This window comes from Meleagris gallopavo, chromosome 22, assembly GCF_000146605.3.
Source record: "Meleagris gallopavo isolate NT-WF06-2002-E0010 breed Aviagen turkey brand Nicholas breeding stock chromosome 22, Turkey_5.1, whole genome shotgun sequence".
In the NCBI taxonomy this organism is placed as follows: Eukaryota; Metazoa; Chordata; class Aves; order Galliformes; family Phasianidae; genus Meleagris; species Meleagris gallopavo.
This window is the reverse complement of record NC_015032.2, coordinates 11,877,817-11,939,466: the sequence shown is the minus strand read 5'-3', so window position 1 is coordinate 11,939,466 and position 61,650 is coordinate 11,877,817. Positions and strand designations below refer to the sequence as shown.

Below are 61,650 nucleotides of genomic sequence, written 5' to 3'. Positions count from 1 at the left end.
AGGGATGGGGCACCCACAACCTCCTTGGGCAACCTGTTCCAGTGCCTCTCCACCCTCTAGGTGAAAAGATTCCACCTAAACCTCCCCTGTCTCAGTTTAAAACCATTCCCCCTCGTCCTATCACCATCCACCCTCATAAACAGCCTCCAGTTTTATACACTCCCTTCAGGTATTGGAAGGCCGCAATGAGGTCTCCCCGGAGCCTTCTCTAAGCTAAACAAGCCCAGTTCACCATCATTATCCTACACCCAAATTTGTTCTGTTCTGTTTGTGTTGTGATCTGGATGAAAGTGCTCCCAACCTGTGCTTCAGAGCAAAACAAGGAGAAGAACCAGGCTGGGGTGGTCAGAATGGTCCCAACTGCTGCTTCCACCTCTGGATGAAACGCAGTGGGGGTTTGCCACCTTTTGGAGGTGTTCCCCATTCAGCACTGCCTGGCACGGATAAATACAATTGAGTTTGTTTCTCACGAGTTTGCTGCAAGTCTGATTCCAGCTCTGTGGTCACATTAAGGGTTGAACAAATCCACTCGCTGCCCACATAGGCTTCTGTAAATACAGTTTATCTGTGATGGAGTCGTCTGCTTGCAGAAACCCAGAGGAAAATCACCGTGAGCACTCCCTCTATGTTTTTCTCTAAAGGTATGCAAGCACACCCAAAGCTAGTTCCGTGTGTGCCACACTGAAGGAGAATTCACATGGCCACAGGGCTTGAAGCAGGACCGTATGGGAGCTCAGCTCCTTTCTGGGACCTGAGAACGGAGCTGGGGCCACTCTGCAGGAAACTTCCTCTATCTGCAAAAAACTATCCTCTATCTCGTTGTGGTTGGGTTGGTCATGCCATGGGACCGCTTCCACTGCCGCTCTGTCTCTGCTGCTTCCAACCCCAACACAGATTTTCTGTTCAAACAGAAGGGTTGGGACAAGCCTTTCAACAGCTCCTTGTGCTGTTGGGGATATTTCAAGTCAGGCTGTGTAAAATGCTTTCCGTTCCTTAAAAATGATCTGAAATTTGGGTGAAAACCCAACCCAGCTGTTGTTCTGTGGGCTGGCACATGCTGCTATTATCAGCTGTCCCCACCTGGGATATATTTATGTCTGACTCAACGTTTGTTAATATTTGAAACAAGGTATGAAAAAAGCAAATGAACAAATAAAAAAAAAAACAACCAACAGAGCAAAACCCAATGACAGCGTGGCTCTGCATGTTACCAGATGCCACTGTGGTGATTTCGAGCATAAGCTGTAGATTTTTATCTTTTAAATGGAGCCATCCCTTGGGCACAGCCACTGCCCCTGTCCACAGCTATCCTTGTCACCCGGCCGGCCGCCGCGCTCGGCGCTGCGAGGCTCACACCATCCAGCTGTGAGGGCTGTGTGAGGAGTATCGCAGCGGACAAGGGCAGGGATCGAGGTCTGTGGTCCTGGGGACATTGTGGTTTAAAGGGACTGGCGTCTGGGAGTGTGCAGTCATCCTTCAGAAGGGCGAGACCACGATGGAAAACAGCTAGGGCTCAAGGCCTCTGTATGCTTTTATTTGCATTTATTGCTTGCGATGGGAGACATTCATCCTCGGATATTTCTAGAATTAGGAGGAAATGAGAAAAGACAACAAAAGAGTCTAAAGCTAACAGCGGGAGGCTGGGAGTAGTGCATGGTGCTGCAGGACACGAACCAGCTCCAGCGCCCTGCTCTGCTCCAGTGGCTGCAGCTCTGGAGAGTCCCAGTGCCGGTGCTCCACACCTCAGCCTTCACAGCACGGCCTGAGCGAGGCTCAGCCTGTGAGCCCAGGGGAAGCTCTTAGTCTGTAGTTCCTCATCCCTCATTTTGGTATGGCCTTATCTGGTATTGTGAACTCATGGTTTTGGTGCCCATCTGGATTTGCCATTGCTTCTCGCACCAGCCACGAGACAAAGCCACCTCCATTAGTGCAGTGGGTGTAAAAAAGAATGGCCCCTTTTGGGGAGTCTGCTCCCCATCCCACATTAGCTTTGTCCTCTCCCCACACTCTCTGTTTTGTACAAGGCAGTTCTCATCTGCAGATGTTTTCTTGGAGCAGCCCAGTTCTCCTCCATCTCCTCTCCATCTGATGAGGACAGAAAAATACATCCTCAAGTTTGTATTTTAATAAATATTTGTTTGGTAGGAAGTGATGGGCGTTAGCTAAACGAGTAATCTGCAGTGTTTAATTCTCTAACTCTTTAAATCTGTCTTTAAAACTTTATGGGATATTGCCTGCAAGAAAAATAGTAATAGCTCTATTTTGTACTTCAGTCACAAGTGGTTGCAAAAAGAAGAAGAGAACAAGGCAGATTCATAGAAAACCAGATAATGTGAATACAAAGTCATCAAAGCATCTGTGAAGGACTCTCCAAGATACACCTTTCCAGGGATTTCTAGCATGGCTTTCGAGCAGCTTGTATGCCTTCATAAGGCAGAACAACTCCAGCTGTGACCACGCACAGCCCCAAATGTTCTGAGCTTTAACGTTTATCAAATGACAGTCCTAAAGTTGACAAAGGCAGAATCCTTTTGGGAGGTGACATCCCTGCACATTGCCAGGTGCTCAGCTCAGCTGGGGACACAGGGCTGGGGGCTCAAGAGGTGACCAGGTTGTAAGGGAGGGCTAAACTGAATTCCAGGGCCTTGCTTTCACCTGCTGCTGTTTTACAAATCAGTGTGAAAGTAGAGAAGTTAATACTGCAAACTGTAGCAAACCTTTCAAAATTTCCTGTGCAGGTGGGTGTACACCAGGCAACTTTGGCAGCATTGGCTGTAGCCACATCTAAGTGATGCAATCTTATGTAGAAGAAAGTTGTAAGAGTGCCATATTTCTTCATTTTAAGGGCAACTTTTGAAACTTCTTTGCACAGCTTCTTCTGCTTGGCATTGCTGCAGCACTGCACAGCACAAGCAATGTCTCTACTGGCTGACAGGGGCTCAGGGGTCTCTGTCCTTTAGAAATGTGCAGTCTCATGCAAGGAAATGTAGAATTTACTTGGAAAGACTGCTTACAGCTATCAATTTATTTCAGAATAAAGAAGGAAAAATATGATAATATTTTTATCTCAAAAATAGATTACAAAAAAACCCAAACCCAATAGTGATGCTAATGCAAGTTTCCATTTTTTGGTCCCACTTTGCTAAATAAGTTTTATGAAAAACAATTTGCAAATCTGAAAGGTGTGAATTGGGCATTTCTGAGATTTGAAAATATTGGAGGAGTACGTGCAAATGAACCAAGGTTGGTCAAAATTTGGGTCAGCTCAGCCTGAAGTGTGCACTGTGAGCTGGGATGGTACACGAGGGCTGCGCTGTGCACGATCATCCTCAGGGCATGGGGTGGATTAGGTGACCTCTGCAGAGTCATTCCAGCCCAGTGATTCTTTGAGAAGGCAAACACGCTGGAAGATGCAAATCTTATCTGAAAAGTGTAACGTGAGGCCCGCTGGTGGGATCCCACAAATAATCTGGATTTTGTATGGCTGTGGGAGAAGGTTCAGTGAGTAACTGCTGATTGTTGGTGTTTAGCAGATGGGAAGGAAAGACAAAGGAATGGTGTGCATGGGGTGTCTGCTACGTCAGGAGGTCGTGTTTCAGTATTGCCCACCTGAGCCGCACGGTGCTCTGAAAAATGGGCAGTTTTTTCGGTTGCTGCCATCCCAGAGAGAATAAAACCTTGCTTGGATGTCTCTTATAAAGAAATCCTTCTGGACATGGCTGTGCAAAACACTGGAGGAGATTAAAGCATAGCATTCCAGTGACTTGTTTAAACATATCTCGTTCTATCTCTTTGCAGCAATCCTTAAGCCCCAACCACCAAAGACTATCTCCTCACAGCAGTGACAAATTCCAATCCCAAACAAACCACCTGGGGCATGCTGAATTGCTAAACACAAATGTCAGGGGTCTATATTATTTCCAATATTCTTTGACATTGCTCATGATGTGGCCTCTGGCACATTCCCAGCAGAAGAAAGTTCAGTTATATTTCTTTCAATTAAAGAATCCGATTCAGCCACTAATCATGTCAAAAAATGTCTGGAGGAGGGGAAGGGAAAGGAAGAGGAGAACGTGAGTGTGTGGTGGTGTATGGGATGGGCTGGCTCGTGCTGCCTGCAGCTCGCTGTGGGCTCTGGCTGGCACAAGGGCTGACAAACAGAAAAGTGCCACGTGTGCCAATTTTATTGATTTGATACAATTATAGGAGTCCTGTTATTGCACGTGCTGCAGCCTGCTGCTGCTGTGAAAACTGTGTTCCTAGGTCTCAGTTTTCCAGAGAATGGTAGGAAAGTTTGGGGATGGTGAGGATCAGGGTAGAAGTAAGATGGTGGCCCGGAACAGCTGGGGCTGCTTCACCTGTTTAAATGTGCTGCTGGTCTTTGGTGGGAAAAAAGCAAAGGTTCCCAAACCTCAAAAAAACTCCAGAATTTTAAGAGTATTTGCATTTGGAATGTTTTGCCAGGTTACACAACAGGACGCAATCTTTGGGATATTTCTGCTTAGGCTTTCCAAACCTCCCTTCTCTGATGTCCTCATGATAACACTGCTGAAATGGAAGCAGATGAACCTCTGCACCCTGTCACCTTGGCAAGTCTCAGGGGTTTCTCGGGCTGGGGTCTCTTTAGGCACTGTGAGGCAGCAGCCAGATTTCCAAATGCAGAGCAGCTGTGGCACTTCTCATTTCTTCTCTACACCCGTGTGGCAATATGTCCTAAAACTCACACCAGGCTGATGCTTCTCCTGGGTGCATGCAGCGAGATGCAGCACAGATGTGCAGCCTGCTCCTCTCTTGCACCACTGCATGGCCTTATGTCTAGAGACATTTGTGAAAATATTCCAGCACATTTCAGTTACTAAGTCAAGCAGTGTTGATCTGAGGGATCTACATGACCACATGAGCGTGCACGTTTTTGGAACATCAGTTTTAAAATCAGGAAAGCATTGCATTTTTCTCAGCACCAAATACAGCCTCACTGCTGGAGAGAAGCACCGTGTGCCTGCCGTGCCTACACCTTAAGGTATGCCCTGGTCAGGGATCAGCACTGCTGGTAACCTCACACTGCAAAAACTGACATCCCTGGGGAGGGAAATATTGAGGACAGATGTATGGGCTATCGGACCCTGCCCGTTTGTTGCAAATTCTGTGTCATGCTGCACATCTTACATACATTAAGGAGAAAATGGGCTCATTCCCGTGGCAGCAAATATCAGAGATCAGAACAGAAAATATTTATGGTGACAGGTAGGTGGTACTGCAGACAGAGATTCCTCTTAACCTTGTGGAAATATGGTCACAGTGGACCCACGGAGGCTGATTTTTTTCTTCCTGCTGGCTTTAGAGAAATGCTCTGGTTTCAGTCAGTAGTATTTTAAAATAGTGATGTCTCAGGCATGTGGACTTTATACAATCCTTGTTTCTTTTCACCCAAAACATAACACCTCAAGTTCATAGCATAAAACTTGTTTTTATCAGAAAAGAAATTTACCTGTGTGAGTTTGCACTAAGCCTGCACCACCCAGCCTTCACATCCCTTAGACTGGGATAAGGAGACATGATCCAAATCCCCACATCTCTGTGGAATGGGAGATAAATCTGTGCAGGGAAGATGCTGAAAGGCTGTGTTTAACATCTCTACAGCTGCAGCTCCGGGCTGGGAGCTGTGTGCAGTGGCTGCTGCCCCGCTGAGGCTGCGGGTGGAGGCAGAGCCTGGCTGGGTCCTGGCTGTGAGCTGTGAGGAGTGGTGGGTGGGCAGCTTGCACCCCTTGTACCTTCTGCTCTGTGATGTGGAGGAGATAAATTTAGAGTGGATCAGGGATACTCATAGGATGCGAGAGCTCTTCTTCCACCAGAAGGAACTGAAGAGCTGGGTGTTTCTTATAGCACTGCAAGAAGGGAGATGGGTTTGTTCTTTCTGTATGACTGGGAATGTGAAAGGGGGGGGAGATGAACTGAACAGCAATGTTGGTGCAGGAACTACTGAGCAGGAGATGCCCCTGAACACTTCTGTGCTGGAAATGAAGAGGTGTAACAGCCATCCAGGCAGCGAGGCTTTCTTAGAATCATGGAGCTCTCGCAGCTGGAAAGCACCCCTGTGGATCAGTGAGTCCAACTCCTGGCTCCACACAGGACCACTCAAAAATCAGGGTCACGTTGTGGGGCTGTGGGACGTTATGGAACTGAGACAGGAGCAGCAGGCCAGTGTCAGGACATCCTTAGTACCACGGGAAGGAGTAGAAATGTGTTCTAATACATTCAGTGCCGTGCTCATATGTGGCAGCGTCCTGTGAACAGATGCAGAAATCCCCCTTTGGAAGGAGTGCACTGCTGAGCTCTGCAGTGCCTGCTGTGGGTACTGTGCAGTCCTGCTGTCCATGCAGCCAGCACTGGGCTCAGAGACCTATGCCAGCACTGCCTTGCTCCTCCAAGTCATGGTGCTTTTATGGCACTATTTGAGCGGGTGCTTTGTGTAAATATGGAATGTCACTGGGGTCGGAGATAAAACAAAAAACAAGAAACCAAATGGAGAGTTTAGGGGTGATGATGTGCATTTATAGATTTTTTTTTGCTTAGTGGCCGAAGTATCCTCAAACCAGGGGTGCTGCAGGGGAAGGGGGGGTCCATAAACTGTTGTGGAATGAATACACTGCTGAACTAATGAATAGAAACAAGATGTTGGAACCACCACCTAGAGAGGCTGCTGAGTGGCCATAATCAGAGCTCCCTAGGAGGTGGCCAAAATGTCTCCTTGCTATTCATGAGGTCAGAATAGCTTTCATTTTATAATGTGATCTTTCTTCCTGACCTCCTCTCTGCTCTTAAATGACCTCAGGACTATAAATCCCCTCCTAGAAATAGAATTATTTACTTAACTGTCCTCTGTTTGTTTTAGTCAGTAGTGATCGTTCTTTCGGAGATGTCATTTTGAATCAAAGTGGAATTTAGTGGCAGCAGGCTCTGGTGTCACCGAGTTTTTGTACTAAAACATGCTTTAATGCACTCGCTAAGGTTAATTTGCTTGTAGAATGTACCTGCCTCTTATAACCTCCCTATGGGAAACACTTTGGATGTATTAAAGCTGATCCTACCAATATTTCAGGACTAATTTGCTGCTGCTTTAAATATCGAGGACAGATTTCTGATAGATCCCTAAGGCTTAAAATATTTCTGTATATGACAGTAGTTCATATATACTTATGCATATATACTTATGCATGGCTGAAGTGCTACATATACAGCTTGTTGGAGAACATGTGTACTTTTTGTGAGTATGGCAGATTGCTCTCTAAAGACCACTATGAGAGCATAAAACTCCATTGTTTTGAGTTCCAGCAGCACATTTGTCTGCATTATCATTCTAATCATTTATGGTAATTCTGCCAAAAAGAAAAACCGTCTTTTTGAAGCAGGATGATGGCTTAAATAAGCAATATTTATAGCTTTGGAAATGGTGTGTTCTGGATGTTAATAATTAGATTGAAGGTTCAAAACAAAACCAGTGGCATAAAGTTACTGAACTGGAGATGAGCTTTGTTATTTTGATGCAAGGGTAGCGAATGAGTGAATGAATGAATAAATAAATAAAAGAACTAGGCCAACCTGCAAACCAGCAGAAATTTGGTGTTTTATTTTTTCTTTGTTTATGGGGTTCATAAAAGTTCAGTTTATGTTGTGCTGAGTCTGAGCCTCACATGCTTCCAACTTCAGGGCCAGATGTGGAAAGTACCTCAGTGCTGTAAAAAGCAGTTTAAAAGATTGTCTGAGTCAGATGGAGCTCGGAAACCACAGAGATCTCAGAGAGGCTCTTGGGAAGCCTCCAGCCGAGATTCCCAGATAAACTGTGATTGACTTTGAGTTGGTGTGATCCAGAAGGAGGACACTCGGACTCGAAAGGTCTTCAACAAAAGGTCCAAAGCTCTCAGAAGTCCTCCCAAGGTTAAGTGTGGGGGAAGAGGAATTGTGATTGTCAAATAAATTGTCGAATGTAATGCTTTGTTTGTAGCTTGTGAGTTCAACAAGCGTGTCCGCTTTGAAGATCAGAGCCGCTCTGTCAAATCACTTAAGATTTGGTTCGGAGCCCGTTTGTATTAATGGAGCAACTCCCTCTGCCTCAGTGAACTGAGCTGCTTGCTATCAGTTCATAGGAACTCACCAGCCTTCTGCTGCTGCTGGGATAGCCGGGGGAACTCAGAGTTGGTGCCTGCAGGTATGACAGCACTCTCACACAGACGTGGTCCGTGTGTTGCAGGAGCCATTGCTAAACTACACGGGGTCAGCTGAACGGCTGCTGGACGTCGCTGGCTGAGTTAGGACTGAGCACAATCACAGTTTGCTCCCCCCTCAGCACGAAAGCTCCCCTGGCCCCAGTTTCTCACTTTGCCCTGGGCTGCCAGGCTATTCCAGGTGCCTGGGCTCTGCTAATGTCTGCTGGGGCCTCAGCAACTTTTCATACCGTGGGTATGAAACCCTCTCTTAAGTTCAGGAATTAGGTGTTTTCCTATCTCTGCTTCCAGGGAGGTATTTGGGAGCACAAAATTATTTTCCAGCACAAAACACGCTGACTAAAAAATGCAGCTTCATTCTCTTTAGCACAAGCAGAGGAGTCAGTGGTGATGCAACGGCAGGGTGAGGCCAGCAGATCAGTTAAGGCCAGATTTTGAAAGCTAAGTAGTCAGCCAGCAAGAACTGCGGAAATATGTAAGCAGCGTGTAACCAGATTCTGTCTGATTACAGCAAACTGGGTGCTTGGTTACATGTGAAACTGTCCTCTAATCCCTCTGAACCTGAGTCTGAGAGTTGCCCTCCCTGCTCTCACCGTGTTGTACTTCGATGCTTACACACCTTTTCCAGCATTACTTTGCCTCTCCTGTCTTCCAAATTAGTGCATTTCTTTTATCTGTTTTCTAAGTTAAGGTTTTCTTTAAATGAAAATGACAGAAAGGATGGCAATCAGAATTACTCGGCAGAGCACAACTGATGATAACCACTTAACCAAAAGTGTCTCTGGCAGATAGATGTAGTTTACCTAAGAGTTAATGGAAAGCAGTGTCCAATTCCAAGTGTTGACATGATTTGTCAAGTTTGCCATTGTATATGTTTGAAGTTTCCTTTGAGGGGAACTGACCCAAAATTGTAACACTAAATAAACACGCTCTTCAAATAACCAATGGCAGTTTCCTAAATTGCCAATCAAATCCATAAATAACGACACAAACTCTGAGTGTATTTAAGTCCTATTTAACAGAACAGAACTCAACAGTAACATTCCTGTTAAAATGTATTTTCATTTCAAAGCAGTCTCCCAGTGAACATTCAAAATGTAAACAGCCCTAAAAGATTTGTAAATTATCTTTGCCCCTCGGGAGGGTGAGGGGACTGAATCTGAAGCTGCATTAGAAACCCTAAAGTTGGATATGAAAGTCACAGAGACACAATATTGCATACTGTCATAATTAGCACTTCTTGCTTAAAGAAATGAAAGCAAAACCCAGTTGTCTTGGGTTATGAGGGCTCCAGAGTCTAAGCAGCATTTAAAGCAGTCTTATTTTGTGAAAGAAAGGGAAATGTCTTTGCATTTTGTTCCCAGCAAATGCCATATCACTGCGGGCAATATTCACCCCAGTTCCACACAGACGCTCAGGACTGGCACCCACCTCTCCCAAATCCTTTGGTGGAATCAAGAGAAAGAGAAATTCTGCTCCAAATTACTCTCTGGAGTCAGGACTAAGAGGAAAACAGAGTATGAAAGCAAACTAGAGAGGGAGCAGTGTTCAGCTCATTTTGGCTTCAAGTTCTGCCTTTCCGCTCTGGCCGCCCAACTGGGCTTCCATCACCCAGCTTGGCAACTCTGTTCCTTCTCTGCCGTGTGGCATGAACCTGCCTCTTTCCTGCTCTGATGGTGCTGTGCTATTTGTATGCTTCCTTGTATAAGGGCACTGGGGAAAAAGGAGAAATGTGTCAAGGAAGCCATTCGCTTCTGAAATCCCCTTCTCCTCCAGTTGGGTTCAGTACTTTCCTGGGATGCCCAGCATTGTAGCTCCTTTCACAACAAGATGATTCGAGGCCCACTGAAGTTCAGCAGACTCTAACAGACCACAGTGAGCTGTGCTTGAGATCTTATCTTGCACCGACATTTCATTTTTTCTCATTCAGTCTGTGTTCAGATGACTGCTGGAAGCTGTTGGGAATCCTGGCAAATCAGCATCCCCCAGAAGGGGTGTTCCTGTGCCAAAAGGATGCCCTCAGCTGCACTCATCATTCCTGGTAAGGACAGCAGGGCTGAGTGATGGGCGAAGGGGGACACCTCTCTAGAAAGGACACTGTGGGTACACGTTGTAGAAATATTGAAGAAAATCCTGAAGGATAAATAAAGTGGTGTGATGTGCAGATATCTCTGCAAGCAGGAGAGCCGACTGCAGGTTGTGGCACTGTGCAAATGAGTCTCTGAGCACCCCGTACATCGGTGCCTGCTCTTCCTGTGCCCCCATTTTACCACAGCTGCTATAAGTTTGGATGGGCATTGCTGAAAATTCAGTGCCAGGAACAGTCATGCAAAAGGTGAACTTGTTTGCTGAGAAGGCTGACATTTTGGAACTGCTGTGATCAGCTCTGTCTTGGCCCATCTCTGGACTGACCCCTGGCTCCATTATCACTGTAGCTAGTTGGGCACATTTTGGTGGTTGAAATAAAAGGAGGTTAAGAGCCGGGAGAATCCATCTTGTATTGCACTAGTCTTATATAGCTCCCAAAGATTATCTCCATGAGGTGCTTCAGAGTGGCAGTAGCGGAACCGAAGGTGCTGGTTCAAAGTTCTGCCCATGACCCTCCTTAATACCCTTTCTTAATTTTAGACCCACATGGATTTTTTTGCCCCAGTTCCCAAAGCCGAGGGGATTAGTGTCAGCAGGCTGGAGATGTCAGCCTGGAGTTCAGAGAGTTAATTTCCCCTTTGCGTGAATCAATAGCTCTCATCACATGAAACCTCGAATCTGTGCCAAAGTGCTCTGCATTACACACACCTCTGTTTTGCCCCCGGGTGCAATACGCAGTTTAGTGAGAGCAAAGATGCCAGTTTCTGTGCAGGTATTTCGCATTATCACTTAGATTTGCCCCAGGGTGAAAAGGAGGAGGGAATCCTCAGTTTCAAAAGGATATTTTAGTCTATGGGGCCACTGGGAATGTGTTTTGCTAAGTGCTATCTACTAGCAGCAAGAGACAAAAGGCTCAAGAAAGACTCAAGCCGGTCTTTGTCACACACAGAGAGCATCACAAAGAGCACATTTATTTTTAATCTGGTATTAAACCACAATATTCGAACAACATTTAAGCAGTTAAGTAACATAAAGCTCACTTTTTTCAAAGTGCCTCACACAACCATTTGCCGGGATGGTGAAAACAGTATCTGGGGAAAAACTGCCTTTTGGTATTCCTTCAGAAGGAGCTGGGGGCTGAGAATTTCTGCTGCAGTTCGGTTCAGGTAGGGGCAGTTTGTGACAGTCAGAATTCCCTGGAAAGTACAGTTCTGCATCCCCCATAGCTCCGAAAGCTCTGAAGTTGGCCACGATGGGAAGACTGTGCTGAGGAGTCAGCAGTGAGGAGAGAAGGTGGGGAGATGAGAACTTTGTATTTTCATCTTGCTTTGCCTAATGGGCATTCCTTGCAATTGCAAAGCAGTATAAACTTCGGTGCATGAGCATGTGAGCTATTAAGGATGGCCAAAACAAGGAGAGATGGACAAGGGCAGGGCATCCCCAGATTTCCTGCCTTTACCATGGAGCAGGAGCAGGCATGGTGACTGGATACAACCAACATCAAATTTGAACTAAAGTTATAAGTATTTTCAAGGAGAGATTTCTTCCAGGGTGATCTTTTGCGTAGATTGAGAGGAAACTTCTGACAGCTGAGAAGGAAGAGTTGGCAGAAAATTATGTATCACAGCAGTAAATCTTCTAAAATGTATTTTTCTAGTACCTTTTATCTGATACCTGAACTCTGCGAGGCAGAAAAATGACATTATTCCACAAGAGCTCCCAGAGGAGAAATGATTAACCACAAATCACACTAATTCTAATTTTATACTCGGAGTTGTAAATCTGGAGATGTGTCTTTCAAGTAGAGAAGACCTCGAATTTAAACCAGGTCAGCATCTGGCCAGTGTCCTGAATGGAGCCAGGGCCCTCCTTCCCTGTTTGGCTTTGGACAGCATTCTCTGTCCACGAGAAAAATATCACAGTGATGACATGCTTAGAAGCAAATTCTTGCTTTTCTGAGTGGTACCACTTGGTTTTGCAGTACTTAAGGGGAGTTGAATTCTGGCTGAGAGGAGCAGTCTGGGTGCAAGGTTTGGGGAGCCACATGCTGATACAGAACTTCTCCACATCTGGATAGATTTGGCTCCAGGTTTTGGTCTGACATCCCCACTAATGCCTTCATCAAGAGTGGAGTAGTTCAGCTGTTTGAAAAGTATGGTTCAGCTGGTGGAAGTTGGACCTCTAATTCAGCCTTCCCATTTAGGGAGATGCCTGAATGTTTCTTTCTCTCTTTAGGGAGATGTTCTGTTTCTTTCAGTGGTTTCCTTCCTCCCTTCCTTCCTTGGGACAGTGCTGCTCCAAAGATCTCTGTGTGGTCACTCCAGTTCCTACATATTCTGTGTCTTTGTGTGAAAAATGGCACCAAAGATATTAATGAAACTCCATGGGAAACTGGGAATTTCTTCATTTGTGTTTTGGTTTGGAAAAGGCTACAAAGTCCTGCTCGATTCCGAGGCAGGATTGGGGGCTGTTTGTCAATTACATCCTTTTGTAGAGTTTCACTAAGTGTGTACTGGGTGTTAAAGAGGTAACGAGCAGCTTGAATATTGCAGAAATAATAAATCATCATGTGAAATTCAATAGGAATTGTTTCTTTACCTGTGTGATATGTGAAAACTGTGCTGGAGGCTACATCTCTCAGAGCTGCCCATTACCTACATTCCCTTCAGCTCAAATGTAAATCCTTTAAAGAGACTGAGGGTGCTTTGAAGTTGAAGTGAGTAGCTCCCAATGACAAACTTATATTTTTTCTAGATGTCGTTAGCCCCAGACTGGTGTTTCTTCCTCTCAGGTTCTGTAAGGCACAGCTTAACTGTCATGCAGAAGCTGCAGTTATTGACCTTTTGGAAACTGCCCACTCCTGGTCTCTCCTGAGGTTGTGCTGGCTGTTGTTGTCCTTATTTTGTGTTTCTGATGTCATTTCGTCTGGCTGGCAGAATCTGTGTTTGCAGCTAATGATGACTTCTTCTAAAAGCTGACTTCCATGATTTTTCTTCAGGAAAAAAAAAAAAAAGAAAAGAAATGTGTTCCTGGGGAAATTAAAATAATCGTAAAGGTTTAACTGAGTTGTTGGATGAAAAATATTGACTTTGTTACCAAATGATTTGATGGAGTAGATGTTTTAAAGGAAAAGAATCCAAAGGAGAGCAGTTTTGAAACCACGGCTGTGATTCCTCAAAGCACATAAACACAAACAGCCCCGTGTGAGAAAATGTGGACAAACAGTTCCCAGTTGGATGAATAGGAGCTGTTTGTCTGAAACTTGGGCATTTTTAGCTGTATGGAGACAGACTTCCTGGAGGACAACAGCACTCAGACTGCAGAGGAGCTGCAGCAGAGCGTGAGGGCACAAGCAGACGAGTCAGGAAGCAGCAGTCATGTTGCTGCATTAATTTTGCAAGTGGAGACGCTTATCTGAATGAGTTTTTGATCAGAAAAGAGGAGCACTATTTCCCTATGTTTTTTCTTTACGGTCCTTAGGTAGCTTTGCTTTCTTTCCTTGCAGCTGCCATTAGGTTCTGGTTCCACTGGGAATTAGGGGTGAAGCTCTCCAGGAGAGGAGAGCTGCAGTGTCAGGGATGGGGTAACACTGCTGTGCTGTGTGCTGCTGCCCGGGTTGGCACCAGGAGGGCTGCAGCCTTCAGGTCTGAAGTTTGCCTCAGTTCAAGGCTTTGGGTCTTTTGCTGATTGTTTCCTTCTCAAAAGCCAACCTGATCAGACCCATGCTGAGCTTATTGAGGTTCAGGACGTCAGTTCATGCAAACTACGAAGTTAGTGCTTGGACACCCTTTTGTCTTAAAGGGGAGTTTAAAAATACCAGGTAATTTTTCTTTCGGGGGATGAGTTGCTAAAAACAGAAAACACAGAGTTTAGGATGGATTTTCTTGTTGTTTTTTTTTCTTCTTCCCGGGGCTGGAGGTCACCATGACTAACCAAAAAGGTATTCCCAGGTCTCGATTCTGTTTTGCAAACTGTTCTATATTAAATATGATCCCTCTACTGAAAGCTGTCAAAACACTTTCATTTCACCGTCACCAGTAGAGAAATCTCAGTGATGCCACGTAACAAGCATTATACAAATAGCTGTCAGGGTTCATTACATCTTCTTTGAAAAAAATATTTTCTCTGGTGCTTTGAGTGTTTTAATTTTTTAAGGTGTCATTTCCAAGCACTCACGTGCTGACTTGAACTTTTGGAACTCCTTATCATTATGTTTAATGGAAACTCTGAACTGTGGAATACTGGAGAGAGATTCTGTGCCTTGGTGGCAGGTCAGTGACATGGAAAGGGCCAGCTGCTGTTCCGGGTGGAGGACAGGAGTGTAGGAGATGCACATGGGCTGTGGGCAGCCCCAGTTACTGTGAGGTGGTGACAGTGGAGCTGCGTGACCGCAGCCCAGCTCAGGGATGCTGTGGCCCATGTGAGGGTCAAGATTTTGTATGAATTAATCTGGATCACTTGATTACAAATCTTTGAGAAGTGAGAATGGCACATGCAGCCAAATGACTGTCCTGTCCCAGGGGCAGGTTCCAGACATCAGGCAAATAAAGGCAGAAAATTGCTAGGAAAAAATGAGGCCATGTTGATCTGCAGCATCAACAGGTGGCAGTTCCTTCTTTTCTGTCATATTTTCTCTAAGGGTAGAACTAAATAAATTGCAATTTCACACACATTCGCACAGCTCAGTATGGAAACTATGTAGAGGAAAACCTTCTGCTATCAGCTCAAGTCTTGTCCAGGTGCTGAGCAAGCAGGTGTGATTACAGTTCTGGTGACCAGCACTGCAGGATGGGCAGTGCCTGCAGTGCGGGCTGGGGATGTTGGTGCTGGTTTGCTGGGCTCTGAGTGCACACATCTGCTGTGAGACCAGATTAGAAAATGACACAGACAGTTCCCAGAGATCTGAAAGCAGAAACATGTGTTGGAATATGAGCACAGGCTTTTTCTTCTTAACTAAATTGAGCGGTAGGAGATAGGAGTTGGGGTGACCCTTCCTCTCAGTGGGTGTTGTGCAGACTCAGGCTTTAAGCACTTCCTTACGGACTGTCAAGAGTCAGATACGATTCAGTCAAGCAGGCAGCACAAGTAACAAGGGAAGGATTTGATGTTTCAATTTAAGTGAATCCATTTGTTTCTTTTTAATGGGAACGGCACTGCAAGTCTGTAAGAGCTAGAAATGAGCTCAGCGGCTGGAAACTACAAAGCAGAAGCCCTCCTGCTCCCTGAGCTCTGCACAGTGTTATTTGGGTGACCGAGGGCAGGCTGTGCTCAGCCCGGCCTTGCCATCCTTGTTCCTGCACAGATCGTTTTGAATCCATCACCCAAGTATTGCCTATCCTTAAGGAAATGTGATGCTGCCTGCCTTCATCTCTGAGATTACTTGAAATGTGGCCTCTGCAGCCGAAGCCACGCAGGCTCACCGCCCCTCCACCTCTCCTGGCAGGAATTTGCAGACTTGCTGTGAGCCAATGAGTAGCTTTAGTAGCTGCTTATTTCCACCTTGAAACTCTACAGCAACCCTCAAGGGTAAAGGGATCTCCAAAGGGATCTCCACTGACAAAGGGTCTCCAACATGCCAGGTTTCATACGGAGCAATGCAGGGAGCCCTGGTTTCATGCGATATGTATATGTCCTTAATTTTTCCTCTTTTCATCTCTGTGAATTTCTAGAGTTTTGCCTTTTAGAAAAAGTGCTCCTCCTTTTATTCTAAGACATATATAGTTTCATTGTTTTCCTCTTCAGTCTCTGTATCCTGTGGTGGCAAAACTTGGAGAGCCAGCTAACCAAGCTGGGAGAACTTTCCAGAGTACTGTCGGCCGGATTATTTATGCCCATTATAAAAATAACTGGGTTTTCTAAGTAACTATCTTGTGGGGCACTCAGTGTAACATTTTCATCACGAATTACCAATTAAAACACTCATCCTTGCAAAGCTGTGTTGAAATGCCCGCTTGGGGAAACTGCAGGCAGTAGCACTGAAGTGGAGCTGTTGGCAAAATGCACCCTCCAAAAAAACCACTTTTTAATATATTTCAGAAAGTTCTATATTTTTATGCATTCTAAGTTATATTGTTTATTATCCAGACCTGTTCCAGTGTCTGATTTACCTTCAAATTCTTAGCAGAGGTGCCAGTGCAAATGTTACCCCACGTTCGTCTTGGCTGTCTCATATAAAACAGTCAAGGGCTGGGGCCCCAGATGTGTCTCCATTGCCACATGAGGACAGAACAGTCTGACCTTTCTCAAGGCCCTCACTGCAAATCTGTGGGACAGGAAGGTCCCTCCCCACGGAAATGAAGGGATTGGATTTGACACCTGCCCGCTGCTGTGCAGGTTTGTGCAGACTGCTGAAGAGCTCTTCCCGTTTGCGCTGAAGGGGTGAAGGCCCTTCAGTTGCCCAACACCTATAAAAGTCAGGCTGTTTCTTTTGGTGCACGAATCGATGTAGGCTTTTAAGGTCACGAAACAGCATGGATTTCAACGAGGAAGATTTATTTCCCTTAAAAGTCATATGGGTTTGAACTTAGGATTTAATTCAAAGACTGGAAATACAAGACATGGGACCAGTTTCTCTTTTAACAGATGTTTGGCCCTTTCTGATCCCTCTGCCCACCCCGTGCACAGAAGAGGTGCACCAGTGGGGATGGGGGATGCGTGGCTCAGGCCTGGCTCAGCATGGCAGTCAGCCCCTTCCACAGCACCTCCTGCTGCTGCTCCGCAAAGAGTCCTCTGGGGGAGGTCTTGCTTCCAAAGAGCCCTGAAGAGCCTCTTTTCTGAGTAATTCCTGTTATTGAGAGACTCGGGAGTTTAAATAAAGCTCAGAATCACATGGAGTGTTCCAGTCAACACATTTTTGTTTTCCCTTTTAATACTAATCTTAAAAGCGCTCTGTATTCAGCTGTGTGGCAGCCAGCAGCCATTGCTTCCTTCCACATCAGAACATTTAGGAGCATCTATTTTAGTTGTGAGAAAACAAAAAAATCCCACTAATTTGATTTTCCCTTTGATGCCTTATATTTCCTACATGCTTTCCTCTCTGTTTATAGCATCTGACATAATTCCTTTGGTCAGATTTTATGCCTGAAGTCATTTAGGCCAGTTTTAGCTTTATGGTTTTTTTTGTTTTTTTTTTCAAGGCCTTGACATCTCAAGCAACTTAATCTAGGTCAGTAAAGTACCTGCTGTTGAAAGGAATTTTCTTGAGTAATGTTTTGATGTCAGAAGGGCCATCCTTGGCATGCACGTGTCAGAGGTCACCAAGCCCGTACTGTATAGAAAGGGCAAGCCACTGTGTGTAAAATATTGGTCAAAACACCCGTCTGCAATGATCTAGATACAGACTTCAAATCCTTTCAAACGTAGGGCTTTGTGATTTTTCACTGGCTGAAGTGTTGTTTTGTACAAATTTCATCAAGGTTTTCTTTGAGGAAGATGGTGCTGTGAGGCTGTTGGGCTCGAGATCACAGAGCAGCGATTGCCCTGGTTTCACATAACTCCCAGACCAAATTTAATTGCCCAGTTTACCACTGTGTGAGCCCAGTGAGCTCATTCATGGGAGCAGTCACAGGATTTGGCCGTGTGGATTACCATGAACTGATGGCAGCTCACAGCAGGAGCAAACCTGGTGGAGTTAACATCAGCACTGCCAACATTTGCATCAAGTTCACGGTTCCCAGTTCCTGCTTGTAGACTGTTCAGTGGTGTGTGTTTGAGAACCCTTATCATAACTACCAAAAGCTGGACCATTCCTGGCCAACAAAGGCTGTAGAGCAGTCCTTTGTTCTGGTGTCTCACGGCTCTGCCTTTTGCAAATGGGGCCGGGTAATGAGCTCTGCAGCCAAGGTAGAAACAGCAGCCCCTGTGACAGGGAGAAAACCAGGGAAAAAATTGTGTTGTACGTGCACCAGAACTGGCAGAGATTATTTTCTAAGTTCATATCTCATGATCGATTCAGTTTTGTGTCTCAGAAGGGGAAACTCCAGATGAAGCTTTTCCTGTCACTGCCTTCAGGCATTTGCAGGGACTCTCCTGTTCCTACCACCTGTCTTCACAAACACTGCAGGGGTGTAAATGACTACTTCAGTCCTTCTGGCAGATTTCAGTAAGAAGCATTCAGGCATAACTGAGGTAAGTCACAGGAACTTACCTCAGTTAGGGAACTGCAATTACACATTTTGCAGAGTTTGGAGGCAAAAACTAAAAAATGGATTTTGCCCAACCTTTTCCCTAAAGTTCTAGAAAAAACTATTGAGAATACATTTCTCTATTTGTCCAGTCATTTCAAAAGAGGAAGTGCAAGCCAGCATTTCAGCATTGGTTTAGGATATCCACAAAATATCTAATTTGAATGACATTACTGGAAACTGAAGTGGTTATGTATGTGCTCCTTCAGCTCATCACTGAGCGGTCTATCAGTGGTATACTAACACGTCGTGGTATTTTTGCCCTTTTAAATTAACTTGCCTTAATTTGTTACATTTGGTTAGCTGGTTTCTAGTGGATTAAAGTATGACACAATGGTTCTCAAATTGTGCTCTTCAGAGCATATTTTGATGGGCTCGCTATAACCCATGGTCATGAGATGCTGTTTTTCCTCATTTCCAGTTGAGAAGTTGTATTATGAGACTCTAAAAATATATTCACATGTTTTCATTAAACTGTTTCTCCGTGGTAGCAATTGTTATAGCTGCTGTGCTCGGGTCTTTGATCGCTACTGGGAGAAGGGGTGGCTTGGAAATGGATGGAGAAGGAGCTGATCCAAATGCATGTCTGCATGGGGGATGTATTTTTTGCAGGGCAGAAAAATGGAGAGCACGGCTCACAAGTGGTTTTTGCCTTTTCTTCCTTCCGTGAACTTTGAAAGTAGAAAGATTGCCTTTAGTGTGTCGATTGTAAAACTTACAAAGTGAAAGGTGTGTGATTCACTTCTTGGAAATTCTTACAGTTATGCACAAAACGTGACAGGCAAAGAGTAACTTTTCAGTCGTGAACCATTGTGTTTTAGCAAAGAGCTCTTTTATTCACACATTACTTTGGGCAGCTGAGTTTTGTCGGAGGTTGCCAGAAGGCAGTTGTGAATGCCTTGGCTCAAACACCCTTCCTTCTGCTTGCTCAGCCTTCATCTTCTTAAAAGTGAGCTTATGAGAGGTGACTATGCAGTGAGATTCCATTGTCTAAATGGAAATAAAAAATCTAATACGCAAATGTAAGGAAAATGCACATTAAATTGGTCACCCAAGCCCAAGTCTTCCCAAGCAAAGAAAAAGCAGTGTTCTCTCAGATTCTTTTCCAGGGGTTAAAATTGAACGTTCCTCCTCCTTGCAGCTCTAAACATTACAGTCCACTCCATCTGTTTGAAAGTGGCTGAATAGAGTCAAGAAGGTAAATTAGAATCATCTGCTTTCTAAAGCTTTTCTTGTCTCCATAAAACAATGCCCTCTCCTGCCTCCCAGGCTGTGACTAATTCTCCAGCAGCCCTTTCGTTCCAAGAAAAACTTTCATGTAGGCTGACCGTGTTTTAATGAACAAATGCACAAAATGACTTGGCGGGATTCATTTTCCCCCTCTTTATTTCAGTGGCATTAAATGTGCGAAGGACACAGAGCGGTGAATAACACTCCAAATGTGGGTGCTAAAGGACGGTCGGGTTTTTTTTTTTGCTGCTGTGAGATTTTGACGTAGCTGAAGGTCATGGCATGCGTACAGTTAATTGGGGCTCGTGATGAGGAATGCTTAGTACCAACTTATCAATCAGGGGCCTCCACAAGGATGTTCCTTAGGAAACCACCATGGCCCTGCTTTGGGGACAGGAAGATGCTGGCTGCGGGGACAGGTTGTGGGAGATAGCAGGCAGAGCAGCACAGTGCCCAGGGACACGGAGCTGACATGGGTGGGAGCAGAAAGGCAAAGGCTGCCCTGAGCAGCTCAGAACCAGACAGATTGCTACCTGGCTGCAACAGCCAGAGGAAAGGGTTAAAGTGAAGGGAGTGTGGTCAAACTCGCAAAGAATTGATGTGGTTTAAATCCTTTCTATGAAAATCTTGATGTCTTTGCATAGCTTAACGGAGAGCTTTACTTTGATGTGAGAAGATGCTGGTCTGCCCTTGGAAATGCCCATCAGACACTGACAGGCCCTTCTTCCAGACCGTTTTCAGATGGAAACCAGCTCTTGTAGCACTCCAACCTGGTGGTGAGAGGGAAGTAACGTTTAGTTGAAAGAACAAGGCATGTTGGCCACTTTGAAGCTCACACATTTGACATCTGTTCAAGCTGATTTAACCCTAAGGTACTGAACATGCTTTCCTTGTACCTCTGCTTGCAGCCCTGGGACCTGTGCTTCAGTCTGCCTTCCTGGTAATCAGGGATCCCCACCAATCATGCATGGTGGTGAAGATGTGTCTTCCCTCTGACTGGTGTCATTTACCACTAAAATCCTTAAGCCAATTGTAAATTGAGCAACAGGAATACATCTAGAAGAACTCCTAGGATTTCAGCAGTTACCTAAAATTCTGTAAGAATAAGAAGGAGCAAAAAATGCCATCCCCCCTTTTTTTTTTTAAACCTTCTTACTGTTGAGATCTCATTAATTTGAGACCTTTCTAGTCAATTCTTGTCCTACAGCATTGTGCACCGCCTTCTAGCCTGATCTGGGGGGCACCTGATGGTAACTAGCAGGAAAACCCAAGTCTGTGCTCCTGCCACTTTCCTTGTTTGGATCCAGTGCATTTGGTGTCTGCCTTTTTGGGATGCTTTTTTTCAGGTTTTTTCTCTTGTTCCCAGCAACTTGTGATAAACTACTGGTTGAAAATGGCGAACAATTAATTAAAAAATAATAGTTAATTGAAAATTATGTCATATTTTTACATTCTACAGTTGTCTCTCTAGAGGCAGTAATTACTGTTTATTGTAGTGGTTAATATCTGTGTTTACAGCGATTTTTTTCACATTACAGGTAGGACACCGCTTACACCAAAGTTGCTTGTCTTACTTTTCAGACAAATAAAACTCCCACAGATGAAAGCTTGTCTCACGTAAAAGAACTGCTGAAAAACTGTTTCTATGGACATAAAATCTGACACGATGATAATCTGAAACTGCTCACTCCCCAAGGATGACAAAACTCCAGAAACTTCAAAGCAAAGAAGGAATTGCCAGAGGGGAAATTGTGATTAAAATTAGATAACCTGTATGAAAAGCATCCAATTTGTAGTCTATAAAGGCATTTTAGAACCACAGCTCTTCAGCCCCAGGACCATAGCTGTAATAATTATCTCAGGACTTTCACAGTGGAATCAAAACATATTAATTTGTTAATGAGTCAGTTTGTAGCAGTAAGGAAAAGATTCTATGCAGGGAATACAAACATTAAAACTGCATTTCTATTTTTAACCAAATGAACTGTTAAAGTCAAAGCTTTGGTTCCTGTGAAAGTGCCTGCAATGGAACCAGAGATTATACAGAGTGCTTCTGGTTTGAGTGTTTGGGGGATGTCAAAAGACAAAGAGAAACCTTGAACCCAGATGAGAATTTCTTCTTGTTTCCACACTTCCCAGCAGGGTTTTTTCATCAACCCCCTGGTTTGCAGCAGCTCATCCATGCAGCTGGCGCTCCTCCAGCCCGACTGCTCCGCTGGCGGCTGCCATCCCAGCGAGGCAGAGATGGAGGCTTCCCTGTGACTGTGCCAATATAGAGAGCAAATATGTTATTTCCAGCTAATTATTGTATGCTTTGGATTAGGAGAGGATTAAGGACTTCTTTGAGAGTTTGGGTTATTGTGGGGTTGGAGTGCAGAAGTGTGATGGCAGTGGAAAGGAAAGTGCAAAGAGAAATACGAAAAGGAAGGAGAAAAGGGGCAAGGAGGATGGATGGTGAAGAGGAGGAAGCAAGGAAAGAAAAATAGTATGTGAAGCAGGGGAGTGAAGAAATCAGAATACTTATGGAATTCAAATGGATCGGAGCTTCTTAATACAAAAGAACTTTAGGCTCAGATCAAATAAAACTTATTTCTTGACTCCTCCGCTGCACTATGGCAGTCATCTTTCATGTAAGAGGAATTTAAAGCCTGGTGATATTAATGCTGTCAGGTAGGGCAGATCTCAGGGAAGTTCTAAGGCCAAAATAGCCCTTCCTATCTCTTGGCTGCTCAGCGCCCTATTGCTAGATCTGGAACAATTCTGGCAGCATTTCCAGGAGAATGTCTCCTCAGCTGGAGTATTACCTACAGCTTTGTAGCCCCAAGGAGACCCTGCACTGTGGTGGTGGCATGGCCTAGCTGGAAGTGAGGGGCTCAGGGAGAACAACCTCATTTATCAGTGCCCAAAAGCATTAGAGTCCCTTTCATGCTGTGTTTTCAGGTCTTCTCTCTTTGCTGTGGTCAGTAAAATCTGAGATCCAGCGGTGTATCCCAAACTACCTGCGTCTCCCTCATCTTTATTCTTTCAAGGTATGTTGTTTAGATCAAATTCCATTTGGTGCCCTGCCCTCATTCATCGATTTGTAAAGGCACCCACTCAATCACCTCCCTTTGCTAAGGAGCCAACGGACAAGAAAGGGTAAGAGAAGACTTAGGGCTGTAGGGAAAAATAAGATTAACAGGAGAGTAAGAAGTTATCTTCTGGGTCTGAATCTCATAATTAGCCATGGAAGACTCCTCTTTGTTTTGGGATTCAAGAAAAAAAAAAAAAAAAAAGAATAATTTACTTTGAGTGAGCTGTTTCATTGCCTTTAGTAACTTTACAGTATGTTAATAGCCAGGAGGAATAGATTCGATCTTTTCCAGATAAGAAATCAGGGAAGAGGTCGATGTTTGCTCTGTACCTGCCTCCACATGACATGGTAATCCAGTGTATTGTACCTGACAGTGGGGAAAAGCTGCACGTCTTCCTATGCTCTTACAGATGGCCTATGCTTGCAAACGCCTATAATGATAAAATAGTCATTATATCATTTTTGCCTAGGGCAAAAATATTCTGACGATCTAATTTAAGTGTGCGGAGTTATCTCATGCTGGTCTCTATTTATGGGAGCAGTGACTGCAGGTCCTGCTATTATTAGATCTATTATGAGTGCTACTTATGTTTTGTTGCAACATTTTCCATTTTATCTAATGTCCCAAGGCATTTTCATATCAGTAGTGCCAGACGTAAGTAAACATTCCTCCAGCCAGGGCTTTACCTTCACCTGGGAACTGCAGGCTGCTGGCTATCTGGATCAGATCTGAAGCCCATTTGTAGTTGTATCATAAAAACTTTCTCTGTTGGATCAAAGGTTGTCCAGTGGTTAAAACCACGGGAAAACAGGGAGATGGTGAAGCAAAGGAGTCAACTGCCAGGTTCTTTTCCCTTCTGAATCTTTTGTATGAGTTTCCATGTGTCCTGCTTTCCAAATAAAGGAATTACAGACATGCAGGCCAAGTGGGAGGTCAGGGCACAGGACCCGGTGCATTTTAGATGGAGACAACAGCATCATGTGTGTGCATCTGGTTGTTATGGATATACTCACACAGTATTATAGAATATAGAAGTAAGGATACTGCATGCTGGAAGATTTCCATCTGTCAGACTCCCTGTTGAGAATGCATGATGGTTTTGTGAGTTTGATTCACAAGCAAAAGGCCATGCAGTACCACTGTCAGTGCATAAATTGCTGAGGAGCCATGAGAACAGAGGCCATCGAGTGAGTCTCACACATAGCAAATGCCATAGAGAAGTATAATCAATTTTAACAGTATGTGCTAGAAGCTTAAACATCTCGGTGAAGACTTTCAATCAGGAAGCAGGGACAGCAATGCATACCTGCTTTAAAGAGGGAGATTTTAATTATGCCTAACTGGGGACAAAGAGGGACGAATGTGCCTCTTATGTCTGTTATTTGCCATTCTAGTCTGGCCAGGAAAGAGGAACTCTACTGGGTTTCATTATTAGCCTTTCTGCTGCTACACATAAAATGTGGAGGGTCGTACCAATCCCCTGAATCATCCTCTCAGCAATATTGTTTGGGTTTGGTTTAGGATGTTTCTCAAATTCAAGTTGAGGCTGGTTTGATGTTTCGCTCTTCAAAGTTATTCAACACCCGGCACTTTTGTGGCTCCATTGAGTTCAGAAGTTGGCAGTAGAGCCATGTGCTGTATCTGTGCTTTCACAATAGCTGCCAAACAAATTAATCTTTTCCAAAGATGCAAGATGGAAGACTATTGCATCTTCTATTTTTATGGCCATGATTTTGCTTTATTTCATACTCAGACTCTAAGTTTAATTTGGCCTTGAGTACTGAGCAACTGCTTATATGCTGGAGATATAATGCGATGCATCCTACTTGTACTCCTATAAACCAGGGTAATATGCCAGTCAGATATTTCCTATGAACAAACCTGAACCAACCTACAACCCTGGCAGCATTCTTGTTTCATGGTACCTTTCATTTGAAGGTCAGAGCACAGGTTACCAACCTTTTCATTAAGAGAATGGAAATAGAAACATGGAGCTATCTCATATCCCAGACTGTTGGCGTCAGCCGATCTGTGTTACACAACACAGACCATTGGACTGTCAGAATTACAATGCTGATAAATAACACCGAGCTCGTTTATGGCATTGTCCATTTGAGAACGCTCATTAAGCATGCTCCATTTCCAAGTCAAATTAAAAGTTAAATGACATTAATACCTTCTTTAAACCCCTGCTCTTGGCCTGGACAACATGGAGCACCACCAGCAGGAGGTCTGGCTCTTCATCTTATGTGAATCGTCCCTGCGGCAGGGATGTGTGCAGGAGGAGGTGGTGTAAGGCCAGGGAAGGTCGGGTTGGGCCAGGATCCTCACAGCCCCCACCGTGGCACTGGAGGTGCCTGGCCCTGCTGCTCCCATCGCCCAGCACAGCCACTCCTGGTGACTCCAGCAAGGCAAATAGCAGGGGAATCTCGCCCCTCATGAATCACTCAAATTGGAAAATAAGCGTCTTAAATTAAAGATACGATCTGTCTGCAACCAGCAAGACTTTGTCAGCACAAGAATAAGACATTCTCCATAATCCCATCCTTGCTGAAAGAAGTTTATTCAAGTATTTATCTAACCTTGTATTTAACCAGGAAATCCAGCTGAGCTAATCACTTTGTGCCAAAGAAGTATTTGGGTGCACATCTGCCATGACATTGTTGTGTTTTTGTACACCCTGGCCATTCTTTTAATGGTTTAATCACACCCAGAAAAAGCCATGCATTTTTCAATGAAGTTTCCCTCAAAAATCAAAGTGTCGTCTTAAGACTTAAGAAAATGTTTTCATTATTTGTAGAGGTGACGCCTTGTGGTGAGCAAGGCCGAGGGGTTCTGGCTCACATGCTTTGTCTGGTCCCTTTCTTCCTCCATCAAACTTCATGCAATTCCATCCTGTGCTTTATGTCTTTACTCTGCACCAATGCTCTCTCCTTCTGACCTTCTGAGATTCCAAACAAGAGGCTCATTTTTTTTCCATAATCCCTAACAATCTGATGGCTCAGTTACCTCTAGCAATATCTCACCTCAGTGTTATTTGCTGTCTGTCTTCTCACAAAATGCAAGAGATGCCCTGTACACAGATGCAGACATGTACAGCTTATGATGAATTTCTAGGTAGAAAGGCATAGGAGAGAATTCTGAAGTTGTACTTTATATGCAGCTAATGAGGATACTGTAGGGAAATCGTATGCTAACAGCCATCCTGGGAACAATAGATTTGCAGCGCTCTGGGCAGAGCCTCACACAGAGTCCCAAGGAAAGTGGCTTGGGGAACTGCACACCCCAGTCCCTATCACCATTCTGGGCACCGCGTGCCTCAGTTTCCCTGCAGGAACAGTGGTGGTGATTGGCCTGACCTCATGTCAGATGAGCAGTGCTGCGTGCATCTGCTGAGTGCTGTGTGATCCCCTACCCTGGCTTTTGCAGTGGGAGTGTGACTGGAAAACCATCCCCAAGCAGCACTCAGATGTCACTGCCTCATCTCACCTCTGTCCATGCAAGACTCATGTGTGAACATCATCAAAAAAGCAAAAAGATTTTAAAAAGGAAAAAGGCAGGCTCTTAAGGCTCATCTCCCTTGTCCTTTGAAAACAATATCCAACAATAATGATTGTCAAATAATTAGCTGCCGCCACTCCTCCATTGTCCCTGTGCTGAGTCAGGCTGTGCACTCGGGGTGCCCCGTCGCCTGGGGAGCTCAGCGAGGGGCTGGGAGCGGTCCGAGCCCCCCACCACCCACGTGGGGACACACAGCAGCCTCAGGATCCCCTTTGCCACCAGCGGGATGCAGTGACGTGTGGCGGAGCACCTCATGGGGTCGGACCACCAGGCAAACAGGGAGCTGCTGAGCACTGCAGCTGGGCACGTCGTCCTCAGCTGGGCCTGGGAGAATTAAAACTGCGCGTGTGATCTGAGCCCGCCGACACGACCCCCGTGTGAGATCCGAGGGAGCTCCCTCCTTAGCAGGGAGCGCAGGATCAGACTGTTAGCGTTTTATAAAGTGTGGCCAGTGATTTAATAAAGTGTGGCCAGTATATTATCCAACATGCTTTTACAATTACTGCAGGAACAAGGACAGGAACTTCATTAACACTTTACAGGGGAAAGAAAGCTGTGCTACGGGCAAGTGATATATTGCTATTGTGACTGTAGGTGTCCTGCATTTAAGAAAACAAGGAAAAATCCCAGGGAAAGGAGCAATTACACTGTCAGCAAATGTGTTTGGTTAGCGAGGAGAGATTCCCTTCCAAGCCCTGCAGCTGCAGGCAGCCTGCGTCGCAGCGCAGCCAATTTCTGGGACAGAAGGTGACTCCATAAACGCAGCGAGAGCTGTAATGGGAGAGACAAAACTCCTGAAGGGGCGAAAACAACACATGCAGAACCGTTTACAGTGTGTTTTCCAGCAGCTGCAGCAACCACTGGCAGGCTGAGGCTGAGGGCCTTTAAAGCAGAGGTGAAGGGCTTTGATAGCGCGGGTGAGGTGCATCTCCTGGGCTGCGTGTCAGGCAGGATTAGCTGCTTGGCAAATTATCAAAGCCGACTGATAGCAAAACAAGTTGGGACTCTCCTGCAGTGGCAGTTTAAAACTAGGTGTAACTTCACCCAAAACAAATGATTCCAGCGGGGGTGTGAGGGGACTACCTAACTAATTAACCGTTCATTAACTCCCCGGGTGATGACAGTGTTGTGTAGAATTCAAGGAGGTCTCAAGACAGTCAAAGAGTGGTGGGTGACTGAGAGCACACAACTGGGTGAGTCATTCCCATGCAGTGTGGGGATGCAGCCCAAGGTGGGGAGTGGTGCACTGGGGCTTCCAGTGGGTTCCCACTGCCACGGGTTCCCCTATGGAACATCTGGGTTCCCAGGAGCAGACACACGGCGTTCCTCCAAGCGTGGTGAGGCAGCTCTGTGCTTTGGGAAACGCCTCCAAGTATCTGCTGAGATGTAAAACCACCTGAACTGCAGATTTTTATGCTGCTTTAAATTAAAGGAGATGAGCAGGAGAAATCTGCATCTTAATTCCTCCAAATGGTGCAGCGGGTATCTGTGAGGTCTGTAACTGCACAGAGAGTCATGCAAACGCTCAGCTGTCTTCAAACAACTGATTTTGCATTTTTGTCCCTCTGTACCAGGAAATACAAACTATTTCATATGCTCACAGTGAACACATGTCTTCATTTGGCATCCCCGGCTCCCCAGCAAGATCATGCAGTTCACGGAAACTCAGAGAGCAACCCGTTTTGTAGCATATGGAAAGAGCAGGCATGCGAATGGGCTGCTGGGCCACAACTGTGGTGTGTTGGGGGTAATGAGAGAGACGGGAGGCAATTAAATGAGGGAAAAGTGACAATCTGACAACAGGCTCAATTAATGTAATCAGATCTCATGTTTGCTGTGTGGATGTAGTAAATCAAAGAGTAAGTGGGAATGATATGAACTTTTTAATATTAAAACTATTCCCATAGTATGCAAACTCAGGGAATACCAGTAAATTTCTGCCTGTCTGTTGCCAATCAGTAACTGATTTAGAATAGACTTTGTTGAGTAATTACGCTTAATAAGAGCTTGTCCATACAAGCTGCTATCAGATGTCATTTTATACAGTTTCAATCCAGATATAATGGCTGAGCTGCACGCATTAACTTTCTGTAATACTGCACTGCCTTTTTATGGGAGGGGGGTGGGAAAATTCAAGAATGATCACTGTGTGGCTTCCTCTCAGACAGTTGTATTTGATCTAATGTGATTTATTGCTGCACATTTTGACTGAGCAGAAATGTCTTGAGGGGAAACGAGAGACTTGTTGCAGTAAGTGTTTGCGTTAATGTATTTTCACCTGCTTGCTTGGTGGGCTCCACAGTTGGCTGCGTTCATTGCTGTTTGGGAGCCTTCTGTATTCCAAAGCAATTCTATATCTGTTTGCTCTCTCTTGTAAGGATGTAATAGCTTCCCACACCCTCAACAAGAGGCGATTGTGTAACTAATCCATGCTGGCACAACAAAGTCCTCACCTAGATCACTAATATTGCTAAACATAAATGCAGGACAAAGGCAGACCTCAAATATTTTGAGTAAAGCACAGGGAAGTTTTCCAGGTAGGCCTAGAGGATAGAAGTAAAGGAGAAGTGAATATGGGGGGCAGAGGCTCCGCTTCATGTTAGAGAAGTTTGGGTGCTGCTGTTGCTCGCAGGCACAAAACCACAAGCAGTTTTCCTGGTTGCTTAAGGGCTTCTGGGTCCCCACATAACGCAGCTTCTTCTTTAATGCATTGCCACTGTTTGTCATCAGCAGAAAGATGTGGGGAGAAGAACCAGAGGCTTTTCTATCATACTCTTTCTAAGAAAGGTATAAACACTTAAAAGTCATCAGACATTTATGCATGAGTCTACCCACTCTGCCATGTGAGGACGCAAGGCTCTTCTGCAGTTTAAATACAGAATGAGAAATTTGGAATGTGGTCTGAGTTGTGTCACCAATGTTTTGCATGGCGGTTGGAAAGGGCCATATCTTTATAGATTGCTCTATCAATGGTTCACTTCAGGAATTTATAATTTCTTGGCATTTGCACTCCCCAGGCCTGGTTGCAGTGAGCCATGCCCACACAGAGCAGCAGCCCTGAGCAGGTGAGCTGCCTGCTGGGCAGGATGGTGTGCACCGCTTCCCCAGGGACTTGCACTGCTTCTGTGCTGCATGCTGGTGAGTGCTGCTTTGTCTTCCCTTGGAGAGATGGCCTTGCCGATGGCCCTGAGGACATGTGAGGTATTGGCCAGGAGGTAATTTGTTCTGCTGGCACTGATTTGGATCTTTTTGTTATGTTTCTATTGACTGTAAATTCTTCATGAGCAAAAAAGTAGAATTTCCATAAAACGATAAGAATAGGCATTTATTTCAAAATAAATCTTATTCATTTGACCTATTTGCTAAGGTTTCTGTTAAAATGTCTCACATTGCAGCAGAACTTTGCACTGAATTTCGGGATGCCCTGGGTGTATCTCTAGAATGGTCTGAACCAGAACGCATCTATGGGAACTTCAGATTTCAATCTCCATCTAGATGTGAGGTTTAATTTTCTTAACTCTATTTACATTCTGAGATATACAGACAAACTGGTGCCATTTGCATCCTCATCTCCAGCGACTGCAGGCCCTGCGTGCCGGGGTGCGGCAGCGATGCACGCCCAGCTGGGCCATGCCCAGCATGGTGACAGCTTCCCAAATCACGTATCCCGTGGAGCAGCGCTGCCTTTTCTCACATGTATGCTCGTTAGGGAATTTCTCTTATTACCTGGGCCATAATCCCTGCCTGGGGGGGCACCTTGTGCACAGAATTAATTTTATTTGGCCACAGAAACTCCCCGTACCTTTGGCATGTTAAGTCTTTGCATGTAGAGGAGAAATTCCTAAAGCAAAGCGACTTTGCTTTGCCTGACTGAAGGCCCAATTGAAAACCCGTCACCAGGTTGGATGGGAATCAGCCTTACTGGCTGAGGTGAGTGGTGTGCAGAAAGGATGATCTGGATGGGTTGGAGGTGGGCTGGGGCAGACCAGCAGCTGGCATTGGCTCTGTGGTTACCCAGCAGCTCCTGCCAAGTGAAAGCTTTCCATATTTCATGGGTTTTTAGTATTTCCTTCCTTTCCTTTCTCTCTTCCTCTCATTTGCCTTCGTCCCCTTCAGAAAGGTAATTATTTCCATCATTTGCAGAGGTAAATGCTGTTCCTGCAACTTACATGGTTCTGCAGAAAGCGCCGTGAGTTATTTTTCACAGCAGAAGTGAAAATTAAAATGATTCGGCTGAAAATACAAATAAGATTGAGCCCAAAAGCCCCTGAGCTTTCAGCGTGACTGCAGTTTTCTGAATGGCTGAAATTCCTGCAGAGGTTGGAGGGAAAAAGCAAACATTTCCAGATGCAGATGAAACCATTTTCATCAGTGATAACAGAAATTGAAAACGTTGTATGGGTTTTCTTTTTAATGAGAACACTTTGGAGGAGAGCAGGAAACAAACTAAAAGCTGTACTGGAGCATTTCTCAACTGGTGTGTGGATTCATGCGCTTCACATTTCATCAGCATGCTTAATGAGCTTGAGGTGCCTCTAGTAAATCTCAGCCTGTTTAATGAATTCTTTATAGCTCTTAACTGCTTCAGATAGAGGCTGACGAGTGTAACCGGTAGCGCAAAATCTTGGCGTGCAATAAGACGAACAGCCCCATCCTTTCCCTCTGGCATCCCATCTGAATTTCTGCAGCAGAGATAACCAAGAGTCTGTCACTGCTATGAAGTTTGAAATTTAATTAGGAAACTAATAAAACAGCTCATATAGTACTGCCGTTACCGTGGAGATGTGCGTTGTTTAAGAGCTTCTACCAATGGAGAGGGATTGCATGTGTCAGAGATCTCTTGTTTGAGTGAAGGGAGTTTAAGATTGACTGCTTCTCTTTAGTAAATGATTTCCTAGTAGAGTTAATAATTTACTAGAAAGACATATTACTACTCCTTGAAAGAGCCATTTACACAGCACTGAGGAGCAGAAGCTAGGTAGGATATTAGGTTCAAACACCACTCTTTGAAAAATGATTTGGGCTTTCTTCTTTCCCCTACAGTTTCCATTCTTGGTCAGACTCACAATAAAAGAGACAACTTTTTTATTTCTAACTCCAGTGCTCTGAGAATAAGCCTGGCACATCTAGAACTCCCTTCTGTGAGTGTTTTTAGAGTCAAAACCTGGGACAAGTGGTCTCAGCTGGAGCAGCCACATGTGATTGTAAGAGGGTCAGATTAGATTCTTCAGGGTGGATCTTGCTGCAAGATCTGCTCCTGAGCGGATGCTCAGTGTGGTGTATCCAGGCCAGCCCTTTTTGATCCAGTCGAAGTCTTGGCACTAATTTCAAGCAAGGGATTTTCAGTTAATGCAAGTCATTTCAATGCATATCGTAGTGAGTAGATAATATTTTATTTTGTTGGTGTATAAAACAGAGTCCTGTTCACTAATCTGTAAGTATGCAAATAGTATTAGAATTCACCAGAAATTGGTTTAATCTTATCTTTAAGACCTTTTAAGATTTCAAATATTTTTCCCATACCACATCAGAAAACTGCTGTACTTTGTGTTCGGAATTTTTTTATTTTATTTTATTTTATTTTTTTTTTTTTTGAGATAAGCCAACTTACATTTCAAAATGAAAAGCTACTTCAAATCAAAAACATTTTTTTGGTTCTGAAAATGCCAAAGAAATCTTCTTTGACCATTTCAAAACCATTGTTTTTAGAAGATGAATTGAAATTAAAAAAAATCGACTGAAGCCGTCCCACCCTTCCAAACTATATCTGTTTGGGCAAAGCAGCATATTCCCGCAATAAAAGGAAACCACATTAAAAAGTATTGACCAAGCCTACTTAATATTTATTGCTCTTTGATAACTGAAGAGAATAGGAAAGTCTTCTGCAAGGCGCCGAGCAGGAGTTTCTTGGAGAGTAGTTTTACTGAGAACATCATGGCTCCATTGTGATTTTCTCAGCTGAAGACCTGGCCTTTTGGCATGTCAGTAAATGAACATTAAGGATTCTTTTTGCACTTCCTGGAAGGCCGTGGTAAGGGAATGTCATTGTTTGAGGCTGCGGACAGCACACCAAGCTGAAATGGAAGCAGTTGTTTTCCCATAGCGCTGGGATTGCAGTAGGCTGCAGAGAGGGTGGTATATGGGTTTGTGCAATAGCATGATTGCTGGAGCCTTCCAGTGACAGATGTACTTAAACTGATTTATTATCAACATAAAGGATGTTCAATAATAATAAAACAATGATGAATCCTCACTTTCTGCTGAAAGACAGCAGCTCATGGCCTGTGGCAGGCGGATGACTGAACTTGTAAGATGAATTCTACAGATCTCAGCTCAACAAAGTCAAGATGTTTATCCTTTAAAAATGAAAGAGCTCTTCAGTCTGCTTCTAGTCCTCCAGAATAAAGTACTCCGAAATGAATTGTACTTTCACAACAGCTCACAGCTTTGTCTCAGTGATGGATAACAAGTTGCCTAGCTGTAGCACGTCTTTATCCGGCTGCAGCTCAGGGTGAAGCTCAGCTCTGTTGGTAGAACTCCTGTTGTCTTTGCAGAAGTGTCAAGCAAGTCATTTTTACCTCAAACAGCAGTGACCTCCTTAGGGTTTTGTGAGCACTGTCTGACTAATGACAGTGGCACTGAGCCCCTTCTGCAAGGCAGCGAGGACCCCTGAGCCAAGAAGCTGGTGGAGTTGTGCCCATGGGCACTGCAGACTTTGTGCTGAACGGATGACGGTGCCCAACCAGCAAGTCTTAAAGACTTTATTGTGGTCAGGAATGAGCTGCATGAACTGAAATGATTTTCCTGCAAGCTGAAAGTCTCTTGGGAATGTTACTGGATTAGGGATCTTGCTGTATCTCAGTTATGGGTTCAAATCCAAACTTGTTAAGGTGTTGTAAAATTACTTCCCTGAGTTACACCTCATCCCTTTTGAAGGGTCTGTGCTCCAAAAGGGATTTCATAACATGACTGAAAATCATCCTTCTGTAAGGAATATGGGATGCAGCCATTTAGAAGACAGGATGAATATGAGTATGCCACAGGCATTACCTAGAAGGGGAACATCTCGGAGTGAGGATGGAGTTAAACTTCCATCTCCATGCTATAATTACTGGGAGAAGTGGGCTGTTTGTAATTATCATGATATTAAACCTAATAATTTTTTGGGGCCAGAATTTTTCCTCGTTTATACTGCTATGAATCAGGAGACTGTGAGAGGAGATCTTGGCCAAGGGGAGTTCTTCAGATAAGCTTCAGGCTAAAAGAGATTGAAATCTTCCACTCCCATAGTACCCCTCCAAACAACTCCTTCCTTCTTCTGTTAGAGGCCAGGTATACTTGTGGTGTAAACCAAGGATTACCACTATGAATTAACCGTCTTCTGAAGTTCATAATCTCATCCTTTTCAGGGGCACTAAAATACTTCACATACCAGAACAATAGTGTTGACAAAGTTTCCATCTGTTTTCCATCTTTTCCAAGAAATCTTTAGATGTTGGCTTTAGTCCCAGGAGACCATCTCCCCGAGGAAGCATCTCCTGACCAACGTGCCTTCTCAGCCTGCGCTAATTGAGGCGCTTCTATGTGAGTCACAGGGACTTTCCTCTTTCAGCAGATATGAATGATGCTCTTTGAAGTAAAAAAAAAAAATAATAATATCCAAACTGTGTTAGCATTGTGGAGGAAGCATGATTTTGGTAGATATAGACAGGACTGTGTAAGGGCTAGACTGTCAGATGATGTAAATAGCGTAACTTCATTGACTTGCTGATGAGCTGTCCTTAAAAATTCTAGGTATAAAGTCAGCATCTGACATCAGTAGATCTGGTGTAGCGACATGGCTTTGGATGCAAACCATCCCCAACACTGAGCAGATCCAAAATGAAAAGACATTTATGAAAGAATTATAAGCAAAATGTAAATAAAAATGTGTTTATTTGCAATGCATAATTTCTGCAGTTTTATTTATAACAATTCCTCAGTTCTGTTACAGATAAGAGCTGTTAGGCACTATGTTACCTCAGTGGTTATCTAGCAATCAGTCTTGATTTTATTTGCATAAAAACTTGCAAGTTTTCTTAGGATGCAGAGCTACAAAGTGATGAGAAAATTCTGAATGTTAAATGAAACTTCTCAACCATTGCTCTCATAGCAGAAGTTCCAAAGAAGAAAGGCAAATGGGAGGCTGTCCTGCAGCAGCCTTGTGTCCCATGCTTGGGATGCTGCACATCCTCTGCAGCCTGGCAGGACAGAGCCCTGCTGAGTCCCAGCAATGTGCAGCTCAAGCTTCCCACCATAAGCTGCTATCAACTTTTGTTTTGTTTTGTTTTGTTTTGTTTTGTTTTGCAATTAGGAAGCAATTGCTGCCTGGGAAGCAGTGATGTATGTAGGAGCAGCAGAAACAGGAGGGGTCTGCATGCATGTTCTGCTCTCTTCACTTCAGCCAGTTTTACACTACTGGGTGCAAAAATAGAGCTGTGTGTGCCAAGACAGGAATCCATTCTATCATGTGTAAGAATGGTTTGGTTTGGTTTACTCCGTTTGATCTCTGTTGGATCTGATAGGACATGGAGAAATGGTTTCAAACTAAAAAAAGAGGAGATTTAGATTGGAATAAGGAGAAAGTCCTTTACATTAAGGGAGGTGAAGCAGTGCACAGGTTGCCCAGAGAAGCTGGTGGCCCATCCCAGAGGCACTCGAGGTCAGGGAGTGGGGCTCTGAGCACTGATGGAGCTGTGGATGTCCCTGCGCACTGCAGGGGAGTGGGAGCAGATGGCCCAGCACTGCAGGCACTGAGGGCCCCAGGCAATGGCACGTCCCCATCCTCCACCTGAGCTGAGGTGACCAGACAGGACAGTGCCAGGAGGGAGAGGGCTCCATCTCTGCCTCCACCCGAGCTGGCAGCCCGCATCGCCCTGCTCTGCTCACACAAAAGGGTATTTGGTAATTCTGTACTCTGGAACAATGAGCCTGCTATTTCCGTAGTGATGCATATTGTTATAATCTCTCTCTGCTTTGTTTCCTCGACATATTTTTTTATTAAAAAGCCTTCCTAGCCTTAAATAAGTGCAGAATAAGTGTGGTCATTCTGGGAACATGAGAGGCCTGATATCTGACCATCAAAGCCTGTGCTGTAAACAGGATACTAGTAAACAGGAACCGAGCCCCATATGGAGAGCTTGTGGTTTTCTTCAGCCTCTGTTTGTTATGTCTTACATCCTGTTAATTATAGAAAAAGAGCTGGAAAGTTGGAAATAATCTTTGCTCCAGATTATTTCCAGCTTCCCTCAGATAGAAGAGAATGCAGGGCAGCACTGTCTTACCTTGCTTCCTTCAGATGTAAAGCATTAAGACAATTCATTCCAAGGGGATCATTTTTCAAGGGGATTATAAGTAGATTATTTTTTTAAATTACAGAATGAAAATTAAGATCTTAAAACATCTTTTTCAGGGAATCCTTTTAGTTTTAACACAGCTTTTTTTTTTATATAGTTTGGAATATGTCTGACATCTTTTGCAACCTTTTGAAAGACAATTTATGTGATGGGTGCAATTCAGCTCTGGGTAGGTGTGTTCTTACAGCAAAGCTTTTGTTGCACAAAAGCAAATGTTGGAATTTACTTTAAAGCTGTAGTTTTCAAGTTATCTTTGCCGTTAGGTTTTGCTGACAGTGCACCTTCCCCAGCCTGCTCCCATTACTTGCTCAAGGCAGTGGGTTGGGCTGTCCAAAACCCAGAGAGGTGACTCCAGAGGTGGCCACAGCAGTGGCAGGAGAGGGCACTGAGCTTCTGTCCCCACTGCTCATTCTTTACCTTTGCTTTGGATGAGCAATTTCTCATCTTTTCAGCTCGATTCAGTCCCAATCTCCAACACTAACAAACTGATTCAGAAGCAAAATAATGGAAAGCTTTATCCCTGAAGTGCTGCATTTGGTGGTACGTTCCCCTTTCTCCTTAACAACTCGCTGTGGAGTTCTGATGCCCCAGGCTGCCAGCCTGGAGGGCAGCACAAGGCCGTGTTTTCTTTAGACCTGCTCTTATCCGATTAGGTTTTGGTTTTGCAAAACAAAAAGCCAAAGTCTGTTTGGTTCAAGGTTCCTGTTATCTGGGATGAGCTGACAGTACCAACCACTGCTGATGTTTCTTAGACAGCCCTGAACCAGGGACCACAAATAAATCTCCCATTATGTTATTTTTCAGCTCTATACTCTCCACACAGTTTCCTCAAACAGCTCTCTGATGCTAACCATCTGCTCCACGTTGCTACCTGACTCCTGAGCTCCATAAGCCCAAATCTCCCGCACTGTATCCCACATGAGGCTCAGCACCCACGGGCTGTCCTCTGGGAGGAAGATGGGGAGATCTCTCCTGCCCACATCCATGAGCTGAAGTTTTGAGGTCCTCCAGTCCTGGGGCTGCTGCTGGAGCAGGAAAATAATTTCAGGTTTATGGGGTCGCCAGAAAGAAACGGTGTGAGAATTATATTCCTCCAAACCATATCAGTGGGATGCTGAAAAAAACGCTCAGTTCTCACCTAGCTCTGCTCCCACTAAACTCAAGGAATAAAACTCCTACCAGCTTTACAAGGAGCAGTGTGGCTAGCAAGGGCTTTTGAAAATCCCACTGTATAGCTGCACTCACTTCATGTATCCATTTTAATGACATGATTAATAAAATACTGATGGAGCTCCAAACAGTTCTGTGTTCGTTTTCCAAAGCAGTTTGACTCATCCGTAACCATAACCAGACTTCCAATTACACTGGATTTTAATTGTTCTCCTTTCAAGATAATTACCAGTACTCTGAAAAAAAATCACTCTGAGGAGCTGGTGATGAGTAGGAATCGGCATCCTAGCTCCTCTGCGTCTGTTGTGCCATTTGAGTTATGAGGAATGTAATCGGATATGTGACACCCAGACAGAGAGTGGTTTCCAGGATCTGAGAGTGCTCTGTTTCAGTTAATGTGTTAATTTGGGCTCCATCTTCTCATTTGTTCTGCTTTGATCTATCATTTCATAAAGCCAAGGCACCACATTATTAAGTGTGCTTGCTTGATTAATGTGCAAGACTGCATTTGCATGCACATTAATATTTTTAAAGTTTTGGTCCAGATTTCTGCAAGCCATACTATGGAGTAATGTGAGCTGCAATTTCACACTGTGTGGCAACAACTGGTGGGAATAAAATTGTCCTGCAATTTGGCCATATTCACATACCAGCAGCTATTTTCCATTTGAGAATTTTGAATATTACCAATAGAAATGTGTTTGTAAGCAAGCTGCCAAGTGAGGCATGGCATGAGCTGAAGGGCGTGGAGCAGCAGGCTGAAAATCTCATGCCCAACGTATCTCGAAATTAAAGAACTGGGATTAAAACCTCAGCAAGGAGCACTTATTCTTTTTGCCTGAGAAGTAAATAGAAGCAAAGCAACTTCATCACACAGAATGCTGTCAACATGAGTGCACAGAAAGAAAAAGGAGAACAGCTAGGACTGAATTTTTGGATGTGCTGCCCGAGAGGTTGGATTTGCTGTTGTTCACAGCACAGGGCTGGCTTTGGCATGGCTGTGTTTATACTCACCTCGTTAAAATGCCAGCTGCCATTCAACCATAAGCACAGTTTATACGTGTGCCATTCCCACAAGCTGCAGCTTTCAACTTTCAGGGCTCTGGAAAGTTAAAGGTTTTTTGTCTCTGCCACCGAGCCCAAGGGGTTGGTAGAGCTGCTAAGAAACTTCTGTAATAATTTCTTTTTATAATTCATGTAGAATCCTTTGAGACATAAAGTAATGCCATAATGTGAATATAATCATATAATCCTTTTAATTTTATTATAGTAATTATTGGAATTAGAAGAGTATTGTTTTAATAATACTGTTTTTCTTCAAAGTACTCCACAAGCTCCATATTATAATTTATTTTATTTTAAGAAAAAGGCTTCCAGTGGGAAATGCTGATTCTCAGAAATGTGCGTTTTTGCTTGGAAAATATCAATTCCAATGATATTTCCACTCATCAGGGTGAAATTTAGGAAAGTTCCAGGACAGCCCTCGGCCATTCCAGCTGCGGGGGCTCAGGGGCCAGGGCCATTCCATCCAGATAAGCTGAACTTCCCCTTCTCCCATTGGAGGTGTTTGATTTTGTTCTTTGCTAGAACTTGAAGCTCTGCTTGGGTCAGTTTGATTTCTGCTGGACTGGCTGACTTCAGAGGTTTGTGCTTTCTGAGGGGGTTATCTGCCCCGTCACCGCCGTGGCTTTGCACGTTACAGTGGGGAGATGTGTGGAGCGTCAAGATTTGTGCATTTCCTAGGGGTGGTTGGTAGCTGGCTTTGCCTGCCGATGTCTGAGGCTGGATTCAGTGGGAAGATCATCTTAAACACCACAGCAGCATCCCCTGCCATCTCGTCTGCCATGGAGCGGTGCGGCTGCTCTGCTGCTCCGTAGCCTGGCTCAGCAAGGAACCTGAAACTGCAAGCTGTGTGGCACTGCCATCCTTATCAGATCTGGACTGGAATCCGGAGGCAGACAGGCTTGAAAATCATAGAACCATAGAATGGCCTGGGTTGAAAAGGACCGCAAAGATCATCCAGTTTCAACCCCCTGCCATGTGCAGAGTCACCAACCACCAGACCAGGCTGCCCAGAGCCACATCCAGCCTGGCTTTGAATGTCTCCAGGGATGGGGCATCAGTTAGAAGACCTTGCTTTCCTTCCACTTCGTTTTTGCTTCGTAAATGTGTAGCAAAATGTTGTCTCCTTTTAGCTTGTCAGAATAATCGAATCCAGACATTTCTGATTTAAATTACAGCCTTTTCCAACTAACAAACTTTCAGAGCTGGCTTTCCTTTTAATCCCTTCTTATTTATTTATTTTTATGTATCTCGTCTTGACAAATTACGTTGCTTCATGTCATCTCAAACGATGTGGTGTAAAACTAAAAGAAAAGCCACTTTGTAATGTATCAAAATGTTATTAAAAAACCCCCCAAATGTTTGTCATTTATTTTGCTCACAAGCAGTCCCAAGCGGCAGCGCACTGTGAGGTTTTCTGTGAATGCATTTACAATAGGAGCCAACCACACATTTCACTGAATCAACAGGCTTGTCTCGAGATATTTATGACATGAATGTTGAAACTTCTGTTTAGTCAGCCATCCCCAGGAAAGACAGTGCCTGAAGGAACACGTTGTCAAAAGGGGCTTTGAGGCACCTGAAAACCCACTGAAATACAGCTCTGACAGCCCAGCCGTTGAGTATCTTGCAAATACTGTACCAAGCACCTAATTCCCACTGCAACAAGCGTGGGTGCAGGATGTGTAACACGGCTCCTTCAACACCACAGCAGCAGCAATCTCTGTCCACACAGGAGCCGAAGCGCAGCTGCTTGCTCTGGATGTGCCACCTACCCAAGCAGCCTCGTCTGGCTGCAAGGAATGACTTTGTGTCAGTCCCAGGGTGGGTGCTGCCCTTCACTTCACCCACGTTCCTGCTGGCAGGACCCAGCTCCATCCCGGTGTGGGGCTGCATGCTGGGCCCCAAGGATCCCATAGCTCTGCACAGTGCTCACTGCCCGAGTAACTCCAGAACAAACAGCGCTTTCCTGCATGTGGTGCTCTGTCCATAAGCTCCCAAAGGACCTCTGGCAGCAGATCCATGCCCCAGGGATGAAGGCAGAGGCAGGGCAGGGGACTCTTGGCCCCAGCCTCTCACCACAGCCCCTTGCAGTGCCATCTGAGTCTATTTTTCCAGCTTGAGCCAGGCTGCCTCATCATGCCCTCGGTACGAAAAAATTTGTGAAGGGGGGCAACGTTTGATCCCTGAAAGCTTTCAGAAGTGTTAATTCCATGTCTGGAATATTGTCACGAAGCGGCCGAATTCCAGCACGTAGAAATGCACAGGCTGCACCCAGGGGGTGAATGCAGCCAGCTCAAAGCTCTGCCATGTGGAGAAGGGCACTGCTTGCTAGGCTTTGTGTTCGGGCTTTTATGATGCTTTTAAAATGAGAGACTCTTATCGTGGTTCATTTGCTTCCATGCTTGTGGTTTTGCCACTTGGGGGCAATTATAGGATCCTGTGATTCATGCAGAAGTTTAGATGGTGAATTATGTGGCTACTTTTTGGTGGACTTGTGTTGGCATTAAGCTGGAAGATGTTAATGCACTCTGGTCCAACCAAGCTGATGATTTTCTTGTGCACGGCCACACGGCGTATTTTGTTGGCGACACTCCTTGACTGTTTGGAAACACTGATAGAAGTTTAAACACAAGCTGTTCATGATTTTGCTTTCTATAATAAAGGAAAGCTCTTAATTAAGATCCAATACGTTGTTGTTGTTGTTGTTTTTCAGTGCATTTTTAATGTATTATTTGCTTTGAGTTTCCAGAATGTCTATGCTGTGGCCATTTCATTTTATTTCTTTTTTTGTCCCACCAGTATTGATGTCACTTGGAGATTTGATTGTCAACATCACAAAAACAGCACCAGGAAAAGCTACAAGATACTGCATAAAGCTCAGAATGACTGAAAGCTGGAGGACTTCTTTTCAGGAGATACATTTTTCACTGGTGAGTAGGTGGAGCCATTTTATTTTTGCTGATGATTGTCTGGAACAGCCCGAGTTGCTGGGATTGGTGTTTTGGTGTCATTGATATCTTGCCAGGACAGGACAACAGCAGCAGTGTTTCTCCCCAGTCTTGTCTTTGTAAGTTCTGTATGTTCCATACTCCACTCTTAATTAAGAACAGTTTTCCTCCATTTAAACAATGTTATTTCTTGAGATGACCAAAGGATTTCTTTGGCTGCTCATCCTTCATCAGATTAGCAGTAGGAATGGTTTGCATCTGTTTGCATCTGGTTTCCAAACAAACAAGAGGGAGCACTGCAGGCTGATCTGTCTGCAACTGCTGTTTTAAAAAAAAAAAATAGGGAGAAACCATCCACAGTGAAAGATATTAAAGATGATGGCCAGTCCAAGTCTGGGGGTGTGAAGGGAGAGAAGACAAGCAGTGTAGTGAGAGCTCATGTGTTGAAGAAGGTAATCTTAATTTTACATGCTTTCTAGAGGACAAGTGAAGTCTGTTGTAGATAGCTGACATCCTGCCACCAAAGCAGAGAAATCTGATTGCCACCAAAGGAGTTCAGATATTCAGAGGGTTTCAGGTGCAGATTTCATACCTGCACTTTCTCCGGGCCCTTATCCTCTTCATCAGCTTTGATTTAGTCTTTCCCTGTCTTAGCTTCTTCCAGGTATTTTTGTCAGACAGGCTTTAGAAGAGCGGAGCAGAAAGGCTGTTGTTTCCATTTAGCACCTCAGAGCTTTTTTTCCCAGGTATCCTCTTTATGCATATCCTAAAACTGTAGAAAACATTCTGTCAGTTACAGGATATATACAAATAAAATATACACAAGGAGTTTAACAGGATGAAATCCAGATGGCAGGTTGTTTTCCCAACAGAAAACACGGGCCAAACCCTAATGTGCTGCAGACTGGCACGGCTGCCTGAGGACAGTGCCAGTTCGCTCTGGAGAGCCCAGACACATTTTCCTACACATTTTCCTATGCAAGCTTTCCTCCTGCTGCTTGAGCAGAGCATACGTGGGCTCCGTTTCTCCTTTTCAATTACCTGCCATGGCTGCAGCGAGCTCATGGTGATGTGGTTTTATCCACCAGAATGCAATTGGGGCTGGGGTTGGGGCAGCCGCACGAACAGAACTTGTGTTTACCCCCTGGGCTGTGAGTCCAGCAGCTGCTCCTATTAGAAAGATTTACATATGACCTTGGCACAGTTTTAAGTGAATCAACTGTTCTTCATGGGTGGGGACAGAAAATCTGTCTCATTTGGACTTGCAGTCATTGCTGGAACATGAAGCCCACATTCGGGGTGCAGGGGAAAAAAAATTGATTAAAGAAATAATAATCTTTCAAAATTAGAGTTTTTAAAGTAATTAAAAACAGAAAATAAGTGGTGTGAGAAGATGAGGAAAGAGTACCTGTATGTATTCATTGTCATCTAAATATAAAACTCCTTTGTTTTTGAATGCTAATCTCTGCCTCCCTCCATCCTTCCAATAGGGCAACACAGCACACCTCGCAGGCAGTGTCCATCACTCCCATCACACAACCTGCACAGCTCCTGGCTGCTTCTACAGCCCCTCCTTCTGTGCAGGGCTCTTTGGTTTCAAAGTGGGGAGGGGAGGTGTGACAAGTGTGCTCCAGCATTGTACCTGTGGGATGGCAAACCTTTCTGAGTCGTTTCCATGAGGATTTTAGGTTTGATTTGAAGCTTTGGTTACAGTGGCAGCTTGGCACATATGCAGCAATCAGGTATGTAAATACAACGGTGTGTCTGGATGGTCTGTTTTGAGAAGAAAGGATTGAAAAGGGGTCGATGTCTCCAAAGCCTGAGTGGCTTGCAGAAGGTGGGCAGGAAATGACTCTTCCAGCAAAGCAGGAACTCAAATGAAGTGACCAGAAGGCAGATTCAGAGTAGGGAAAAGGAAATCGTTTTTAACATACTCCACATTTAAACTGCATTCTTCCTGCTAGGTGATATTACAGATGCTGAAAGTTTAGGTAGGTTCTTAATTCAGGGAAGAAAATTCCATGCAGTGCTATTCCAGCCAGCAGTGCCTGGGGGTGTCCTGGCAGCACACACTGCAGGGCTGAGTGCGTCCTGGGGACTCTGCTGTGCTCTGGATGGACCAGGATGGCTGTGGCCATTCCTGATGCTCTTAAGGAGCCTACACGGATATTTCACAAGGCAGCTTTGAAATGTGATTAATGCGGACAAATCACTTTGAAATTTTTGGATGAAAGGGGCTGCATCACTGCTAGTCTAGCCCCAAACTCGCTTTGTGCGATGTGAAAGCGATAACCAAGTTGACAAAACTCATTAAATGCAGCGCCTTTATCGTACGGTATAATCTGCAAAGTGTTGCAACACAAAATGTTGGCAAGCCACCAGCACATCGTCATCCTCTTTCAGTTACAGAACAGTGACACGGTGATAAGCTCCTACTTGTTCAGCACCGAGCGCTCCTGGATGATGTGCTGGGAAATTCCCCAGCGGTACCTCGTGGTTCTCTTCTGCCTCGACAGCCTCGTGCTGGATGAGAGAGCAGAGGAGCAACGTGGAGGGCAAGCAGCCATAGACGTGGGCAGCAGTTGCAAAAAGCTGCTTTGAAAATGGCTATCCAGATTTCACAATTAGGACACGTGTCAGTCTGTTGGCGGTTAAGACGAGCTCGGTCCTTCTCCAGCAGCTGATCTCCCCTTGAAGGACATGGAGTTGTTCTGGTTTTGTCGTTGCAGGCAGAGACAATTAAGGTTTGGATCGTGAACATTTTATCATGGGGGGCAAAGAGAAGGAAGAAGTTTTTGGCATGGTGACAGTGTTTCAGAAACACTTTGAGAGAGCCCAGACTTTGGCTGCTGCCTAGAACAGATAAAAACTAGCTAAGTGCCATGGGGTGTTCCCCTATATTTTCTTACAGTAAAAGAAATTTTCAGTAAAATAAATCCAGCGTTTTAGCAGAAGGCTGTGCTTGGTCTATTGTTGAGTTCATAGGGAAATGTAACAAACAATATTTTCAAGTGGTTTTGTATTCCAGTGAGACTATTTCACAAGCTTGTTCTTAGCTTTTATGGAACCCTTTATATTTTTGGAGCTCCTGAAAACAACAAGCCTGCTAAAAAAATACCGGCACTATTTTTAGTGCTGTCGTGTCTACAATACCAGCACATTGACAGGAACTCCATCAGTGTTAGCAGGGTGCTGCGGTGCCGGGCGCTCTGTGCTCGGGCTGCAGTTCCTGGTGGGATGGGCTGGAGCAGGGTGGGCACACTGCCCTTGCCCTGCAGCCCCCCTGTGATAACAGCCAGCCCCTCATGGCTGCCACCAGAAAGCTGCAGCTCCTGCTTTTGGAATCCTGAATGTGGGAGAAATGGGTTTTCACCTGGAACACCTCTCCCTTTTTTACTGATTTTTTGACCCCGTCTTTGATTTCCCAGTGAAATACCACAGCTATTGTTTTTCCCATCCCGGAATTCCTTTCCCAGCATTTACAACAGATAGCAGAGGCTCTCTCCAAGCACTGAGCACCGACTTTGGCACAAAGACATCTGCGTGAGGAGTAGCACCGAGGTGCTGGCCCCTTCTCACTGTAACCCTGTTGCTTCTCCCAAAATGTAATATGAATCCAAGAGCAGCTTTGTTGAACTATAATCTGGGTCAGCGGTGTTTGGTGGGTTGAAAGGTCACACTGAAACCCCATCTGTTTTAGCTCTCCATTGGAACCATGAAAGTACTTTAAACTTGAGATGTTCTGTAGCATTCCTAAATTATCAGTAATGTGTAGTGACACCAAGAACTGTGGTCTAGAAATGCCATGTTTCTCTCTTTTTTATTTTTTGATCTAACTGGGCGAAGCATCAGATTTAGGAGGTAAATTCAAGTCAGCTGGACATAGGTCAGTGGCTGTGTGTGGAAGGGGACGGTACGGTAGGTGCCTCTGGCCCATAAAAAGCCTGTCCTACTGAGATCTGGCTCCAGGGCTTATTAAATACCAGCCATTTTTGACTAGTAAAAGACCAAACAAACCATGCTTTTTCTCCTTTGATGATTAAATTCAGCCTGAAGTGAGTGGTATCATTTATATAAACACTTGTGTGCTGTCCTAAGAGATTAGCGCATTTGCTTGCATGCTTACTTTTAAGGCTGTTTTGCTTTCAGGTGATAGCAAATGTGACCCACAGACAGAGGGAAGACCCAAAGCATCAGGGAGGCTGAGCACAAGTGCCTTTCTTCTGCTGTTGGAATCCATCCAGGTCCTTCCAGGATCTGCCCTGGAAGAGCTCAGCACCACCAGTTCCCACTGCTGCAGAGCTCTCCTGAATCATTTCCAATTAATTCATTGCCATTCATTGCTGCGTGCAGCAGGGATCCCTTGTTCAGCGTGCTTAATTCTGGAACACAGAGCAACAAACTCACGTGGGAGGAGGTCAGGAGTGCCACCACTCTGCAGTTATTTCACTCCAGGGACGAGCACAGAGGTCTGAGTATCTCTGATCAGCCTGTTTGTTTTATCCATTTCACATCACTGTGTGAAAGCAATGGGGGCAGAACGATGCAGGGCTGCGCTTGATCTCTCCGTACTGTAACAGGGGAGTGGCTGGGACAGCAGCTGCAGGAATCGGTTTTGCTGTTAACATGGAGGAATCAATTGGCTTTAACTTCAGTAACACTACAACTGTGCCCCAACCTCCCTGCCAGAGAGCAGCACACCCTCTGAGGGGCTCTGACTGCCCCAGCCACCCCCAGCCTGGCGCTCTGTCAGGTCCGTGTCTCTCCTGTAGCAGTCCATATCCAGATGAAGCACTCCAGGTGAGGCTCTATCCTTTCATCCCCCAGCCTGTATTGATAGCAGGAATTGCCACCACCCAGGTGCAAGACTCGGATCTGTTGGACCTCACGAGGTTCAGGGGTGGTTCCTTCACAGTGCCACATCCTTGCGATGCTCTCTGCCTGCTCAGTGCTGCAGGGCAGCTTTCTGTGCACGTATTCCCACTGACAGCTCCTGATACGGAGCGGGTTTCAGGCTGCACTGAAGACCACGCTGGTTTCCATTATTTATGGCTGATTTGGAGACAGTGACACCACCAGCAGCCTCCCCCAGCCACCTTTAACCTTTCTGCTCCGTCCGCTGCCTCCCTGTCCCCGTGTAACACAGAGATGAGAACCAAGCTCCCTGCTCCGGATGGCAGTGTGATTATTGAGCAGAGTCACGCTAGCTACACACAGGCAAATCTGCAACTGATTATGAGGTTTTTTTCTCAATTAATTGTCAGAAGCAAAGGGACGTTTGATGTTTAATGTCTTTTTCTTCTTGTTAAATGCATTCTCTTTGCCACCCGTTCTCAGACACTGGGAATAGACAGAACTGCACAATGCAAAGGCTGCCAAGTTGCACTGCATTCATGCATAATCCATCTCAGGCATTTGTCTCTTGTTTTGGATGTTACACACAGGTCTGCAGGAGACTTTGCTTTTAGATCCGTCGACAAAGTGACACTGACATCTTATTGAGAGGCACAGGATGAATCCTTCACTCGAGCTCAGGGCGTGAGGCTCAGATGCTGTATATGTTCTTGGGACAGGGTGTGAGGATGCACCTCTTGTGCTCTCCATGGGCACAGACTGCGGCTGTCGGCATTATGGTTTGCCTGGGCTGTCCTCACACATCTGTTTTGGACCAGGGAAGACACTTCCTGCCTTAAAAAGTCTTCCTTGGAGCTTCCTTGGAGGTGTTTCTTCACGTGGTCTGAGCCAGGAGCAGCCTGTGTCTGTGGGGGAAAAGTCAGGGAAGGGGGCTAGAAAGGGCTGTGAGAGGGAGAGGAAGATGTGCTCTGTGCAACCAAGCAGCAGAGATAAATTTAAAGTGAAAAGTTGGGACTGGAGGGTCAGTTCTTCTGTGAGACTTTCTGCTTTTGTACTTAACCCATAAACACATCAACAGTTTGTGGACACTGCATTTTACAAAATAACAAACTCTTCCAGTACTTCATAAATTCAGAAGCTTTGCGCGGGTGCAAAGAGAATCCATTCACTTCTGAGTTGGGAAAACAGGGCTCAGCATCCCATGGTATCTCGGTGCTGCTGAGGCCATTTAGGGAGCAGAACACCTCCCAGCTGGGGATGACGTCTTCATCCCAATCAGTGCAAAATTTGTGCTCGTTCCTATGGGGCTCCATTTCATCCTGATCTTCCATAAGTCTGCTCCATTCTGTTGGTGCTGAAAGTGAAGCACAAGTTGGAAGATTTGAACTAATTGTAATTGAGAGAGTTACTGGCAGAGCTCTGATGAGAATGTTGAGAATTCCTGGCTCCATCCTCTGCTCTGACCGCAGGCAGAGCTGAGCTGATTGCAGAGCATCTTTGGGAGGCTCCTTGTTGTAGACCCAGAATGCTGAACTTTCAGGAAGACCTAATGTAGATTGGAATGTAATAAACAGCTCTGTATCAAAACTGCACTTTTGTAACTCAGAAATTGCCAGAGAAAGCAAATAAATCATTCTGAACTATGCTGTTGGGTTTTTTTAAGTTACCTAGTTACTTAAGATAATTCTTTTTTTTTATTTTAAGAAACAACGTGATATTTGACTAAAAAAAAAAAGAACAAAAACCACCTTTGAGATATTATACATCCCATTTCAGATTTTATGGTGAATATCAATCTCTTTCCACTACCAATAGTGGATACTCAGTTTTGCAGAGCTTCTCTGCTCAGGCATTTTGGAGAACTGCCAGGACGTGGCTCTGGGTTGGCTTTTTGGGCATCACCCCTCGTGCTGGCTGCAGAGGTATCTGCTCTGCTCACAGTCGCACACATGTGCCCTCAGTTCAACTCCTGAGGGCTGACATGTGGTTTGTTGGGATCTCTGTGTTATTTCTTAGACTGTGCAGGGTGCCTTAGGCTAGATGCCGAGGGTCTTCCAAAACTGAGCCTCAAATCAAACATAGTAAATTAAGCTATGGCATATGCAATGCATCATGGCTGTATTTATGTTTGCAGCCTCCAGCTCCAGTATCACAAAGCCTCAGAGATGAATGCAATCAATAGCCAGTTCACAGGGGAGTTGGCAAGATTTATTATGTTTATGATTCTGCACAAATATTGTTGACAGATTTGTTCTGATACAGAGATAGCTTCCACACTCAGATCAGCAAGCACAGCTAGACCTGAGGGAGCTAGACCCCAGCTGAGGTTCACATCATAGGTGCCTCTAACTTCTTGCGTGCTGTATTTTAAACACTGCCATATAAAGGGACTTCACTCACACAGTGATGGTGTGCTGCCCTTCTTAGATGGTAACAGCAGTGCTATCTCTTTGGTGGTGTTGTATCACTGCCATTAAGTTATAATCATTATTGGCTAATTCGGTACAGCCCTAAATGTTTGTGATGCACTGCAGTAACTGAAACACGTGGAAAGCATCCCATTAAGTGTGTAGTCTGAGGCTTTGGTACAAATGCCATGGGATAAATGGGAAGTTTCCCTTGATTTCAGTAGGAGCTGGATCTTGCCCAAATAGTGCAAAGAGCCTCCCACACTCCAGAACAAATACAAAGAGACATATGGTTACTGTCAGGGGAACAGGTGGATGTTCATATGGTTTGTAAAGGAGCTGGAGACAGCTTGTTGCATTTTGGTGAGAAGGTTATTCCAGGCAACCGGAATGGTGTGAAAGCAGGGAAAAGTACAGCGTGGCGGTGGAGGCACAGGTGAGACTGGGACATGAGGGAGAGGGGAACTGTTATGAAGAGGTTTGGAAATGGGGAGGGAAAGCTTGACTTGATATGTGAAAGAGGTGCAGAGAAAGCTGAACGTATCTGAGGAAAGGGCTCTGTGATGGCTCTCGCTGGGGCTGGAGGCAGTTGTGGAGGATGGAGGGCACAGAACAGCCCCGGGATTGCTGCAGCTGCTGCTGAGATCTGGTCCCTTTTGCTCCCTGCCAGGCGTGTGGTTACGGGAGAAGCATCACTTGGGACGTGGTGCTGAGCAGGGCAGGGGTGGCTGGGCTGTCCCTCCCACCTAAGGCAGCTCAGGCATCCCATCATCTGCACCTCTGGAGAGCAGTAAACCACCGGCCCAGCCACCTGCCTTGCTGAACGCAGAATCCCCTTTTAGCCACTGTCATTTAGCACAGCAGGAAACCAGAAGCTTCTGATAGCAGAGATGAGATGCAGCTTCCAAAGAGGAGAATGGAGCCCAGGGACTCATGCTGTTCACGTGCCCCCACCGCGATGCTGCGGTCTTGTGGGCACAGCCAGCGTGGCTCACACTGGTGCACATTCAGCTCTTTCCTCTGCCCCAGGCTTGGAATAATTTCTGTGTGCTAGGACCCGGTGGAGCACTAGCCTTGGTTTGGGATGGAAAAGTGAGATGTCTTGAGAAACGAGCAAGTGAAGACATTTTTGTGCAGGAAACCTACATACGGGTTAGGCAGTAGTGGTGACATACTGCAAATGTGTGAAACAGCAAGGATCTCCCAGCGTTGGCATGCAGCACATCAGAGATTGGCCAGAGAGCTCACAAGGACTGCCACACAACGTTCTGCATAGGGAACTACAACACAGAACTTCATAATGGGAGCCTTTGTATTTTTGGCGTTTACAAAACGAAGGCAATAAAATGTAATTTAAAAAAAAAAAAGAAAAAAGAAAAAAAAAGAAGATGAATTCTGGGTGTTTGTGAGAATTTTGTAACTGGAATTCCTTGCTTATACTTGCTCTGCAATTAAGCTTCTACACTGCTAAAATAGGAATGTTAATATTTTGGAAATGCTAAATCAGCACCATCGCAGCTGTTCTAAAGGATGTGTTTGGAAAGGTACCGAGTGAGATAACCGAGCCTCGTGCTGTTACAACTCGGGCATGGCTTGTAAGGATCCTCTGGAACCTTCTGGCATAGCTGCCAGCCCCAGGAACGAGTTCTGAGCAAACACAACTGTGTGTGTGTCAGGAAAAGTGCTCCCCAACCACCTCTGTTAGAGCAAGGGAGCAGGAAAACAAGGGAGCAGAGCCCTTGGTAATGGCTGAGATGCCAGAGGGGCAGTGTTAGAGTGAAGGTGTTTGTCTGCACTCGAGGAATGGTTCACGTTGCTCGTTGCTGAAATCAAATACAGAAGCAGGGAAGGCCGTGGACTTTCGGCCCGTTGGAGCCCTCTCCCATCTCTTCAGGAGCGATGCTCACAGCAAAGGAGCCGGCAGGCCCTGCTGCCACCAGCACTCGTCCCCTCCTTGTGGGACACACCTGAAGGGAGCTCAGGCTCACGTGGGCCCAGTCGCTGCTCCCCAAGTAACTGCAGTGAAGAACTCAGCGCGTCATTTGCTTTGGCACGTCCTGCACCGTGCCGAGCTCTGCTCGCTCGCCGCATTTTCGGAGGCTTTTGTAGGCACTGCTGCGTGTGCCCCACAGCAGGTCGCGTTACTTCTGTCGCAGAGACGGACGGTTCGGCGAAAAGCTGCAGCTGCAGACGGAGCGAAGGGCCGCGATCAGCGCTGCGTGAGCTCCCCCTGCCCGCCGCTGCGGGAGGAGCTGCGGTTCTCCTTCCCGGCCCTCTCTCCATTTCCATCTCGCCCCCTACAGCCTGTGAACGAAACGCCCAACAGGTATTTAAGGCTTCGACCTATTTCACTCCAGTAATAAAAGAATTGCTCGAAAATGATTTCGTAGAATCACAGAATCATAGCGTGGTTGGGTTGGAAGGGATCTGATGCTCCTTCCTCTCCCCCGGCCGTAGGCTGGATGCCCGCTCAGGCTGCCCAGTATCCATCCACAGCCTCGGGCACACGCAGGGTTGGGGCATCACAGCTCTGGGCAGTGCCTCACCACCTCACATCTGACCTAAACCTCCGCTCTTTCAGTTTAAAGCCATTCCCCCTTGTCCCATCACTTAGGTCATGTAAAAAGTTGCTCCCTCTCCTGCTTATAAGCTCCCTTTAGGTGCTGGAAGGCACAATGAGGTCTGCCCGGAGGGCATCAGATGTCAGATATTGCATCAGTTGGACGGCAAAGGTTAGAAAGAGAGATAAAGCGGTGTCGTTCACAGCACAGAAGCGTCACAGAAGTTTGCCTCGGGTTGCCAAAGCGGGGTAGCTGCAAAAATCTTCCTGCGGTGCTGCCCTGGCGCTGTCAGGGCAGCGGTTCCCCGCTCTGCTGCCGGCAGAGGTCAGCAGCGCCGTCCCAGGGAGCGCGAATCGCGTTCAGAGCAGCGGGAGGTGAACGCTGCTGCAGCGCCTGGAGCATTGCTGGAGGTGGGCTTTGAGGGGAAGCTCTGCGGCTTTTCTGCTTTCGTCCAGGTTTTCCCCGGGAGGGAGCAGGGTGGCGGGTTCGTCCTTTATGGACGGGAATGCTCCTTGCTGTTGCAGAGGAGTGAGGTACCTGCTGTGTGACAAGTGGCACGTGGTGGCCAGAGGGACAAGAGGCTGGCAGGACAGACCCCCGTGGAACGAGTCCCACTGAGCTCAGGGTGCTGTCAGACAGCATTTCTGTGCAGCAAGCACAAATAACCCAAACTCTTGCAACCTGGCTTTGTCAGCAGGGTGAGGTGATTCCACTTCATGTCTTCACGAAGTAAGAACTGTTCGGCTTAATTCAATTTGTTAAGACGTTTGATAAATGATTCCTCACCACCAAAGAGTGAAACATTCATTCTGATGCTCCAGAAGTGCTGCCTCTGATATTAGGTTTAGCTCCAGCAATCAGAAAAGGCATTTGTGGTTTTGAAAGTTCAAAGGATCTTAAGATTTGCACCAAAGGGAAGGTGTGGTGATCACAACAACGTGAGATTGAAACATTTCTTCCTGCTTTTGTAACACAACGATGTAAGGAGGAGCAGCAGTGGGAGCTGTGTGAAGGAGTTTGGTCCTCCTCTCTGCTCAGCCCTTCAGGACCTGCTTACAGTTTTGTTGGTAATAACAAATAACAGCAGCACTTGGTTCTCCTCCAGGAATTCTGAAGTGACTGCCCCAGCAGTTTGGCAAAGTCCTGCCCTCTTCCTGCATTAACCTACAGCAGCAGGACTTTATAGCTGAGGGCAGGGCTTTATGAAGGTTTAATTAGCATGATCTGGTGCCCATCAGAAGCAACCCTGCTCTGAGCTGCTCAGCCCTGAAAAGCTGAACCACGGTGCTAGAAATCACCTCTGGTCCTCACAAATCCTATCAGGGGTGTATACGAGGTGCCTGAAGGTGTGTGTTGGTGCTTGTATGGAGGTAAGGGTGCTCCCACCAGGGATGCTAAAGGTACACTGAAAGAGCAGTGATTCCCTCAGCACAGGGCTACTGATCTCCACCCTCTGAAGGGTGCTGAGGTGTGCTGCTGTGATTGTGAATAAGGCTTTAAGGGTATTGACTGAATAGTATACAATCTGCAGGTTCTGCTACAGAGATTTTAATCTTGGGCTTGCTTATTGCTTTGATGTATTCAGATAAATGTTGTAATAACACACTTAGTATTTATACTCCTCTCTCTAGAACAGTTGGAAGTGCTTTATTCAAGTCCAGTGACTGCAGAGGCCAGTGTGTTGTGTATTAGTATTCTTAATTCTTCCACACTGAGTGAATTGATTATAAGGCAGGGAGTCTATTTTTGGCCTGTAATTTGTATACTTTTCATTGCGAGGTACCAATGAGGAACTCTATCAAAAAATAATATCATTCAAAACAGTTTGGCTACTTAAGAAATGCCACAAGAGATTAGCAGAGTGTACGCAGACACAAACCATACACAGCCAAGTAAGGAACAGGACAAAGCAAAACAGTTTTAGCAGGTAAGCACCCACACAGCAGCACGTGTCGTATATCAAAGAGGCACAGACTGTAAACCAACATCCTGCAGTTTGCAGCGAGTGGAAAGGCTCCCAATAAAACCTTGGTCGTCCCTCTTCTTTGGTTTCACAAGCTGTCCTGGGTAGTGGTTGGGAAATTGACTCCTGACTATCACCGGGGGACTGGAGTTGTCCCAGAGCAGGTCCACAAGCTTCCATGGGATCCAGGAGACTGAGACTATTGAGTGCTTGTCAAACATGGGATCCTTGCCTTGTTGGGAAGCATCTCTGCAGCCTGTGCACATACAGAGCTCATATATACCCTGTGAGTACAACAGATTGCCCAAGTGCAGTTCAGCTCTCCTCTTAGCATCCATAATGTGGGTAGTTGCTAACTAATTGAAAACCAGTGGGAAAGTCTGTAAGATCCATTTTGTCTGTATGTATGCAAGTTTGTAGTAATGTGATAGGAGATACAAGTGTTGTCCATGTATGTATCTGACTTGCATCTGTTTTGACTTGTTTTCTGCATCTTTCACATTTAAATTTCCTGGGGTGGGTGGGCAGCAGCGCTGTGCAGCCAGGAGGAATGCATTGCACTTCTTTATGGAGATACTCCTTGTTTGATGTGTTTCCCAAACTGAAATGAAGGCCTCTGACTTCACGTGGGCAGTGTGGTTTCTGTTTAGGGATACTCTCAGTATCCCCATTGCATTTCTTTTCTTACTTTGTGATGTGCAGAGGTGGGTCGAGAGATTAAGGTTGAAGTGAACCCTGTGCCTCCTGCCCCCAGCGCCTGGGGGAGCACACAGCTGAGGGCAGCTCTCAATTCAGCAAAGGCACAGCTGGGTTGCAGCAGGTGCTCCAGTCTGCACCCAGTGAAGGGCAGAGCAGAGACCCACACCTTCAGGTGCATCAGGCTGAAAAAGAGTTGGATCTGAGCCTGGATAAGTTAAGGTCAGCACAGCTGGTAACTCTGCAGTGCTGAGCATTGTGCAGGGATATCTGGCACAGCTGGGATGGTTCGGATAAATGCAGACCCAGCACATCGCCGGGTACAGCAGGCACTCCTGAAGTGACTTGGGTTACATGCTGGCTTTGCTGTGTAATTATGAGCATTACCTGAGCATTATCCAACCTGGATGTCTCTGCTGCCAAGGCAGGTAATCCATCCATGTCAGCAGTGAAAGCAGGGCTCGCCGCCACACCTCATGTTTGCAATTTCTCTTGTCTGCTGAATTATCTGCCTTGATGAATACGTGGTGTGGAATGGGCCAGGACAAAGGAGGAGATGTTTAATTCAGCCCTTAACCAGGGCTGAAGAATACTAGGGAAAAATAGCCAAAAATATTTATGTTTCCTGCCAATCCCTCTCAGTGATTTCTTTCTTTTTCTTTTCTTCCCTCCAAGTTTCACACAAAGCTCTGTCTTTGGGATTAGCTGTCTACAGGCAGCTCTTTGTTTTCCACCGAATTTAAGATTATGGCTGAGCCATGTAAGGGAGAAAGGTGACACTGGAGAGTTTCTGCAGCAGTAAATCCTGAAATATTCAGGCCTGTGACATTTATGTAGCTGGCAAATGCTGAGTGAGGCGTATCTGGTCAACACCGAGGCCCAAACTTGGTTAGGTTTCACTGAAGAACTCGCTACAATTCTCAGGTTTGTGTTGGATCATATACTTCTAAAGAGATCTTTCCGGTCAGATACTGAAAGTCTGATTTGGTTTGCTGCTATTTGCAGTGAGGGGATGAAAATGCTCCTGTTGTTAAACCTCTCAGGCTGGAGTGCAGCCAAGCAGTGGAGGAAATGCAGAAGAGAGCATCACTCCGATAAGGGCCGGATGGACAAGCCCTGTGCTATCACGTCAGCACGTTTAATTTACATTAACAGCTATCACTTTTACAATGCAGTGACCACTAATACTGCTTAAGGAGAGGCTGTTTATGCTCCAGTTCATCACAGAATGGCAATAAGTCAACAACCAGTTACAGATTCATGTCTAAGCAACCAAGTTTGAATTCACAGACCTTGGGGCAAATGGGATTCTGAGGATTATTAACCTAATGTGCTTATTGCAGGCTTCCCTGCTGGAATTCTCATGCTAGAAATCATCCATCCCCCTCTACAGTAAGCTTATACAGTTCTAGCTCCAAAATGCATATATTTAGTGTTTGGAGGCAGGGAGGCAACTTGAGATGTGGTTTTTCTCCATATCTAATGAGTGTTGTTATGAGGAAATCTTCTGCTATATCCGATGCCTCCAGTGATTCTTTTGCAGGTTTTGGATGTACTTAGTAGGGTGCCAGAGCTCACCACAAATAGGAAGGAGAAAAAACTTTGTGAAGTCTGAGGCTTTGTCACCATGGTGACATCGATTTGAGTTTGGAAGTTGCATTAGTTTGAGCTCGCAATTTTTTCTTTTCCCTGTCATTAAAATTACGCCTTTTATCCTCTCGATTACCTCCTCCCTCTCTTCCTACCTCACTGTGATTGTGTTTGAAAACTAAATTTCCTTTCAGGGACAAATATGCAGGATAAATTACCTCCATCCTCTAATGCCTCCAGCAAGCTGCCAAAGACGCAGTCCGTATCCAAGTGGACCTTGTCTATAAATGCAAAGAGAACAACACACAGTGTCTCTTCTTCTGTGCCTAACAGTTCAACAGCTATGATCAGATATATTAAACAAGAGAGGTCTTTAGCTGCCCTTTAATAATCATGGAGGTGGCCACGTTCAACCTTCCAATGACTCTACTGGATTAGGTGGAGTTCACAGCAGGGATGGATTGGACCTGGTAAGTATAGCAGTGGTCTCTTGGGTTTGCTTTACATAGCACGCAAAGAAGCTCTTCAAAGATTTGTGGTGCAACGTGACCTTGACTTCAACTCTCATTTTAATGGCTACTTGGAAGATGACAAAGACCACACTCTTTGGGAGATCGCCGTAGGGTGAGAAGCTTCAAAACCACACGGCCAAATCTAAGCATGAGTGAAGTCTGTGCAGCCCACACAACTGCAGTGGCAGCTGTCAGAAGTATGCCAGAGAAAGCCATGCTCCTGGCTGACAACTGGAGGGTAGGGAGTCTGAAGCACAACTTAAAGCAAAAATGTTCCTTTGATTGGTATCCAAAATTGGTGACTGCTTCCTTTCAGGATGAGCATGCTGTGCCTAGAGAGACGCTGATAATCTCTTGAAACAACTGCAGTCAGCATGGATTGATGGGCTGATAGGCACTGTGATCCATACACTGTGGCACTTAAAGCACTTGGTTTAGATGAATTTGGGTGTTTACCTTGTTTGAGGGAGGAGCCAGTCATTCTGTAATGATTTTCTGACCACTGAGCAATGTGCTTTTAAGCAGCAGAAATTCACTCTTAACGCCTGATTTTCAGAAGGAGTTTTCTCCCTGCGTTGACCAGGATCACACGTCATCCCTCTCTGCCTCAGTCTGTCCTCATAATCAAGTTCACTCTCAGTAGCATGTATTTTATTAAATTTAGCTGTGAGAATGTCACCAATTATGAAGGGAAAAGCAAGAGTGAAGGTTAGGGGGGGAAGGTGAAGGTTAAATTCAGACATTCATGAGTTTATGGGGCAGTTTGTCCTCAAATCAAAGCCAGGCATTCATGTCAAGCTACATAAACAGGAATAAAAGTTCATGTGAAACTTGCTAAGGAAGCAAAAACCAATAAGAATACTTGCCACAAAAAATGTGCTTTCTTCTGCCTTTCCCTCCTCTTGGCCCAAAGGAAGGATGTTGCTCAGAGCATGTTGCTATCCTGGACGACGCAATAATTCTGAAGATAAAGACCCCAAAAAATCTCTGCCAGAAGACACACATTCATGCCCAGCAGCCTGCTGAATGCTGCAGCCACTGCTGCGAGCACAGTCTGCAGACTGGCAGGAAAAGGATCCCAGAGCAGAGATGTGTGCCCAGCACGGGGGTCAGGAGGACATCTCCTGGTCTTTCCTGAGGTGTCCAGTGATGGTTTTTCTCAGTGTCACACCCTGTAAAAAGTCCAATTCAAGACAGAATTTTGGGAAGGGATGGGAAAACTGGTGAGAACATTTTTTAAAAAGCAAATGAACCTCACATCCTCAGCTACCTTTTATTTACCAAACAGAAGTTTCCCTGTGTGATACATTTCTTAAATTATAGGTTTCCCATTTCCTGGCGTCCTAATAAAGTCTAGATGAATGATGAGAGAGTCTGCAGGGAGAATGAGTAAACATCTCCTACTGTCTGGAATGTAAGATGACTACTGTCTTATCCTTTGTTACAGGTTGTTAAGATAAAATTACCCTATATATCAACAGTGCTGTCAATGAAATTAGAAAGGGCATTCTACCTCCAAGCTGCCTGGAGGGTTCACAGAGGTAAAAAGAAGGCGGTTGCTTCTCTGTTTATTTTGGTTATCCACTTGGTATGAAAAAAAAATGTTTTTTGGGGGCGGTTGTTTTGTTATTTAATAAGCAGATGAGAAGCAAAAGAAATGCCGTGGAGTATGTGCAATTTGGGATATTCCACCAGCTGTGCAGACAGGAGAGGAAAGAAACCGTGGCTTAGTGAGAGTCCTGTGATATTTCATGTCTGAACTACTGCTGCAGGAATGTTTGGGTGCAAAGAGACCCTGTGGTTATAGATGTGGCCCTCATAGAGGGCAGAGGCTGCATATCGTTGAGCTATTGGGATTGGTTTCCTGAGACAGCAGTTTACATTTTTGAGAAGATCTAACTAAATCTGGTTATTAATGATGGGCTGACGATTGAACTCAATGATCTTACTGATCTTTTCCAGCCTTCATGGTTCTATGATTAATGCAGCTCTAGGAAGTGCCTACAGATTTGCTGTTTTCTCTAGATTTCTTAGGACATCTCTCAACCTCAAGTTTTGCCCCTTTAGTTTCCCCATTTCTGCTTCCATCACTCTTCCTCTGCTCCTGCAAATATCTCAGCCACAGTTTTAGGAGCACACCCTTGCACATTCCTGTGATTTACTAATGCACAGAAGCACTCCTTGTGCTAAGGAAAAGCCTAGTGTCTGCTTGTTTCACTTGTGGTTAAATTGTGTTGCCAAAATAATCACTTATTTTAGGTTTCCTCGTTATATTGTCACCACTATTGAATCCTATGGTTATATATGGGATGCAGAGCTTACCTCTCTAGTGCCTCTGTTCCACACAAAATGAATTCTCTGCTCCAGACATTTCCCCTACATCATCCCAGTGCTCCAGGGTGCTGTGCTGGGGTTTGAGGGCTTCTTGTGGAGAGGCCTGAGACTCGTGCAAGTCAAAGGTACCCACTTACATTTCCACTCATGTCCGTGGCAGATTCTGTTACCATCTCTCTTTTTCCTTTTCTTTGTTTTTACCACACAGGTTGTTTTTGCATTTTTAAAACTCAGACATTTCACAGTATATTTTTGGTTTGAAATGAAGAAACAACAAAACTGAAAACAGGACTGGAGAAAAGCTGGAAATGAAAAACTGAAGTTGGGTGAGAAACACTGTTGGATTTGCAACACATTCCTCAGTTTCTGCCATCTCATCATTTACTGTGTCAGAGAATTTACATGTCAGTCTCGTACACTTCTCTGTGTGAATGCATACAAACACATATGAGAATTCTCTGTGGCAAGCTGTAGGGCTTTGCTCCAGATTTTCCATCCCTAACCATGTCAAAAGAAAATATCTTAATGCTCTATTCACAGAATGCTTTTGGCCTGTTTCCGTTTGAACGTTCCGCTTGTTTGCCTAGGCAATTCATTGAGGAGTTCATAAAACCTCCTTTTGCCTGAGTTTGTGAATGCCTGCCCACTGCATGGGCTTGAAATGAAATTTTATCGGAAAAAAAAGAACTACTTGGGATGCGTGCATTTTGTGTACTTGGATATGTTTTCAAAGGAAGAAGTTTTCCTATGGACTGAAGGATGTAGTTGTATCACCTACTCGTTTTTTAGCTCCAAAACAGCTCTAAGGAAACAGCTGAGGTTTTTGACAGTTCAGTGTTTCCAGCTCTTGTGTCTTTCCCTTTGAGAGTTCCCTCAGTAAAAGACAACCTCGTGCTTTGATTCTCGCTGCCTCATTCCAGCAAAAGACCCTTCACTATCTCAGTTCTCAGCCTAAAATCATGATAATGGGGACAAAACAGACTTTTCACAGCCCTGCTGCCCAGCCCCAGCGCAGTGCCAATAGCAGCCAGCACAGAACTGGTGTTTGTCTTTATTAATCATGCACACGCAATCTGCAACCTGAACTGTGTACAGAAATGAATGGAAAAAGTGCAACCTGACCGCAAAAGTATTATTTTATAAATAAGGTCCTTTAGTAGTAGTTAATTGGATACACATTTTGCTGGATTCATGGAACATTAAGAGCTATCATATCCAAATTGACTGACTGAGTTCATGTTACATCTCCCAAATTACCAATGACCATTTGCCTTGCAACATCAGACCTTGGGTTCAGCAATCTAGCTCGAGGGCCTTTTTTAAGTACATGGCACTTTTTTTTTCCTAATAGAGATTGATTTAGTGTATGTTTAATGGCCCCATAAATCACTCAACATGCCCAACTCGCATACAAATTCTGCCAAAAAAAAAGTTTTCAAGGAAGCAGATGCCTTGTACTTGGAACCAATTTGCCTTGCTCGCTGCGTGTGCATGAACCCACCATTTCAAGATCCTCCTAATAAAAATGTTTTCTTCTCCCAGGTCTGAACGTTGGTCATTTTCTCTGGCTCTGCTTTCTTGCCATGCCAAGTTATACTTGGGCAATTCCCCTGCTGTGCCCGTCCTGTTCCAGTGCCTTGTAGATCAGCAATAAATAAATTCATTGTGCACTTCAACAAGAAGTAAAAGCAAAAGCTGAACTGCGTTGTGCTTGCTCTTGTGAAGATCTATTGTGTGCAAAGTAGTGTGCTATCAAATGGCATAGGTCATTTTTCATTACCCCACTGAGGATGCAGCTCAAAGCAGAGGATTATAGAAACTCATTTCCTTTGGTTAAGGAAAAAAAAAGAGTTAACATTCAATAAACTCGAGGGCTATGACGCAATGTGGCCCTCAGAACCTTCCGAGCAGAGCTGTTAATAGCTTCCTTTCCCAGGACGCGGGTTTGCCCCATTCACTTATCGACTTTGATGCATTAGTAAAAGAAAATATCAACCGCTCATAACTCTCAGAAATGATACAATACATCACTTGGAAGTAAGCTAGGATCAACACATTGTTAACTGTTTGATCTCTCGAGTCAAAATTAATGATAGGTGTTTTGCACACAAAAAAATGAATGTTAAAAGCCTATTTAAGCTAACTAAAGACATCCATACAACATCAGGGTTGAATTGGAGGTGATTTCCTGCAATGCAGCTGTTATAAGTTTATCAGTCTGCGGGTGGCAGTAACCAGTAATCATAACCAGATTGCAGAAGGATGGGACGGAACTTATCTTTAAATAAAAGATCTAACTAACTAGCTTAAGAAAGCTGGTTGAGAACTAAGTTCATGGTACTGTTCACTAGAACACCCAAGGCTCGGGGAAAAGCTTATTTTCCGTGTGCTTTAAAGAAATGAAAATGATTCTGAAGGTTGAACTGCTAAGCAGGGAGAAACCAAGGTTTGTAATGATTAACAGCAGACCTCCTGCTCTCTGGTACTCACAACATTTGCACAATAATGATAGCTAATAAGAAATGGCATTAAGAAATATCTTTGACTTTCTCCACTGAGACGTTGCCATAGGCTGCTGATAAACTGTTAGTCCGTTCTTCTGTGACATGGAAAGGTCTGTAACGCAGCATGTATTTCTAGCAGAAGAACGATTGAAAAAACTCCAAGAAATATCTCTGAAGAACCATAGAGAAGTGTTGCACTGTGAAACAATGCCTCTGGACATCTACAGCCTGTTAGTTTTAATGCGACTTGAATTGCTTCCGTCTGCAGCTAATCTGACCACTGGAAACAGTCACTTTTGCAATGCCCTTTAATTTTTCTGATTTGCGTGTGGGCGGTATCTGTTGGTCTTAATATGAATGTTTTCCGGATTGAATTAGAGAAAACAAGACGAGCTTTCAAAGCAGCATCAGCTTTCTTTGAGAAATGTGAACTCAGGAACAAGTACGAGGCAGTATGGAACCATGAGGATGATTTAGGTCTGTCCCATATCACTGCTGTGCAACCGCAAAAAGGAGCGACAGAAAAGTCCCACTGGATTCTCAGACCTCTCCAGCACCACTGGACGGTCTCTTTATACCTCTTTGTTCTTGATTTTGCCGGATGTTCAGCCTCTTCTTTGCACTGCTTCAGATGCTACAGCTCCATCAGTTAGAGCTCTGTTGCAATCGCCTCGCTGCCTGCAGCCAGCAGGGACACCCCTATTTCCTAACTCGCTGACCCATGCAGACCCACTATTTTCCATGAATGAATGAATCCATTAAACAGTTAAGGAATGAGCCAAAATCTTCTTCCATCCCCAAAGTCAGCTGAACAAGAGCTTTGTTTTAACACTGATTTGCATTTAAAATAGCTGCTGTTTTAGCCTTTCCCATCAGCAGCTGCTGTCGTGCCTCCGCTCCGTGCTCCCTCCTGCAAGCAGCACACCTCCCTGTATCTTGTGCATCTGATGTTAGCCCTGTGCTGAAACTCAGCTCTGGGGAATATCAGATTATTGTTTTATTATTATTATTTTTGTGGAAGACAAGTTGAAAAATGGCAGCTACGTTTTAAAAGATAAGTATCCTTTAAAAATCCTTTACACACCTTTCCTCCAGAATTCAACAGAAGTTTAAACCTAAGTAACTCTTCCCCATGCTTGAGATCTGTGTTTTAGGTGTACAACATCATTTTTCGTAGATTTTTAAAATTTAGGAGATGTTTTTCAGTGGAGAAAAAGACAGTTATTGATAAAAACTGAACAATTATCATTTGTTTCAATTAAGACACACAGCAATTTCCGTTTTTTTTTTTT

At 45.0% G+C, this 61,650-nt stretch overlaps 1 long non-coding RNA gene across 1 annotated transcript; it reads left to right on the top strand.

Moving 5' to 3' along the window:
• The first annotated feature begins 27,743 nt into the window (after window positions 1–27,743).
• On the top strand, window positions 27,744–47,420 carry LOC109370811. Its single transcript, XR_002121243.2, has 3 exons — window positions 27,744–29,496; window positions 40,788–40,918; window positions 45,086–47,420. It is a non-coding gene; the product is annotated as an uncharacterized LOC109370811 (long non-coding RNA).
• The last annotated feature ends 14,230 nt before the right edge of the window (window positions 47,421–61,650 follow it).